This window comes from Octopus bimaculoides, chromosome 14 (genome assembly GCF_046866305.1).
Source record: "Octopus bimaculoides isolate indiv1 chromosome 14, ASM4686630v1, whole genome shotgun sequence".
Lineage (NCBI taxonomy): Eukaryota > Metazoa > Mollusca > Cephalopoda > Octopoda > Octopodidae > Octopus > Octopus bimaculoides.
This window is the reverse complement of record NC_142941.1, coordinates 52,873,831-52,933,830: the sequence shown is the minus strand read 5'-3', so window position 1 is coordinate 52,933,830 and position 60,000 is coordinate 52,873,831. Positions and strand designations below refer to the sequence as shown.

Here is a 60,000-nt window from a genome sequence, read left to right as displayed (position 1 = left end):
TATATATATATATATATGCATATATATATATATGTATATATATATATATGTATATACATATATATGTATATATGTATGTATGTATGTATGTGTGTGTTCCCAATCATAAGTGCTATACACATCATCCTCACAAACATACAATTTAAGTTGTGTATAAACAAGGGGTTTCAATGATTAGGCAAAATGATATAATTTAGAGTCTATCAATGCACACACACACACGCACACACACATACGCACTCACACATGCACAAACACAGATAAATATATACGTATGTATACATATATATATATATATATATATATACATATATATATATATATATATATATATATATATATATACATACATACATACATACATGCATATGGAAAGACGCAACGCTTCAGTGTGTGTGTGTGTAACCTACTCTAGGGTTTGCGACACAATTTACGTCTGTACGTACTTTTCAATACCAACATAATTATGATCTAATATGAACGTTCAAAATTCGACATTAACTGTGTGATTTGAGGCTTTAAATATACATACATACACACGCTTATATACGTACATACTAATATACACGCGCACATGCGCATCACACATCTTGGTCTTTAAGCTAGGAGACCAGAACTCAACCAGAAAGTACTCAATACCTTATAGACTGCACAATCAATGATTTTGTAGTCTTTAATAAAGCTAAATGTTATTTCAACACAATTGTGTATGTCTTCAGCATTTGATGTAACTCGTGAGGTGGCCGAGCTGACTGAGGCACTGGTTTTAGGAACATGGTGTCGAAACTCATCGGTTTTTAAATTTTTTGTTTGTTTGTTTTCTTTTTTCTTTTTTCGTACATGTTTGCCTGAGATGACACTCAGACAAGCAGCAAACTCTCTCTCTCTCTCTCTCGCCTCCCCCCCCCCCAATATTCTTGCTTGTTTCATTGAAGCATGCGAAAACACTTGTACTCGAGGCTGCTCTGAACATAAAAGCGGTGTGGAGGTAGGTGTGATTCGGAACACACTGGGTGGGATAAGAGATAGAACAAATGACTATTTCAAGCGGCGAGCTGGCAGAAACGTTAGCATGCTGGGCAAAATTCTTAGCAGTATTTCGTCTGTCTTAACATTCGGAGTTCAAATTACGCCGAGGTCGACTTTGCCTTTCATCCTTTCGGGGGCGATAAATTAAGTACCAGTTGCGTACTGGGGTCGATCTAATCGACTTAATCCCTCCCCAAAATTTCGAGCCTTGTGCCTTGAGTAGAAAAAAAAAGGTAAAAGAAGAAATAAAAAAATGAATATTTCAGGCTTGGGGTTTAGTCCCACTGCGTGGCACCTTGGGCAAGTGTCTTCTATTTAGCCTCGAGCCGACCAAAGCCTTGTAAGTGGATTCGGTAGACGAACACTGAAAGAAGCCCGTCGTGTATATATATATATATATATATATATATATATATATATATTTGTGTGTGTCTACGTTTGCCCCCACCACCACCATCGCTTGACAACCGATGTTGGTGTGTTTATGTCCCCGTAACCTAGCGGTTCGGCCAAAGAGACCGATAGAATAATTACTAGGCTTACAAAGAATATGCCCTGGGGTCAATTTGCTCGACTAAAGGCGGTGCTCCAGCATGGCCGCAGTCAAATGACTGAAACAAATAAAAGAATAGAAGAATCTACATGTGTAGATCCCCTCTTTAATCTTTGTTGCCCTTTAACCCTGCAACATGGGCAACGTTACGACCTTTGTCACTTGTAGGCCAGGAAAAACGTTAATAGGCCAATGGAAGGCAAAGTTGATCACGTTGAGAATTGAACCCTGAACGTAAAGAGCTAGACAACTACCGCAAGGCATTTTCCCAATACTCTCACCATTAAACTAGTTTGTCGCCTTCAGTGGCCCCTCATTTAGGCCCAGGATCAGCACTAGGGGCAGGGGGTGTAAGCCGATACTATTGACCCCAATAATTGTACTTTATTTTATCAACCCTCGAAGGGATGAAAATAAAAAATTGACCTTGACGGGATTTGAACTCAAAACATAAAGGGCTAGAACAAATACCTAAAGGCATTTTTGACCCGACGCGCCAACGTTTCTGCCAATAACAAAATGGAGTTTACATTCACTTAATTAATTCTTCTGTTTTTCATTATTGTGTTGGAGAAGTTTTAAACACCGAATTTTATTGAAGATGACAGTTTGCCCACCCCTTTCACTTCTCACGGCCTCCATTCCTGTGAGAAACTCTGGATTAGACGAGGTTATATGTGTGTAACTGTATAAAAAGAAACTTGTTGTTTACTTAAGTTTTCGGCAGAGTTTTGAGCAGTCAAATGAAATTATAAATAATATTTATAAAAAGTAAAGGTAAGTATTATTGCGTAGAGAGACGTATGTATTTGACACTCACCATCTGGAGAACAAATAACGGCAAGAAGCATAATAATAATAATAATAATAATAATAATAATAATAATAATAATAATAATAATAATAATAATAATAATAATAATAATAATAATCAATTACAAATGTCTAAATATGTTCGCAGAGAACACCAAACACCATCTGTGAGAAATTAAATTAACGAAGAGGAGATAAACAACCAAAGTTATTTAAACGAAACATTAAACAAAATGAGGATAGTTTTAATAAACCGAATGGCTTTGATATTCAGTAGCAAGGATAAATTATTAAGCACAGGGGAAATTCGTTTAATATTAGTTAATAACGCTGGTAGTCGGTAGTAATAATTAATTATAAAAGGAAGTTTATAACGATTATAATTGTCTGAGTATATTTGCGAGTCTGAAAAGAATGAGGAACTAGATGTTTGTGAAAAGTTGAAGAAATAACAGTCATATGTTACGTATGTTTTAAGAATTTGGTTAGAATGAAAGATATGATATTAGGGCATATAGTGGGTGGGAAAGCAGTTTAGCGATAAGAAAGGAAGTGTAGTGGGAGCTAGGAGAGAAAAATTGGTAGGGAAGCGTAAAATAAAGTCTAGCAAAATTGTAGGAGCAAGCATTTGAAATATGTAAAACTTATGTTTTAAACCGGAGTGTGAATAAACAAGTATATATATAGATGACGTCAAATAGGGGATATGTAAGGGACCAAGGGAATAGACGTTTACATACGTACACATATAAAGACATATAAGTATAGATGTGTGTGTGTGTGTGTGTGTGTGTGTGTGTGTGTGTGTGTGTGTGTGTGTAACGAAAACTATAACAAGAGAATATAAAATATGTATAAAGTTGAAAGGGGGATAAAGAAAAATTAGAATATGAAATGGAATAAACGGTGGACAATAAAAGATGATATCCTAATAATTCCATAGAATTAATGAACAAACATCTCACTTATAATAAAATGTGATATTCTTCATAACGCGATTTTTGTAATTAAATATCATTAGGAATTGTATAAAGAAAAAAAATATATATTTTGTGTATTGTTGAACAATAACCAATTTATTACAGATAAACTTTAGCAACAAAATCGTATGTGAACCGATAAGGAACACATGGACTGCATCAAATGCTTTTTCTCTGACAACTTTGCCTTATTTTCTTTTGTTCTTCCCAACCAAACTGTCTCCCTACTTTTTACTGCATTTTTTTATTGTTATCCAGTCTATTCCTGCCTCGTTTCTACCCTAATGCAGTAAATGCATATTTATTGTCATTACATTCTTAGAACCTGCGTAACACATTACTGCTCTATGCCTTCTACATTTTACACCAACCTTCCACATGTATTCATAATTCAGCCATCTTTTCATAACCATGAATATATCCAAGCAGTTACAGTAATCCCTCGACTATCGCAGGTGTTACGTTCCAAAACCTCCCACAGAAATAATTAAAATCTAAAAGAAATATAGATACCTATCGGCCAAAGAAACCCGCGATAAATTTATATATACTAGCCAGAAAAATCCGCGATGTGCTGAATGCGCGATAGGTGAACCGCGATGTGGCTAGGGATTGCTGTATAGTCTTTATAAACTTCCTTTTATAATTAATTGCTAGTAGTAGTAGTAGTAGTAGTAGTAGTAGTAGTAGTAGTAGTAGTAGTTAGCTAGTTAGTTTGTTTACGACCATTATTAACCATTCGTAACTGTATTTTCTATGAAGTTAATCCCTGAAACGCTGAACACAAAATTCCAAGCTCAAAAACCTTTTCGTTTATTATAAGCCAACTCCAACACTATTCCTTAATTTTTTACGCCTAACGTAATTGGAATTTATCTCTCCCTAGTTAATGTAATTTCTCATAGATGGCGTTCTCTGCAAACGTAACTTATTTAGATATTCGAAGTTGGATATTTCTTAGGCGGGAAGGGGTCATGGTGCAATTATTTATATTCTGGAGATGCTGTCTCAATTTGTGCATTTGTGCATCTTTCTGCACATTAAAATTTCTTGCCGATACAAATTCTCCTATCTTTGCATTTATGTGTTTTAAATTTTATTTATGATATCAATTGACTCTTTAAACTCCACTCACACACTCACTCACACACACACACACACACACACACACACACACACACAAGCAAACAAACATAAATATACACATTCATACACACACACATATACATACATATATATAAATATTTCTATATACATATATATGCATGCATGTATATAAATATATATAAATACATATATATATAAGTGTTTATATATATATATATATATATATATATATATATATACATAGGTAGATAGATAGGTAGGTACATACCTATATATATATGTATGTATGTGTGTATATAAATATATATAAACATGTATATATGTATGTATTCTATATATATATATATATATATATATATATATATATGTATGTATTATATGTATATATATATATACATGTATATATGTATGTATTATATGTGTATATGTATATATGTATGTATTATATGTATATATATATGTATGTATATGTACATATATATATATATATATATATTTATACAGACATATATATATATATATATATATATATATGCATATACACACACCCACACACATGCACATATATACATCTATATTTAATCCTTTTTCGGAATAACATATCTCGAAACACTGGGTTGAAAAGCCCTTTTGATAGAAAAAACATAGATAGATAGATAGATAGATAGATAGATAGATAGATATCAGTAATGGATTTTCATGCGGTTAACATACTAGACATAATTCCACACCTTTTATCCGTATTTTCTGCTATTAATCCATGCCTATGTTGTCTCTTGATCATAATTACATGCTTAGATATGCATTTCCCCACTTAAATTTCTTATCTCTACTTTAAAAATCTTATTAAAGAGTGAAACAGCTGTTCAGTTGTCAGCACGCAGTAAATATATTTATCATACTCTACTGAATTATAAAATATTTTAAGTTCTCTATTGCGGAATATTTTGAGATTTTGTTGTAGAATTTGAATGATAATTCAATCTTTTCTCTGTCAAAGAACTTCTTCATGCTTCTGATATTTTAATTTTTACCGCACAGTGCACCGTGTTATTTTTAGTCCGGACATCTTCACGAATTCAAAACCACCATTTGTTTGTAAACGGAAACCACTTGTAATGTTTTTTTTTCCCGGTGGCGCTCGCTAACTGCAAGTGAATCTTCGGTGTCTTCTATCTCTGTTCAGCGTGTGACTTCGCCTTGTGGGCTAAACTGTTCCACACTACACTCCAGTTGCAGATTCATTCATGAGGTTCTTTAGAACTCATCTGAACCTAGTGTGGAGCACAAATACAAAACAGGGAAGGCAATTCGGGGTTCCTGATGACTTTTCGCTTTCCTTTAGAATACAGTCAGTCATCACAAGGACAATATCAAAGTGTAGATTCACCAGCAGATCAAGTCATCCTGCAACCAATGTCATCTCGTTCGAGTCTGGCTGCTTCGCTGATCAAAGAAACAGATATTGTGTTGAACAGCGGTGTCTTGTCAAACATGATGCGGCCATGATTGGCCGGGACTGTTCTTGACTGATAAATAAACCCCGTGAAGTAGAGCGACCGATGGACCGAAAATCTCTGACTCAACTTTGCTTTTGCTAGACTTGTACTCTTTTACTTGTTTCAGTCATTGAACTGTGGCCACGCTGGATCACCACCTTGAAGTACTTAGTTGATCGAGTCGATCGCTGTGCTTATTCTAAATTTGCTACTTGTTCTGTTTCATTTTGCCACAGAGCTATGTTAAGGGAACGTAAACAAACTAACATCATCTGCCAAGTGGTAAATGACAAACACAAAGTCGCACACAGACATAAATATACATATAAATGTGTGCATGTATATATCTACATATATATAAAAGGGTGGGGTGCTGAAAATTTCCTGGCTCTGGGTAAAAGGAGGATCGATTTTATTCAACATATTTCCTTCTTACATTCACACACTTATTGCAGCGGTCTCTCAGTTTTTCCTAAGCCCTGTAAGAGAACTTGGAGGGTTGGGCCTTCAACAAGGCCTTTCACAATACCCTTAAATCGAGGAACTTTTCAGCACCCTCTCGTATGTGTATGTGTATGTGTGTATGTGTGTATGTATGTATTTTATATACGTGTGTGTGTGTGTCTGTGTGTGTATGTATGTATCTTACATACGTATGTAAGATACAAGCCTTGTGAGTGGATTTGGTAGACGGAAACTGAAAGAAGCCCGTCGTATATATATATGTGTGTGTGTGTGTGTGTGTGTGTGTGTGTGTGTGTGTGTGTGTGTGTGTGTGTGTGTGTGTGTGTGTGTGTCTGTGTGTGTGTGCGTGTGTGTGTGCGTGTGTGTGTGTTTAGGTTAGGGTTCCGGGCACAATCAAAACTTACTGGTTGACTCAGGGCTTGCAGAAGACTTTCTTGTCAGGTGCCAGGCAGTGGAATTGAATCCGGTGCCATACTGTTGCTAAGTAACCATCTTAATTGCCATGCACATATTCCGTTTATTTTATTCTGTACAAACGGCTTTCCATCCAATTCCAATGTTAGACATAAGCAACGCCATGTAATTTCCCGCCATTAATCCGTATCGAGGCCGACTCTTAATCATAACATGTTTGGATATCTTCTTCCCGAAAATTGTAATCAGTCGATTTATGAAGAGCGAAGCAACGGTTCTGACGGCAGTACATACATACAAACACACATACACACATGCATACATACATACATACATACATACATACATACATACATACATACACACATGCATACGTGCACACATATGAAAATGCATATATATAAATAGAAATGTGTGAGTGCGTGTGTGTGTGTGTGTGTGCGTATGTACGCATGTGTGTATGTATGTATATATATATCTGTAGGTACATACATACGTATACGCACGTATATATACAGATATATTTATACTTATTAGCATGCACGTATCATTTATTTGTGTGTGTGTGTGTGTGTGTGTGTCAGAGTGTATGTGTGTGTGTATTCATATATATTTGTATGAATGTATATGCAAATATATATATGTACACATAGATATACATATGTTTGTATGTGTATACATATACGAAACACACACATATACAAAAACATATATATACATATATACACATTCACACATACATACACCCACACATATATATATATACATATATGCACACACATACATACATACGTACATACACACATACATATGTACATAGTACATACATATATATACATATATACACAAACACATACGTACATACATATATGTATACATATATAAACTACACACACATACATACATACATACGTACATACATACATACATACATACATACATACATACATACATACATACATACATACATACTCAACGACACATCCAAACACAAAAATAAGCAAACGAAAACAACAGCAATAACAAAATAAAATTAGTACTCAACAGAAACAAACAAACAAACAAACAAAAACAAACAAAAACAACACATAGACAACAGCAACACAAATAAAGAGTAAATAATCGATTTTCTGTCCTGTTGAAATGGGAAAAGATTTCCAGAGTGAATTCCAAGAGGCTGAAGGAGTTCTTTTTACCTGAACCGATGAGAAATCAATGCCAGGAATGTCATCGAATCTTCCGTTCCTTGTGATTGTGTTGACTTTTTAAGTATTGATCTGATATAAATTTCTCTGAAACTATCAATCATTCAATCAAAACATAATCACAAGGTTTTACATTCATTGTGTAGATAAGTGATAGGTATAAACATGCATACATATACATACATACATATTTTTATGTATACATACCTACATACATACATATATATATATATATATATATATATATATATATATATATATATATATTGTGTATTATATTTTATTTATCTATCTCTCTTTCTCTCTCTCTCTCTCTCTCTTTCTATAAATATATGTATATATATATATATATATATATATAAATATATATGTATATATACATACACAGGTACATACATACATTTTTACATGCATGCATATGGATATATATATGGTGGATAAGTAAATGCTTATATGTATATGCGCATGTTTCTGCGTGTGTGTGTATTTGTTTGTGTGTTTGCATGTGTTGGTGTGTATTATATATATATATATATATATATATATATATATATATATATATATGCACACAAATAAATACATATACATAAATATATATGCATTTATATTCTCAATCCGTATTTAATAATATATATACATATATATATATATATATATATATATATATATATATATATATATAGATAGATAGATAGATAGATAGATAGATAGATAGATAGATAGATAGATAGATAGATAGGAAAAGGCATATAAGAACGCGCTGTCCAACCTGAATTCCTGAATTCCTCTGGAGGTCATTGCAAACCAATTAAGACATCTATAAACCGAACTGTACAAATATTCTCTCTACGATGACGGACAACGGCAGAAAATCGAATCAACAATACGAGCCATATCTATTATATTATATATATATTTCATTATATAATATATGTACCATATAACTTTATATATATATATATATATATATATATATATATATATATATATATATATATATATATATATATATATATATGTATGTATGTATATATAATTGTGTATGTATCATATATCTATGATATATGTATGTATGTATATATAATTGTGTATGTATCATATATCTATGATATATATATATATATATATATATATATATATATATATATATATATATATATATATATATATATATATATATATCATATCTGTTTTATATTATCATAAATATGTACTATAGTAAATATGTAGTTTCATATGTTTTATATATATATGTGTGTGTGTGTGTGTGTGTATGGATCATATTGTATGTATTTTATTGTTATATATGTTTTATATGATAATATATGTATTGTATTATGTTATATATGTCCCTGAGTACAAACAGTAATTCACAAAGGAAAATATATCGTCGACAACAAGGAGAGGAAAAAATTCTATCGAAGCAAAGAACAAAGACCTTAAGTCGATGTAAGAGAAAAAGAAAAGAAAAAAACAGGTAAACCACTGTGACAGAAAGAGCGAGAGAGAGAGGGGCGGAAAGAGGGAGAGATTATAAAGACGGATTACTAAATACATGTATTAGGGAAATCGCTTTTAATGGCGAGTAAATCTGATGGTCGCAGGAAATTGTTCGATGACAATCAGTGAAACTAGGGTTTCAGAAAATCAAAATATAAAGACAACCAACTCCGTATTTCGGAGCAATTTGTTAAAGAAACAGTCTCGGATCATAATGGAATAGGGTCAGTTTTTGCTGTCGTCGTCGTCGTCGTCGTTGTTGTTGTTGTTGTTGTTGTCTTTGAAGCCTGAACCACGTGATTGTGAAACAAACTTCTTCCACCCAACCACACCATATTTATTTATTTTAAGAAGAAAATCATTTACTGCTGAACTTCGCAAAATAAATACGGTACTGAAAGACAAACCAATCTTTTCCTCTTTTCTCTTATTATTATTTCGTTGTTAGACGTACAAATAATTGAATCATTAAATTTGTCGACGCCGACAACTTTACAACAAAGAGATGCGGTAATTCTTATTAAAAACACACTGAAATTACTGACATAGATACAGCAACAAGTTGTAATGGTTTGGCGACAATTCCTCTAACGACTAATGCAAACAGGTTCTTACACGAGCTAAACTACTTCAAATACCTTCCCAAATCTTCCATGGAAGTGGTAAGCTAATACCAATCCTAAAAGAAAACATATGTCCCATCCTGAACGGAGGAAGCAGAGCAAATGCTGGCAATTGTAGCCTTATGTCTGAGATGTATCGAATTATCAGCGAGAAACTAATTCTGTGTTGTGGGAGGAGGAGGAGGACTTGCTAAGGAGTTTCTCTTCTGCCAGAAGCCGTTTCTAACAGATGCTGCCGTAGTAGGGATGAGAGAAGGATATTTCTTCAAACTTGATCATAGAATAATAAACTATAGACTAACTGACGTTGGCGCTGGCGTGGCTGTGTGGTAAGTAGTTTGTTTACAAACCACATGGTTCTGGGTTCAGTCCCACTGCGTCGCACCTTGGGCAAGTGTCTTCTATTATAACCCCGGGCCGACCAAAGCCTTGCCAGTGGATTTGGTAGACAGAAACTGAAAAAAGCCCATCGTGTGTGTGTGTGTGTATATGGTCGTCTCGTAATATTCTTCTTTAGTCTAAGCACGAGGCCCGAAATTTTGGGGGAAGGGGCCAGTCGATTAGATCTGGTACTTAATTTATCGGCATCGAAAGGATGAAAGGCAAAGTCGACCTCGGCGGAATTTGAACTCAGAACGTAAAGACAGACGAAATACCGCTAAAAATTTCGCCCGGCATGCTAACGTTTCTGCCAGCTCGCCGCGTTGGTCGGCTCGTAATATTAAATTTGCTTTTAAATTAAAAGTAATCCAATCCGCTTTACATTAACCGAGATGCGGGTTTGATTGGAGCGTTTATTGCGTTAGAAAAGTCATTTATATCTGGTAGTTCTTAAAAGGATTACTTTCAGACATTAACATCAAAACCTGTGCAGATATTTGGACTGGACCCCTTATATAATAATGGCTTCAGATTTAGGTACAAAGCCAGCAGTTTCAGAGAAGGGTGAGTCGATTACATTGACTCCAGTGCTTAACTGGTATTTGTTTTATCAACCCCCGAGAGGATGAAAGGCAAAGTCGACGCCGGCGGCATTCGAACTCAGAGCATAAAAACGTAGAAACGCCGCTAAGTCTTTTGCCCGGCGTGCTACCAAGTCTACCTATAAAGTATCGAAAGCTTAGAAGTGTATACGCGATCATTTGATCTTCAAGAAACTGCGATCAAACTTCCTTCAAATACTATTCCACTGTCTTCAATTATGGTTAAATATGCGGGATAAATTAATATTGAATATAATGCACACACAAAAAAAAAAATGGAGATTGTCGTGGTTAGAGGGTTGATGGAACGCTGTTTCGTCGACACAGGGAAATGCTTTTTACATGTGCGAAAGCCGTAAAAGAACATCAGTGAGTACAACTATACAGGAAACGGGCGTCAAAGCTCCTAGAAATGTGAGTCCCCAACAAAATTTTTTAAATATTCACAGAATTTTCCACCAAACATCATTGATAGATAATCTAGAAAAATATATGGCTTTACAGAATGACTCCAACAACAACATCGACAATAACAGGAAATACTTTTGACTTACGTCTCAACGTCACAAGATCGCAATTAAAAATAACGTGTCACATGAAAACACTTTGTCAACATGACAATGCACACGCACACACATACACACACGCACACAACACATACATACATACACACATACATACATATTCACATACACACGCACGCATACATACATACACACTTACATACATACATACATACATACACATACACATACACACGCACATATAAATATAAATATAATTATATATATATACACACACATACACACATACATATATATTACATACAAAAATAAGAGGAATGACCAGCAAAAGTGGACTCTTATATGCTAGAAATAGATGCCGAATCATCTAACCACGAAAAAAAAAATATGTTCTCAGTGTCGCTGAATTTTTACTGAGAACATATTTTTTTTCGTGGTTAGATGATTCGGCATCTATTTCTAGCATATAGGAGTCCACTTTTGCTGGTCATTCCTCTTATTTTTGTATGTAATATAATTTTAATCTTCGGATTTTTTTTAATATGCTAGACCACTGGTTTTAATTGATTAATATCAATTTCTACCCTCATTAATAACTTTTATATATATATATATATATATATATATATATATATATATATATATATATATATATATATATATATATATATATATATATATATATATATATATATATATATATATATATATATATATATATATATATATATATATATATATATATATATATATATATATATATATATATATATATATATATATATATATATATATATATATATATATATATATATATATATGCTGTGTGAGGCACAATGGCCCAGTGGTTAAGGCAGCGGACTCGCGGTCATTGGATCGCGATTTCGTGCAAAAACTAGCCAGAGGTAAAGGAAAGGGAGCAGGGGAAGGAAGAGAGTTAGAGAGACACAGGGAAAGGGGTAGATTGGGGAAAGAGGGTGAGGAGAGAGATCTATAATTCCTGAAATCTTTGAGAGTGCCGCAGCAGCAATGCAAGAATGATTGGGAGAAAATTATTAAACGAAGATGTAAGGGAGATAACCCATATATACTTGTTCGTTTATAGTTTTAAGATGAATGAATGAACGGACTAAAGGAAAACTTGTCACAAATTCGATGGTGGTGGTGGGGGGGATATAATAACGTTAAAATTTGTTTAAGAAATTAAGTTCGTGTGATTAGGTAACAAAAAAAATAGTAATCAATCTAAATTAGAATTTATTTTATAAATAAGCGCAGACATGGCTGCGTAGTTAAGAAGCTCGATTTGTAATCGCACGGTTTCAAGTTCGGTTTCAGTGCGCGGCGCCTTAGGCAAAGGACTTCCGCTAAAGCCCCGAGTCGTCCAACGCTTTGGAGTGAGTTTTGGAGACGAAAACTGTGTGGAATCTCGTTGTTGTACCAGTAATTAAATGGGCCAGCTTTGTCACATTCTGTGTCATGCTGAATTTCCCCGAGAACTATGTTAGAGGCACGCGTATCTGTGGAATGCTCAGCCACTTGCACGTTAATTTCACGAGCAGGCTGTTCCGTTGATTAAGTCAGCTGGAACCCTTGTCGTCGTAATCGTAATGCCCAGCCTGAGTAGGCATTTACTTACCCAAGGTGCCACGTAGTGGGACTGAACCTAAAAGTACGTGGTTGCGAAATGGAAAAAAAAAAACTGAAGAGAAAATAACAAATAAATAAATAAATAGTAAAATATTAGTTTAACCAATGAACAACAAATAAGTGTTCACGGGTGTAGTTTAAGGGGGATAACTCTAGTATAAAATGTTGCTATAATTTTAAAAATAACGATATGAACATAATTAGAATCTAAACATAAATTAGAAACAAAAGAAACAAGTTCACGCTGAAACAAGTTCCTCTACCCACATTTTCCCATCTACTTCTTTACCATATGGGGCCCTAACAAAATCTGATAATAGATACTATGCATTTTAAAGACTGTTTCGTATTATAAAATGATTTTCAAACTAATATTTTATTTAATGCTAAAACCAAATATATTTCCAATATTACATTTAATAATATATTTTTTATTATATAGAGTGGTTAATTACACCGAAATAAATTACAATATAATTCATCTGGAGTCTGTGTTCGTCTAAGGCCTCTGTTGATAAAGTGGTCCAATGTCGTGTTTACTTGCTCAACAGGAAGTTGTACCCACGTGTTTGTCCACGACAAACCTGTTCTACCCTGGGTCCGATTTATTTTTCAATTTAGATTTGATTCTCTTGGATCATTCTTAAAGGTAAGTCAAGAAATTACACTTACTTATTCCCCATTTCAGTTGTCATATTGTTATATTGTTATGTCGCTGTTTTTCTTACTTTGTCTTTAATTCTGTTGCTGCGTTAATCTCTCCCACCACGACCTCCAGTACAAAACAGAAGGCAACATATAAAAAACTGCTTGCTACAACCCATGTATGTCTACCAAAATTCTACAGTATGGTGTTGACGTCATAAGAAAAGAATACTTTTTTTCGAACGGTGAATCTCGAAGCACATAAAACATTCCTTGTTAATATTGGGTTAAAAATAAAATCCACTTGGAAAGAAAAAGTTGAAAGCTTCGGTTGGGACTCGAACTCACATCTATTTACGAAATATGTAGTATTCGAGTCCCAGGGTAGGATTCGACGGCGAAAGTAAAGAATACGTACACCCGGTGTTTAGGGTTAGGGTTACACCGAAAACGGGTGGTGTACGTATTTTTTACCTCCGCCGCCTTCAACTTTTCCTATCCAGGGGTATTTGGCAATATATCGTTTTTTCAGTCTAGGAAAAGTGAAATTATTTGTTCAGCAAGTTCCGTATAAAATTTTTTATGTCTTTAATGTTAATTTTTGCTGCTGAACAGTGAAAAACACGGTCGAACACACATTCATTGTCTTTCATTTTGCACGAGCAACTTCAACAGAGACACACACTCACTCACACATATATAGATACACATGTATAAATATACACGAATCGCTTATTTTTGTGTATGTGTGTTTATGTGCATGTATGTAGAGGTCTGTGTGTAAGAAAGTAAAGAAGAAAAATGTTTTACGAAATTTGCCGGACAAATAGTTTCACTTTTCCGTTTTCAACCTAACATTTACAAGCTATTTATAGCTTTATATGCTTCGAGATTCTGTGCTCCAAAAAAAAAAGTATGATGTTTTATTGTTTATCAAATATCATACAAAATCGTAATTAAATCTCTTTGATTCGCCTTAATAATCACACAGGTTGTTAAAGCATTATTTGCACTACGCGTGTGGAACCCGTGAGTCTCCGGACTATTCTGGGACCACGTTGAAATGACAACCTTCGTTCACCCAGGTTACAAGTAAATTATCGTTTTACATTAGTGACTATTGACATCATTTAAACTGAGTTAAGCATTCTGTATTATGGTATATTCCATACACAAAACAGCACTCCTTAGAATTCTTGTAAACATTCAGGAATTACACCTGTATAACGTAAATCAGGGCTGCATTGGGTGCTTTATAAGGATTCCATGGGGCTGAGGATTCTCTCATACTCCACCGTCTTCTTATGGCTGGATACCCTTCCTAACATCAACCATTTCACAGCATGTACTGGGTGCCTTTTTTTTTTCTTTCTTATGACACCAGCACTTGTGAGGCAGCTTTATCACTCAGAGATGAGGGATTAACCTTTTAGCAGTCAGATTGCTCTGTCAAATGTAATGCTTATTTATTACCTCTGCCTTAGCAAAGGTGGAGGTATTGTTTAGTCGTGTTTGTTTGTTTGTCCATGGACAAGATATCTCAAGAACTACTGGATGGATCTGGATGACTGGCACAAACTGATTTTGGGATCGATTTGGTCCTGGACAAGGATTATTTTTCTGGTTTTTTTCCAGGTTCATTTTCAATATTTTCGTCTGTGAGAGCAGTCGAGTTTATTTCAGATATTCTCATTTTAAAAATCATCTCTGGCTAATCATTGGGAGGGACGTTGGTGTTGCCTTGGCGAAGGTTTGTGCACTCTGAGTGTCTTGTTCACATTGTTACGCATTAATTAGACATTATGTTGTAGCTTTGATATGATTGTTTATTTTTAGAATGACATTGTAGGTTAGATGTGAGAGGTCAAATCTGGCCACTTTGAACATAAGACAGGTGGAATATTTGGGTTGGATATGGCTGGTCTAAATGCTAAAGGGTTAAAATATCAGAGAAAGGTTCAAAGAAGAACAGGTTTCTTTCTGATGAGGGGCCACATGGCTACTCACATTTTAGCTGAGAGGATTGGGATGGAACAGGGAAGAGATGAAAATAACAATGATATAGCATTTGGGTGGACCCTCAAGGTGTTCTGATTTTAAATACATCGTCTCTAATTCTTCCAACACTCAGTTTCGAGCTGACAACTAATGCATTTTTTTTTTTTTTTTCATGTTTTCTATTAGCAGCATTCCATAGAATCACCTTTTAATCCATATTAGACACAGCCTAACCATGGATTATCCAGAATGGGATATTCCTGATTCTAAGACTGTCAACAGCTTATCTTTTGAAATGTTCTCATGTGAAGAAATTAAAAAACTCAGTGTGAAGCCTATAACCAACTCACAGACATTTGATGCCCTTCTCCATCCTCAGCCGAATGGCTTGCATGATCTGGCACTTGGTAAGTTCACAACAAATATTTTTTGTTGTTGTTTTTTTACTATGTTAATTTTTTTTTTTTTTTTTGCTTTTCTTTATTTAACCTTTTGACACCAAGTTGACTGAAGCTGCCACATCTTGTTCTGTGGATCAAAAACTCCTTCTTTAACATGCTCGCTCCTGAATTAAACCCGTCCATGATAATTCTGTATGTTCTGGAACGTCGGCTTAATAGCAATGTCATTTAGTGCTGGTACCATGACAAAAAAGGACCCAGTACAACCTGTAAAGTTGTTGGCTTAAAGAAGGGCCTCCAACCAAAAAAGCGAACCATGCCAGCATTGAAGACAGACTATTAAGGACAGGGGAGAGCACAGACAAATGAAGAAGCTGAAAATAGGACAATCCAGATTTGGTTCACCTTTATGCCTCTGGCATTCCTCCTTATATTCTTCCACTCAACTTTTTCCTAAATCCAGATCTAAGTTTCTAGATCTGATCTGCTCAAAGAAAAGCCGTGAGGTGAGCTTTCTTTCTTTCTCTCTTTTCTAAAACCCAGTATTTCTACTTTACAGGTTCCCTTAACAAGTACATCTGTTTTACCTGTGGTCAACCACCTAACACCTGCACGGGACATCTTGGACATATTCCTTTACCTCTCTTGCTTTACAATCCTATGCTCTACCGGACAATGTTCAAGGTCAGTATTAAACCACTTACATTATTTACATTTGACGGATATTTGTCCTCATCTTGTTTGTTGTTAACACAACGTTTCCCTCAAATCCATTTCACCTCAACAAATAATCTGCCAATCTCTTAATCTCTCTTTCTCTTTTAGATTCTGAACATGACATGCTCCAGTTGCAATATGCTGGTTTTGACCAAGGAGGCCCTGCAAATAGTTGAGAGTAAAATTTCTCTAATTAAAAGTGGTCATTTGATTGCATACCATGAGATTAATGAAAAGACCAATGATCCGAATAGAATTGAAGAAATAATGAATTCGTTACCACAGACAGATGTGGCAAAAGATGGTAAGTGAAGAGGAATGCTTTTGTGTTTTGTTATTTATGCCCCAAGTTTGACAACAGATGGAGACAGGGAAAGCACACTGTGTGTTTCATTAGTGTTGTTATCCGTCTTGTTAAGCTGCAGATTAACCTGGATCAGATAAACCTATAATCAAAGACATTCCAACTATGAACATACCGTCTTTTATTCACACAAAATCCACACACACACACACACACACATATATAGAGGTCGTCGTCGACTTAGAACCACAATTGGTTCTGACTGACTGGTCATAAGTCAGCCTGTAAGGTTACATAGTTTTGTTTTATATTTTTACATTCTTAAGGTACATTCTCAGGTAAAAGTCACACACACCATTCTGTATTATACTATTAAACTGGCGTTAGTCAAAAGTACCAGAGTCTCAAGCAGTTGTCTTACAAACAAATACGAGGTTGCTTCGATGTCTCCATGACAAGATATTCATCCAACACTTGGGATAACCACAGTGGTGATCGATAACCAAACCTAGGGGAAGCATTTCTTAGCTGACATCATCTGTAGATGGGTTAATTTCTAAGAAATTAAACCCATTAGATTTCTACTGGACTATTTATTATTGCTGCCAGGCGCTGGTGTGACAATCGTTGTAAGTCAGTAACAACCTGTGTATGTATGTATGTATGTATATATATATATATATATATATATATATATATATATGACGGGGTACTGAAAAGTTTCTGGCTTTAAGGGTGTCGCAAAAGGCCTGGTTGGAGGCCCAACCTTCTGAGTTCTTTTACAGAGCTTAGAAAAACCAAAGGGCCACTGAAATAAGTGTGAGAATCTAAGAGGGGAATATGTTGAATAAAATCATAATTGACTGATTCTCCTGTAATTTCTGCACCCCCTTGTGTGTATATATATATATATATATATATATATATATATGAGCCACCTCCCTCTCCCGCGAACAGCTCTGCCTTTTCATCTCCTTCCTCTCCAACTTCCACCCCGCTCTTGACTTTACTTCCACCATCTCTGACACCTCTGTCAACTTCCTCGACATCTCTCTTTCCATCAACCCCCCCTCTAACTCTCTCACTACCTCCGCCTTCTTCAAACCCACTGACTCCCACCTCTACCTCAACTTCTCCTCCTCCCATCCATTCCACACCAAACGAGCCATCCCCTACTCCCAGTTCCTCCGCCTCCGACGTTTGTGCAGCCTGGACCAGGATTTCGAGACCCAGTCCCAGTATCTTGCTCGTCTGTTCATGCATCGAGGATACCCCTCCCACCTTGTCCAATCCGCCCTCGCCCGCGCTCGTCGAATCGACCGCACCACCGCCCTCTCTCCTCCCCCACACCAATCCCCTAACCGTACCCCCTTCCCACTCCGTTTCCACCCCGCCACCCTACCCCTTCGTCGGAGGATCCTACGGGCCTTCCGTCGCCTCCAGCTCGATCCCACTACCCACCCCATTTTCCCCAACCCACCCCTATCCGCTTTCAAACGCGCCCGCAACCTACGCGATCTACTGGTCCGCAGTACCTTCTCCTCTTCCTCCCCACCCCCACCCGGCTCCTTCCTGTGCTCCAGATCCCGCTGTCACACCTGCCCCTTCATCACCAACACTACCTCTGTCACCGGATCGAACCTACAAACACTTCACATTCCACACAGTTTCACCTGCACCTCCTCCAACCTTATTTACTGCATCAAATGTACCCTATGCAACCAACTCTACGTGGGGCAGACGGGCCGCCGGCTGGCCGACCGTTTCACCGAACACCTAAGGGACGTTCGGCTAGGTTCGGACTCCCCTGTTGGCCGTCACTTCCAACTGCCCAACCACTCTCCCTCTAACATCTCCGTTTTTGGCCTCGCCCTGCACCATGGGTCCACTCCCTCGCGACTCCACTTGGAGCAACGCTACATTTTCAACCTCAATTCTTCTTTCCCCTTCGGACTCAACACAGCCTTCTCTTCCTTATGACTCTCCCCTTTACGTCCCTGCAACACTTTAATAATTTTTTTTTTTTTTTTTTTTTTTAAACCCCCCCCCCCCCCTCGTCCCCCTTACATTATATCCATTATTTTTCTACTTTTTATCTCACCACTACCTACACGCACAAATACCCACACACCTTACATATATACCGCCCACATACATATACCGCCCACATACATGACAAACATACATACGCGCCCTCACACACACATAGCCGAACGCACATATATACACACACACACCCATATATACGCGCACGCCTACATACACAGCCGCATACACATGCACACACATACACACAGGAGTGCACACACAAAATAACACACATACCTGGCACACATACGCACGCACACACATAAACATACACATACACACCCCTCACATACATAAAACCACACACACATACACACATACACGACACACATACACATATACACACAGGCACACATACACATATACACACATGCACACACACCTCTCACATACACAATACTCACTCATATACATAACACATACGCACGCACGAAAACATACACAATATACACATACACGCACGCACAAAAAATATACACACACGCGCACACGGAAACACATACAGACATACATACACACACACACACACACCCGTACCTAACACTCACAATCCCACACACACACGCACATCCACACATATACACACACACGCACACACCCACATACACACACACTTCTCACCGACACTACACACTCACACAGACACGCATACAATCATACACACATGGGCATAAACAACACACGCATATACAATAGCAAACGCACGCACACACACGTACACAGCAACGCACATACACACAACATACACATACACACAAACACACACGCACGCACAGAAAACATACACATACACACACGCGCACATACAAAATACACACGCACACGTACACGTACCTAACACCGACAACCCCACACAAACACGAACACACACACACCCAAACAACCACCTGTTGACCTTCTACCTACACTGTCTACAGCGTCCACTAACCAGTCCTGCTACTAATTTCTTCCACTACGTCATACACACACACACACACAAACACACTAACAGATAAACCACCAAACCATGCACACACACACACACACCTACATACGCACACACACGTTCTGTTATCACACACACACTCGCAGACTTACGCACGCGCACCGATATTCATCTCCCTTTTTCACTCTCCCATCTTAGAAAGAACTTTTCCCCCACCACCTCCTCTTCCGGTCTTTTCATCATGTAACCTCGTGGGCATCGGTACCATTTTCCTCTTTCTCCGTTCTTCCATTCTCCGAACTTTCCATCTTTCCGACGAAGGGCTACGCCCGAAACGTCATACACTCTCTCTTTCCTTTCCTGAGCGTCCAATAATACTATCCATATCACGTCCTCACTTTGTTGTTTTTTTGTTTTTTTGTTATTGTGTTTTTGAACTATATATATATATATATATATATACACAAAAATATTGGTTACACTACAGAACAAAATATTTTAGTCATTTTTTTTTACACAATCCCTGTAATATTTAATTCTAGAAATATAACTGAATTGTTTTAAACATTGACTGGCTAGAAGGGTCCACTCAAGTAAAATATGAACCAAAGGGGTCCATAGGTGAAAAATAGTTGGGAACCACTGGTCTGTTGGATGAAAAACTGATCTGGGACATCAACAACTGCACTTTATCCTCTGAAACATCTCAGTTCTGCTTCTATTTTTTTTTTCTTTTATATCACCAATAAATCGTATTTAGGGCCCTACTGTCTTCCTTAACCCTTTCGTTACTGTATTTCTTTTGAGATGCTCTGTGTTTCTCTCAATTATTTTAGATATAATAAAGAATTTAGTAAAATAACTTAGTTATCATTCAGCTAGTGTTAGGAACATAAATTGTGACTATGGTTTGGTGGAAGATTTTTAATTCAGAACTTATGAAAACAAGACATTTGTACTACAGAGCCAAAGCATATTTCAGCTGGGTTGGTATCAAAAGAGTTAAGAATTGTTTCTCTATTATATATTTTAACCCATTTGTTACCATATTTCTGTTGAGATGCTCTGTGTTTCTTTCAATTAATTTTAAATATAACAAAGAATTTAGTAAAATAACTTAGTTATTAATTAAGCTAGTGTTAGGAACATAAATTGTGACTAAGGTTTGGTGGAAGATTTTAATTCAAACTTGTGAAAAACCAGACATTTGTACTACAGAGCCAGTTTCAGCCTGGTTGGTAATGAAACGGTTAATCAAGAAATACTAAAAGAGTTTTGTATTTACTCTTTCAGAGGAAACAAGACATATTCGCCACCTGAGGCATGTATGGAAACAATGTTTGGCTTTACTAAGGAGTACAAATCGAAGTAAGTGTCCCCATTGCTCGGCAACCAGACCATTACTGCGACAGTTTCGAAACTGCCAAATCTTTGCAACAAAGATGGTATCACAAACAAAGACAAAGATGCCCAGAATGAAGTAAGTTCATTGTTTCATATTAATTGGAACAACCATATTTTACTTACTTAAACGGTACGAAAGAGAATTTTTCAATTCTGTATTTCTTTGAGGACTTTATATTATGTATTAATGCCATCATCTTGTTTATTGCTTTCACTACATTTTTCCTTACCTCTTCTGGCTTTGTGCCAAAATTATTATTATTATTATTAAAACGGTAAGCTAGCAGAATCGTAAGCACGCTGGGCGAATTGCTTAGTAGTATTCCGCCCATCACTACGTTCTGAGTTCAAATTCCACCAAAGTCAACCTTTACCTTTCATCCTTTCGTGGTCAATGAAATAAGTACCAGTTGAATACTGGGGTCGATGTAATCAACTCATCCCCTAAAATTTCAGGCCTTGTGCTTATTGTAGAAAGAATTGTTATTATTACTAGCAAATCTACGATGGAGGCAAAACATGAGGGAGGGGAATCATAACAGCAGTGTGTATGGAGAAATGTGTAAATGGACTTGATAGATTGCTGGGAGATGTCTTAGAGAAATCACATTATTGTTGGTGATTCAGCATTCTATTGAAGCTATATAACATGTATTTATGACTAAGTGATATGTGATGATGATTCCCTCCTGAACTGAAATAGGCTCCCAGCCTCTGTATCATGAATGGTTATGTGGACCACTCCTAACGAAAGCCAGACCTTCTTTCGACCACTATTAAGAAAAAAATGTTATTTAGATATACTTTTATTTTAGTTGTTTACACTATTTTACGCTTGTTTAAACTCTTATACATTCAAAGTTCACAAATTTCTTTATTTGAATTATGAATCATATTCCTTTCAATAATATCAATATGATTACAAAACTTCTTTGTAGACGATATTTTCTGTTTGGTCGACACTAATTTTTAAATTACTAGAGTCTGTTGCTCTACTCATAGCAACATATAACTGGTCGTGGGTAAAAATACACCTACACAATCTAGACTCTAGCTCTGTGCCTTGTTTGTTGTGAATGCATGAGTGGAATCTTTAGTAATCTATCCATCTACGATGGGAAATAAAGAGATAGTATCGCAAATCTAAACCCTCTAAATTCACGAATTATATGCTATGGGAAATCTAGAGTTAATTCTTGTCACCAGAATCTTAACAAAAAAATCAAAAGTGATTTATTAATACAAAACTCAATATCGGTAATTATTCATACACAGATTAAAGATGAGTCAAAGCCATCCCAACCATTCCTTAATAAGACTGTCTTACACTAAAACTTACGTATATGGCATAATTCAATGGATAAGTTGACTTACTTCCCTTTGCTTTTTTATTACTTATCTCCCCTTTAACTTTTATTCATTTTTTTACACTTGTAAACTGAACAATTACCCTCACTATCCACTAAATAATCATGCTTTTTCACATTTTTTTTCGCTAAAACACCTTCCTGATTACCTCCTTTGTAATCCTGAAAAATATCGTGACCATTGGTCCAGCCGTTTGACCATGAAGCGGAGACATGACGTCCATTATTGTAAGGAGATTATTAAACTAAAATGCATATTACAATGCCAAACCCTTTTTGGTTTTTATTAACAGAGAGGAGCCAAATAGTAGGACGGCACAACCAAGTATGTTGGATTACACATTCAAGAAATCGTACCTAACCCCTGTTGAAGTCCAGGAACGTATGCGTAAAATCTGGGAACAAAACGGCTACATTCTGAAGATGGTTTATGACTTTTTAGACATCGATGTTGAATATCCAACTGACATCTTTTTTCTTGAAGTCGTACCTGTGATTCCATCTTGTTTTAGACCAGTAAGTATTATTATGATTCATCGTCGTCGTTTAACGTCCGCTTCCCATGCTGACATGGGTTGGATGGTTTGACTGAGGACTGGTGAGCCAGAAGGCTGCACCACGCTCCAATCTGATCTGGCAATGTTTCTACGGCCGGATGCCCTTCCTAGCACTAACCACTCCGAGAGTGTAGCAGGTCCTTTCTACATGCCACCGGCAGGAGGGCTAGTTAGGCAGTACTGGCATTGGCCACACTTGAACAGTGCTTTTTACGTGCCACCGGCACAGGACCAGTCAGCCAGCACTAGCATTGACCATGCTCAACTGGTGCTTTTTACATGCTACTGGCAAAAATTTTCACTAAGGTGGTGAGATGGCTGAATCATTAGGACGCCGGTCAAAATGCTTAGCTGTATTTGACCCGTCACTACATTCTCAGTTTAAATTCTGCCGGGGTCAACTTTACTTTTCATCTTTTCAGGGCCGGTAAATTAAGTACCAGTTGAACACTGGGGGGGTCAATGTAATTGGCTAGTCCCTTGCCCCAAAGTTTCAGGCCTTGTGCATCAGTTGTTAAGCGATGTTGGGGGACACATACACACAAACATATACATACATACATACAATGTGTTGATGAGAAAAGCATGTAATCGCTACCAATATACCCTGAAGATATGTAAGGTAAATTATGTATTTGACTTGAATTTGACAGTTAAATATAGCCTTATACAGAAATGTTGACATAGGAATAAATTTCAATAATAATGGATATCAGCGTCAAAACTCTCTTTTAAATTTTAAATTTGATATATATATATATATATATATATACGACAGGCTTCTTTCAGTTTCCGTCTACCAAATCCACTTACAAGGCTTTGGTTGGCCTGAGGCTATCGTAGAAGACACTTACCCAAGGTGCCATGGAGTGGGACTGAACCATGTGATTGGTAAGCAAGCTACTTAGCACACAGCCACTTCTGCACCTATGTATGTAAAGATTTTTCAATGTGCTAAACCTTTTCATAACCATAGTTCTAACAAAATGCACTTCCTGTAGTTTCAATTCACTTTGAAAATTATAAAGAATTTGAAAGTAAAATAACTTTTTAATCCATTATCTTGGTTATTCGTGATTTTTTCTTTCTTTTATTTTTTTCTTTTGTTAGTGTGTTGTTTTAAAAGGTAACAAGTATGAAAGCGTGCAGACTTCTTCCTACAAACGAATCGTGCAGGAATGTGAGAAGATCCAACAAATTCTCCATGAGCTCAGACAGATGGAAGGTGGCCAAACAGAAGGAGAAAGTGGCCAAACAGGAGGGGAAAGTGGCCAAACAGAAGGAGGAAGTGGCCAAACAGAAGTGGTAAGTAATGGGTAGTGGGATGTCAGGGTTCTGGTGGCAGTGGTGGTGGTCACCATCATTAAGAAGCTAGTTTAAAAATACTGTGATGAGACAGCTCATTAAATATGTTGGCTAGAAACTACATGAATGTTAACAGATAAAACTGTCTTTCGTATGTCTGTAGGTTAAAACACAAATATCTCCTTAACCCTTTAGCATTTAAACCGGCCATATCCAGTCAAAATTTTCTATCTGTTTTATCTTCAGACCAGCCAGATCTAGCCTCTCCCACTTACCCTACAATATCATTTCATAAATAAACAATCACATCATTGGAATCTCAAACCTATGAGATAATGTAGGATTAATTCCAAACAATGGGAATAAGTAAGAATTACATTTGACAGAATAATCTGAAGATTAAGGGTTAATCCTTTAGCATCTAAACCAACCATATCTGGCCCAAATGATCATTTTAATGTTCCGACAGTTCATGCTGAAAGTTTGTGTTTTATTTTCCTGAAAGTTTTCGTTTTTGTCTTCTGCAGGATCTAACTACAGTCAATGACCCAAAGCATAAGAACCTAAAGAAAAGGCTCAACGAGAGTTGGTTGACTCTACAGAAGAATGTTAATTGGTTGTACGATGATTCCTCTGATCCGAGTTCATTCCGCATCAGAGGTGTTAGACAGGTGAGGCATCTATTGAACATTTTCAATACCTTTCTTCTTTTTGTCTTTTTACACATAGTTTCATCCAGTTCAACGGTTCGCCCTCAGATCAAAGGGTTTCAATATGTTGTTATCCTTTACTTGTTTCGGTCATTGGACAGTGGCCATGCTGGGGCACTGCCTTGAAGAATTTGTGGTCGAATGAATTGACCCCAGTACTTTTTTTTTAATTAAGCCTGGTACTTAATTTATCAGTATCTTTTGCCGAGCTGCTAAGTTTCGGGACACAAACACACCAGCATCTGTTGTCGAGCAGTGGTGGGGGACAAAGACAGACACACACATATATATATATGACAGGCTTCTTTCAGTTTCCATTCACAAGGATTTGGTTGTTCTAAGTTTATAGTAAAAGACACTTGCTTAAGGTTCCACAGTGGGACTGAACCTGGAACCATGTGGTTAGGAAGCAAGCTTCTTACCATACTGTTACACCAATAAATTGTAAAAATTTCTCCCTTAATCCATTTAATACCTGTTTTATTAAGAGCTCCCATTATAAAGTGGAACTGCAGTTTACCCTTCATGTCATATTTTCATTTCCTCCTTGTTTACAGATTCTCGAGAAGAAAGAGGGTCTCTTCCGGAAGCACATGATGGGGAAGCGTGTTAACTATGTTGCCCGATCAGTAATTACCCCTGACCCCAATATTGAAGTCGCTGAGATCGGAGTTCCTGAAATCTTTGCTAAAACATTGACCTATCCGCAACCTGTGACCCCTTGGAATGTGGATAAACTGAGGAAAATGGTGATTAATGGGCCCAATGAGTATCCAGGGTGAGTAAATGCAATTGAATGGATGATCTCTATCTATCTGTCTGTCTGTCTGTCTATCCATCTATGAGTTTAAGATAATAGTCTTAAGACACACTCTCTTTCTCTTTGCTTGTTTTAGTCATTTGATTGTGGCCATGCTGGAGCACTGTCTTTAGTTGAGCAAATCGACCCCAGGACTTATTCTTTGAAAGCCTAGTACTTATTCTATCGGTCTCTTTTGTCGAACCGCTAAGTTACAGGGACTTAAACACACCACCATCGGTTGTCAAGTGATGGCCGGGGGGACAAACACACACACACACACACACAAACATACATATATACGACGGGCTTCTTTCAGTTTCCGCCTTGGTCTGACCGAGGCTATAGTAGAAGACACTTGCCCATGGTGCCACGCAGTGGGAATGAACCCAGAACCATGTGGTTGGGAAGCAAGCTACTTACCACACATCCACTCCTGTGCCTAGTACACTGTATAATTAGAAAGGAAAATAAGCATAAAAAAAGATAGCTACAGCTGGGGCACCTTTGGTTATAGGTCTTCTGTAACTGGACTGACCTGGGTCTGAACAACATGTATGTATGGTCATTGATTATCAGGTATTCCCACGCAATCAAGGGGACACTCACTTTATACATCACTCATACACATACATCCACACATAAATATCTACACATGCACACACACACACACACCCTTATAGATGCATGCCAATTGTCTGCATCACTCGCACATCCTCCTCAAGCATATATACTCACTATCTACATCACGCACACACACACGTCTACATGCATGCATACACATTCTTCCCTCTCTGTTATATTTTTGCAAAATCTCTCTCCCTTCTTCCAGAGCGGCATATGTTGTCGACCAGCATGGTGTGAAGCAGCGTCTTCTTGCTGAAAATCTCACCCAGCGCCAATCAGTAGCCAACCAACTCCTCACTCCATCGTCTGTCAACAAGTCTTTGGTCACATGTAAGAAGGTATGATAATTTTAACACTTCTGCTTCTGTTTTTGAGATGCAAACTCTGAGACGTAGAACTTAAGGTTGGGGTAGACAAAAGAACACTGGGAGGCAATGGACTTAGATATAGAACATATCTATGGATCACTTGTTACGGTTATCACTACAGATTTTCTGTAGAAATTATAGACAAAACTGATTTTGTTATGACATTTTGTATCCGAATATGCCTACACGGAGGCAAAGTGGCTGAGTTCTTTCCAAGTGTTGAGTCTCATGGAAGCAAAGTGGCTGAGTTCCTTTCGAGCGTTGGGCTTCACAGAGGCAATGACTGAGACCTTCGGCACTGTCATGTTTGAGAAGAAGATCCATCAAGCCACAGTTGTGGCAGATACCAGAGTCATGTAAAAGCACCCATTACACTCTCGGAGTCGTTGGCATTAGGAAGGGCATCTATCATAGAAATCCATGCTAAATTAGACTGGAGTCTGGTGCAGCCTTCCAGCTTACCAGCCCTGGTCAAACTGTCCAACCCACGGACACTGGACGTTAAATGATGATGAAAGAGATCAAAGATGGAAAAAGGGTAATGGTGTATTACCATTACCCAGGGTCACACCAGGCTCCAGTTGTCTATTTTGGTATGGTTTCTACAACTGGATGCCCTTCCTAATGCCAACCACTCCACAGAGTGTACTGGGTGGTTTTTACATGCCCCCCACCACCAATGCTTTTACTATGGTATCATCACCAGCGCTTAAAAATTATTTATCTCGCATTGTTAATAATGTACCAGATTGTTTAGAATCATATTTAATGATCAATCAATCGGTCAGTAATTAATTATCTCCTAAATGATTTTTTATTATTGTACCAGAATATTTACAATCTTGTCTTTTTTCCCAACAGGTTTATCGCCATCTTGTGGATGGGGACTACCTTCTCCTCAATCGACAGCCATCTCTTCACAAGCCCAGTATACAAGCCCATCGAGTATGTACTCCCTTTTTGGTTTACCTTTCTTTGACCTGTTATTAATCTATTCAGCTTCCTTTTCACGTAATGGTTTCGTCCACTGTGTAAAGAGATGCCGTGCACTGACCACTGGTTAAACTGCTAATGGTCCCTATTTATGCCAAGGTTGCCCACTTCATTGGTTCCAATATTAGATCCAAGCCTTATTATCCACCCCCACACACCCAGTTCTTCTGTCCCTGCTCATTCCTTTTCCATGCTGGCATGGGTTGGACAGTTTGACATGAGCTGGAAAGCCAAGGAGCTGCACCAGGCTCCGGTTGTCTGGGTTTTTTATGGTTTCTACAACTGGATACCGTTCCTAGGACCAACCACTTTGCAGAGTCTACTGGATGCTTTTTTACGTGGCACCAGCACCAGTGGGGTCGCCAAGTAGGGTGCAAGACAAAGATCCCTCAGTTGAGAGACGGAGTGGAACCAAGAGAAGTGGGTTTGTGAGGCTTCCTTCTACCAAATCCATTCACATGACTATATTACTTGACCCTGGTCTATAGTGGAAGACACCTACCCAAGGTGCCACTCAGTGGGACTGAACCCAAAACCACATATATGGGAAGCAAACTTCTTAACCGCAAAACCATACCTGCACCTCTGGTTCTCTAACCTCTGTTTGTTGTCTTATCTTCAGGCTCGTGTTTTGCCCAACATCAAGACTTTCCGGTTGCATTATGCCAACTGCAAGGCTTACAACGCAGATTTTGATGGTGATGAAATGACAGCTCACGTACCTCAAACTGAACTAGGTCGGGCTGAAGCTAAGGAAATTTGTAAGTCCATTTTTTTTATGGGTTTTTTTTTTTTAAACCTTTTATTCTTCTTAGTCTTCCAAATTCTCAAAAAAATACCTGTAAAATTTATGAAAAATCTATTTTGTTTTTAGTTCCCAAAAAATTTAAGTGTTTATTTATGCTGAAAAAAAATGTATAGAAACTAAACCTACTAACACCAAATTTTATAACGGCAAACATGCCTGTGTAGCATCAGGACCATTTTAGACTAGCAACAAACAAAAAAGATGTAAAAAGGCAAGACAGCCTGAGACCAAGAACACAGCAGATTTTAAGTAAGTTTCTTTCTCACATGTACATTAACATCATCATCATCATCGTTTAATGTCTGCTTTCCATGCTGGCATGGGTGGGACAGTTTCACAAGAGCCGGCCAAGCAGAAGCCTGCACCAGACTTCTGTGACTGTTTTGGCAGGATTTTTACAGCTAGATACCCTTCCTAACACCGATCATTCAGCAGAGTGGACTTAGTGCTTTTTACGTGGCTCATGCACAGGCAAGGTTTTTATAGCTGGATGCCCTTCCAAACACCAACCACTTTACAGTGTGGACCCAATGGATGCCGTGCTTAAGGACTCAACCTCAGTGGCCATCCCATGGAAATAAACAATCACATCATAGAAATCTGATAGCTCCAAGATAATTGATGATAACTTCAAAACAATGTGAATAAATAAATATTGTTTGAGACAGCAATTTGAATGCTAAAGGGTTAAACATCCTATCTCATACATTTAAACATTGCAACAAATATATAATGTTGCTTTTATTATTTTCTGCTCTTTCAGCTAGTGCGCAAAACCAGTACGTGGTTCCTAAAGATGGAAGTCCTCTGGCAGGTCTCATCCAAGATCATGTTGTTGCTGGAGTGCGCCTTACCATTCGTGGTCGTTTCTTTAGAAGGTGAGTCATCATATTTGTTGCTTTATGCTCTTTTTTTCTCCCCTCTTTCTTTTTGTCTCATTTCTGAAATCATCCAGCATTATGATGGTGGTGGTGGCAGCGGCAGATATGTGTCTGTGTTTTTCTGTTTCCTTTGTTTGTCCTGTTCCCGTGACCTAGTAGTTCAACAAAAATGATTGATGTTGTAAGTACCAAACTTAAAATATGTACTGGGTCAATTGGTTTGTCTAAACCAGGGGTCGCCAAAAGGAGGGTCTGAGCCACTCATCATCATCATCATCATCATTTAATGTCTGTTTTTAATGCTGGTAAGACTGGGAGCCACATCAGGCTCCATTGTTATTGGTATGGTTTCTAGGGCCGGATGCCCTTGCTAATACCAACCACTTTACAAAGTGTACTGGGTGCCTTTTACATGGCACCAGCTCCACTGCTAATCCACAGCACCAAAACAAGTGTTTTATATGTGCTATACCAGCATGGATGCTTTTTACATGGCACCGGCTTGAATTATTCAATATCTATGTTATCTAAAATAAAATGTCTCTGACTGTCTGTCAATCAATTCATCACTTAATCACTCATTCACAATAATCCTTCTCATATTGATCTTTCTTCGTCTTTGTTTCAGAGAAGAGTTCAATCAATTGCTGTTCGCAGCACTCGTTAACAAACCTGATGCCATTAGACTGTTACCACCTGCTATTATTCGACCTGAAAAACTCTGGTCTGGAAAACAGGTAATTATATTTGCCCAACTATCATTTATGATTGCATAAATTTCATCAGTTTACCTGGCTGACAAGCTAACAGGAATAGGTACAAAACCAGCTGGAAATGTCACCTGTGTTCACATTGGTAACATGTCAAGATTTATTTTACCTTCTCTACTTAGTCTGAAACTTGAGACTAAACTCTGTCTTTGAGAAGTAACCTTTCTGGGATTTTAGTCGTAGTAACAAGGTACATCATCCATAATCTGTGCACGACTTCTCGGGCTGGAGAGGTTATGGCTACTGGTCATTACTGATGAAGATGAGGAGATTGGACAGAGAGGAAATTTCCGAAAGTAGAATTCTTGGGTAAAAATGTGGTTAAAACATGGTGGAGGAGAGGGGAATTAGCAGTGGCTTAGGATGATAAAATAAAGTTTGATAGTGCGTGAGTGAGTGAAATGGAAACATTGCAAGGACATAAAATAACTTGGATTCTTACCAGCAACATCTCTGTGTGATATGAGGTAACTGAGTGATGATGACAACACGTGTATGATATGAACCGACTAAAGTCTTGTGAGTGGATTTGGTGGATGGGAACTAAAAGAAGCTTGCTGTGCCTATATATAGGAGTGTGTGTGTGTGTTAGCACCTGCTTCTTTTGACATTGCACAATAGTTGCAAAGTGAGTATCACTTTCACACAATCTGTGTCCTTCATTTCCAGTTCTCCATCAAAACATGTCCAACCATGAGAAAATGTTATCTCATTCAGAAACAAGTGGGGGTTGGCAACAGGAAGGACATCCAGCTGTTGAAAATCTGCCACAGAAAATTTCATCTGACCCTTACAAGCTAAAAGGCTATATATATATATATATATATATATAGGAAAATGAAGAATAAGGCAGAATGCTAAATTGGAAGCATATTTTAATAAAGATTTCTAACCGGCTTTCATTGCGGAGCAAATTTTCAAGAAGGAGAATGAAAATGTTTTTTACAAAGAAGTACAAAATGAAGAAAATAATATATAAAAAAAATAATATATAAAAAAAATAATATATAAAAAAATAACTATACCAATACATTATATTGTCTTTGAGCTTTTGAAGTTCAATGGTAGTTCATGTATATAATGGTTGGAAAAATAAGGATGCATGAGAATTGAGAGTTGTGTTAGGTTTAAAAAAAGGGTTAAAAGTTTGTGTTAAGCAGGAAGTGTATGTAAGGGGAGACAAATGTTTTTAGTTGGAGTTATGAACTCTTTTTCAACAGGAAGTTTATGTCTGTTCTCTATAAACTTCCTGTTGAAAAAGAGTTCATAACTCCAACTAAAAACATTTGTCTCCCCTTACACACACTTCCTGCTTAACACAAACTTTTAACCCTTTTTTAAAACCTAACACAATTCTCAATTCTCATGCATCCTTATTTTTCCAACCATTATATACATGAACTACCATTGAACTTCAAAAGCTCAAAGACAATATAATGTATTGGTATAGTTATTTTTTTATATATTATTTTCTTCATTTTGTACTTCTTTGTAAAAAACATTTTCATTCTCCTTCTTGAAAATTTGCTTCTTTATTAAAACATGCTTCCAATTTGAAATCTTTATTAAAATATGCTTCCAATTTAGCATTCTGCCTTATTCTTCATTTTCCTATTATTTCTCCATGTGCGGTTAACACAACCCCACTATTTACTGACTTATATATATGTGTGTGTGTGTATGTGTATTTACATATAGATACAGAGAGAGAGCGAGAAAGCCTATATATATGAATCTTTAGGTGGGGAAATTTTAAAACAATGTATGTATATCTTTTTATCTTTTCATTACAGCTTATATCTACTTTACTAATCAATATAATCCCAAAGAACAAGCCTTTAATTACAATGGAAAGCACATCAAAGATTCCAGAAAGGGTAGGTCTTTGGAATTTATATGCATGCGCAAACACAAAATATATTTAATCACTCTTCCAGCTAATGTAGAATACGCAAATTAGTTTAGCCATTTCTTGTGTTTGTGTTTGATTTAAATAGTGATTGCGATCAAGTTCTGTTAGTGAGCAGAAGTGTAATGGTTCCTGTGCTCTGTGGATAATCTCCATATATTTTTATGCATGTGAAGAGATGTATTTACTTTTGTTTACTTGCCACATCATAAGCAATATAAACCATAAACACTCTGCACTACATTTGTTTGGTGGTTTCGTGTTTAGTCCCACTGCTCAACAACTTGGGCAAGTATCTTCTTTTCATGACCCAGGCCAACCACCAAACCCTTGTGGATATTGATACAGTAGAGGGGAAACTGAAAGAAGCCTATTGTGTGTGTGTACTCTTTTATTTTTGTTTCAGTCATTTGACTGCGGCCATGCTGGAGCACTGCCTTTAGTCAAACAAATTGACTCCAGGACTCATTCTTTGTAAGCCTGGTACTTATTCTCTCAATACCTGTCGTATATGTATATATGTGTGTGTCCCCACTACCATCGCTTGACAACTGATGCTTGAAACTTAGCGGTTTGGCAAAAGAGACCGATAGAATAAGTACTAGGCTTACAAAGAATGAGTCCTGGGGTCAATTTCTTCAATTAAAGGTGGTGCTCCAGCATGGCCACAGTCAAATGACTGAAACAAATAAAAGAGTAAAAGAGAGGTTAAAATCCAAGCTGGGCCTTCTTGATTCACATCTGCTTATTCCAGTTTTCCAAAAATTCCTCTGTAGATTTCATATTTGTGTGAGTTATGCATCAGAGTTGGGAAATACTGGGAAATATGTTTTTGGAAAGTAATTCAAAGGTCAAAATGGGACTGAAAAATATTTTTGGACACCTGTTTCATTTGCTAGTAGGAAGTATAAAATTGTACATTCTCTATCTAAAGGATTTCTAATATGAGATATGTTTTCTCCTACTTGGTTCAGTTTTGTAACTCCTATTAGCAAATGAAACATGTAATGGTGAATAAGTAATAGCAAGCATTTTTTCCAATCTCTTGTTTTGATCCAGAAAAAGATATTTATACAGGTGCAGGGTATGGCTGAGTGGTTTCAGAAGTTTGCTTCCCAACCATGTGGTTTCAGGCTCTATCCCACTGCACAGCATCTTGGTCAAGTGTCTTCTACTATAGCCCCAGGCCCCCAAAGCATTGTGAGTGGATTTGGTAGATGGAAACTGAAAGAAGCCTGTCATATTTTTGTGTTTGTACTTGTGTCTAATCCATGCAAAAAAAAAATGGACACTGAATGAATGAACAAAATTGAGAGACATCAGCTTGTTGTGAGCCTGTGACTATCCATTATGATTTCTTAATGTTCCTTATTCTTTCACAGCTTTGGAATTCAAAAGACCATTTTGTTGCATCAATAAGTAGAGCTCTTTCACAAGAAATGGGGGAGAGCCGTGTTATAATCCGAGACAGTGAATTGCTGTGTGGTGTCCTGGATAAAAGCCAGTACGGATCAACGGCATATGGATTAGTACACTGTTGTTATGAGGTAAGAGTGTGTTATGGTATTATGTTTCTAAGAGCAATTTCCTTTTTTTATTTTTAGCTATAACCTGTTGTTGATATATTGTTTGAATCTAATCATCTTTATCTCCCTTTCCAGCTCTACCCCCACCTACTTCCATTCACCCGTATAATTCAGGGGGTACTTATGTATCCAGCAAGAAACCTGTTCCTGTCACTTCTGTCATACTTTAATATCTCAACACCTGGCATAAGGCTACCATCCTCTCTACTGCCGTTCGATCCGGTCAAGAGGGATTTTAGTCTTGCATGTTATTTGGGTAATCTCTCTAGTAACGTGGTTGGCATGAGGAAGAGCATCCAGCTGTAGAAATCATGCCATAGGCAGACATTAGAGCTCAATGCAATCCTCTCTCTCTCACTGGATCTTGTCAAACCAGCCAATCCATGCCAATAACGAAGAAACATGTTAAATGATGGTTGTGGTAGCAGAGGGCTGTTATACTGCTGATGGCTGGTTCTTAAGTTTCACTTGAGCCACATTCCATCCCGTCGTTGATCCGTAAGACACAGGAGTACACCCCCAGCAATGATAAATCGCAAGGACCAATAGTAGTCACATTGTGACGATGTAGATTTTACACTTCCACTGTGGCTGTCACCAGATTCCATAGATTTTCAGAATTACCGTGGAAAGTATCTAACCTCTCCAGATTGATACATTGCACCCAATTTAATTAACTACATATCATGTTGGAATAAACAGGTGACCGCGTGTGCATCGTTGGCGATTTTCTTTCTCTGTCTTCCTTTCTTTGGACTTTTCCTATATTTCTGGTGAAGAGCTCCGCTCGAAATGTGAAATCCTCTTTCTTTTCTTTCCTTTCCTGAGCATCCAATAACACTATACTTATTCCACGTCCTCGCGTTGTTGTTTTTTTGTGTTTTTTCCTGCTTGTTCATGTTTGAATTGACTATATATATATATATATATATATATATATATATATATATATATATATATCATTATCATCATCGTTTAATGGCCATTTCACATGTTGGCATGGGTTGGATGGTTCGATAGTATCCAATAAGCTGCAGGGCTGTATCCCACACCAGGAAAGACACTGAAGCTTAGCACAGTCCATTAGCTCATTGGATCCTGTCAGATTATCCAACTGATATCTGCATGGAAAGCAAACATTAAACAATGAGGGCAATGATGTGCATCTGTAGTACATCACCAGTTTCCATTATTTACTTATTTACATATTTTTCAGCTCTACGGCGGAGAAGTAGCTGCGAACCTCCTCACCTGCTTCGGCCGACTTTTCACTTCTTTCTTACAAAGAGATGGATTTTCATTGGGAATTAAAGATATTCTCATGACAAAACAGGTCAGTTTCCCACCACAGTTGCTTTTTTTCTCGGTCCAGCTGCTTTTTATAACCTCTTTACTATCCAAAGAAAATTAAATAGGTTTACTTGCCACATTTTCCTTGTATAATTAAAACAGCAAATAAGGGTAAGTTGGGTGTAGGGCTGGCAGAGTTTCGGTGACATACATAGATATACTTAGCATTATCGTATTAAGGATTGCCACAGGTGTACCCAAGTTACTCCTTTACGTTGCTCTTTTCCAGAAGCCCCTCCTCATTTAAATAATGTTTTTTTCTTCTGAATCTTCCTTCACAGAACTGCATTCTTTTGATGCTTCCTCTATGCTCATTAGGGTGGACCAAAAAATGCAACTTTCAAAACTGGTAACCACGAATTGATATTTTGTTGCAAACTAGAGTTTAAAGAAAGGTGTATAGAGAACTTTGCAGTTAAATATATTTTCAGGCTCTGCAATGCAATTGAAAATTTTTTAAATTGCTATTTTTGGTCGAATTTTGGATTTCATGGATTATAAGTCATATTGAATACATATTTCTACATAGCAGAATGCAAAACAGTAAATATAGTATCCTTAAGAGGTTGAATACCAAGTTTCAATACAATTGACTAATATCCTGAAGTTCCGCATTGACTATAAAGAAAACGGGAGTGTGAACTCCTCTCCAGTGTCGCCGCAATGGTCGTTGCATGTGGACGTACATGTGTGAAGTTTACTGCTTTGTACCTTGACTTTAGGCCATTGTATTAAAATTAACGATTGTGTTAAATTTAGTGATGACAACCATAGAACCATAGAATCCGTGCCAAAACAGACAATTGGAACCTGCTGCAGCCTCTGGTTTTACCAGCTTCAGTCAAGCCATCCAATCCATGCCAGCATGGAAAATAGAGATTAAATGATGATGACATGTGTGTGTGTATTTATATGTGTCATCTCACAAGCATTGCTTATTGATTTTTTTTTAGGCTGATCAGAAACGCAAGAATTTTATTGATTATATCAAAAGCTATGATATCGACAGATCAAGAGAAGAACTGCAAGTGGTGGTTGGTGAAAGTACCAAGTCTGTTTCTGAAATTGTCTTTGGAAACAATCCAATGCTTATTGCAGAATTGGACAAGAAAGTGAAGAAAATCACCAACGATGTACAGAACAACTTGTTACGGTAAATCTTTCTTTTTCATCGCAGAATGTTAGGAGAAAATTTGTATAAAGATGTAAGGAATTGTCTTTAACTGTTCTCTCTAATTCTTAACTCTTTCTAAATTCCTTCTCACCTCAGAACCATTATGCCATCTGGTCTGCTTGTCAAGTTCCCTGACAATAATCTTCAGTTGATGGTCAATGCCGGTGCCAAAGGATCTTCGGTAAGTATCAAATAATGATTGTCACAAAATTGTTAAACCTATGTTTCTCTTTTTCATCACACTTTTGACTCTGAAGTTGTTCCCATAGCCCCCACTCCCAACATTTAGCATTCATTTTATTCCATCAACTGTAATGCTTATTTCTTCACATTGTTTTGAATTGATCATCCATTATTTCATAGCTTTCAGATTCTGTTGATCCAACTGTTTATTCTTAGAATAACATTGTAGGGTAGGCATGAGAGGCTGGATCTGGCCTATTTGCACATGAAACCGATCGGATGTTTGGACTAGATATATCCAGTTTAAATGTCAAAGGGTTAGAATCAAATTTAAGTCCTGGGGTTGGTTTGCTCGACTAAAAGTGGTGTTCCAGCATGGCCGCTGTCAAATGACTGAAACAAGTAAAAGAATAAAAGAAATGTATATATATACACATATACACAATTCTTAATCAGATATATATTTAGTTTGTATTCCTGGTTGTGTTTATTTCAATTCACTTACGCTGTTAACTCCTTTGGTACCTACCATTCCATTTGCTTTCCTCTCTTATATAATTTCATCTTTCCAGGTGAACGCTATGCAAATGTCCTGTCTTCTGGGCCAAATTGAATTGGAAGGACGAAGACCACCAATGATGCCAAGTGGCCGTTTCTTGCCATCATTTCTACAGTATGACATTTCTCCCAAGGCTGGTGGCTTCATTACTGGCCGTTTCACGACAGGAATTTCACCTCAGGAATACTTTGTCCATTGTATGGCCGGCAGAGAGGTGAGTGTCAAAGAGTCTATGTAATCATCATCATCATCATCATCATCATCATCATCATCAAACATCTGCTTTCCATGCTGTCATGGGTTGGACAGGCTGACAGATGCTGGAGAGCTGCACCAGACTCCAGTCTGATTTGGCATGGTTTGTCCATCTAGATGCCCTCCCTAACGCCAACCACCTTATAGAGTGTCCTTGGTGCTTTTTACATCATAAATTAGCAAGGATTAAAAAAAAGGAAAATGCTTAAATAAATTTGACTTTTCTTTGTAAATTGTAATTTCTCTTTGTGTGTGTGTGTTACTTCTGTCAAGCCATGTGTTCCTTCCATTTTCTCTTCCTTAGGGTCTCATTGATACCGCTGTAAAAACCAGTCATTCGGGATACCTTCAACGTTGCTTAGTTAAGCATTTAGAGAGCCTCATCGTTAATTATGACCTCACAGTCAGAGACAGTGACGGCAGTGTTATTCAGGTAAGACTCATTCTATTCTCTGTCTGTCTGTTTCATTCTTGTAGAATTTCTTCTGGAGCAGAGATGGGTGGAGAGAAATGTTCAGAAATTAATTTTTACCTCTACTACCCATCTTTCTAGCATTAGATATGTTTGTTAGGCAAGAGCTCGAGCATTGCAGAATAGTTTACTTCCTAATCTTGAGGTTCTGGGTTACATCACACTCACATGGCCCTTTCAGCAAGCATTTTCAACTATTTCTACTTTGATCCAACCCAAGCCTTAGGAGAGAAATTAGGTGGGCAAGGGGTATGTGGAAATATTTTGCTGCAGATATTGAACCTGTTAACCCATGTTTGCCCATAAAAAAATGAAGTCTTAAAGTTTCACTGTATTTAGATTAAACATTATGGTAAGCTTTCACAATCTGGAAGAGAAGGACAGTTTGCAACTGTTAGCTACGGCGTCGACTACCTACTAAGCATTTCGGAAGAAGTTTTCGTTGTTGAATCTGAGGCGAACAATGCAAGAAATTCTAATGTTATTAACCCTGCCTGATATATTTGTTTATACTTGGTATCTGATTTGATCTCACTTTCTTCAGTTTTATTATGGTGAAGACAGCCTGGATGTAACCAAGACTCAGTTTATTAACGAGAATCACTTCCCGATGCTGATCAAGAATCGTGCTTCCATCTTAAACCTACAGATGCCTCTTAAAGGAGCTGACAGCAACTTCAGCTGCCGTCAGATACAAAACGAAGTAAGATTTATTTTTGTGCTTGGATTTGTTTTATTATGTTCGTTTTGTTGTTTTTTTTTTTATTCTGAATGTGCTTGCAGCATTTATCAGGTCCAGTCATCATCATCATCGTTTCATGTCTGTTTTCCATGCTGGCATGGGTTGGACAGCTTGACCGAGGTCTGGAGAGCCAGCGGCTGCACCAGGCCCCAATTTGATCTGGCAATGTTTCTACAGCTGGATGCCCTTCGTAACGCCAACCACTCCAAGAGTGTAGTGGGTGCTTTTTACGTGCCACTGGCACAGGAGCCAGTCAGGCGGGCCTGGCATCAATCATGTTTGGATCGTGCTTTTTATGTGCCACCAGCACGGGGGCCAGTCAGGGGGTAGTATTGTTATCAGCCACGTTTGGTTGGTGCTTTTTATGTGCCAGCATAATAATGCTGTAAAACAACCAATATGTCCTGTAAAGTAGTTGGCTTTAAGAAGGGGTTCTGGCTGTAGAAACTTTCCCAAAGCAGGCATCAGAGTGTGACACAGTCCTTTGGTTTATTGAAAACAGTGACATTGTCCAACCCATGCCTGCATCGAAAATGGATGTTAAACAATGAGGACAATGATGATGATGATGGTGCAGGCATGGTTTTGTAGCCAAGAAGGTTGCTTCCAAACCATTTGACTTCACGTTCTGTCCCTCTTCATGGCACTCTGAGCTGGTGTCTTCTACTACAGCTCCAGCCTGACCAAAGAAGCCTGTTATGTGTGTGTGTATTGACATGCATGGAAGTTTATAATGTTTATTTCTCTGCACCTTTTTCCTGACACTTTTAGGGCAACAGAAATGTTGTTTACATGTGCAAACACTTTATCTTACAGTTTGGCAATTTTAACATTTAATGGTTTGTGGAATGAAAATGAATTCACATTGTTTGAAAAATGTGTTGGGTTGGTAACAGGATAGGTACCCTATCTTAGAATATTGCCTCAGCAAGGAAAAGACCAAACAGGTGTAAAAGCAATGATAATAGCATGCTTTAAATATGCTCCCGCCATTTTTCATCTGTCATTGTTGTTATGTTAGAAATATTTTTTGTTCTTCTTTTTCTTCAGATTTATAAAGTCAGGCAACAGACTGACTCCCTCCCAAAGTATTCGGCTGACAGAAGTGCATTCTTGAGATTCTGCAAGAAAAAACAGGAAGACCTTGAAGTGCCAGATAACATTTCTCGTATGGCAGGACGTTCTTTGAAAAGCACCTACCTGTGCAGTCTGTGGTACAACATGAGTGAGAAACGACGCCAAAAGTAAGTAGATGCTGTCACTGGCCCCATGCACTCACTAAGTACAAAACAGCAATATTGGCGCCAAGCGGTCATGAAGAATAAATGAACTTTGGGTTAGTTAGATTGTGTTTGTGAGATATTTTAACTTCTGAAGGCAAATTTACTGCAGTGGAGAAAAAATTCTCCTTTATGGTAAAAGGTTCACTATTTGCCCAGTTCTTCCCTCTAGCAGATTCCCAGACAAGCATTTATAACCACTGGGCCATTGCACTTCCACGGAAGTTGAAATATGTCACAGACATATCTTAACTAACCTAAAGCTCATGAATACAAAATAGTGCAGTGCCCCCCTCCCTATCCTGTTGTAAATAGGTGATATTTACTATTGTGCAGTGTACTTAATTTATGACAATTTCATATAATTTTCATTCTTCTTTGTCAGGTTTCAGAAGAAGGTTGTGTCCTGTCCAGATCCTGTTTTGTCTAAGACTTGGCCTTATACTCAGCAAGGTGCCATCTCTGAAGAAATATACAAAATGGCAAAGGATTTCCGTTCCAAATCTGAAAATTCAGTTAGTATAGTGAAAGTCTATTATCACTTCACATTTTTTCTATTTTCCAGTGTTGCAGTCCTTAGCAATTATTGGCTGAAAATTTATGTGCACACTTATATATATTATGGAATTTCCCAAGTACTAAACTAATACACCTGTCTTTGTCTTTTGTTTTTGTGTAAATTCCAACTTTTATATTTATGTATGTGTGTGTGTGTCATCATTATCATCATCACTTAGCATTTGTTGTCCATGCTGGCATGGGTTGGATGGTTTGATGAGGGCTGGCAAGGTTTCAGAGATGCACATATCATCAGCCACTAAGGGACATGCTCAACTGGTTATAGTCAAACAATTGGCAAGCAAATCTATGGTATTGAGCAGAATATTTACACCAAGACATGTTAACTTTGCACCAGACATGATGACATCACAATCAGTTAAAATCAGAAGCCATGAGAGCCACTGGATGGTACTGCTACATTGTCGTCGTCGTCATCATCATCATCGTTATTATAATTATTATTTTATCATCCTTTTTGCTGTTGTTATTAGCATAGGATATGCCCACCAGGACAAGCTGAGACTAAAGAGACTCTTACGGAAGAAAACTTTGAGAAACTGATAAATTACAAATTTATACAATGTATGGTGGACCCTGGAGAAGCTGTTGGCTTGATTTCATCTCAGGTACTTCTTTTGTTTACCTCTTTGTATTGTCGTGGGTCCCCCTTGCCCCATCTTCCTGAAGAAATAAAATTGCTCTTATGAGTCAACAGACCCTTCCAAAATCCTATCCCCTTTGCATACATTCCCCACCAACTAGTCAATCAACCACGTTTTCAATCCTTTCCTGACAGTATTGCTAATGAAAGGCACAAAGTACTTTAATTAATTGTGAAAATAATCAAGAATCTAGAAGGGGTTTATTAATGAACACTTTCACTTATTACTTCTTGTTGTTCTTGTCGTCGTCGTCACTGTTGAGACTCGGCTCAACTCTCAACAAGTTGATCTACCAAATTCATTCTGAAGATTTTAGTCAACCTGGGGTTATAATAGAAGATGCTTTACCTCATCAAAATCTCAAAGCTACAAGATAATGCCTCATTAATCTAAAACAATGTAAACAACGTTTGACAAAGTAATCTGAATACTAAAGGGTTAATTAGCTAATTAATAAATTAATTAATTTTTTTTAGTCAATTGGTGAGCCATCAACTCAGATGACACTGAACACATTCCACTTTGCTGGTCTTGGAGAGATGAACGTCACTCTGGGTATCCCTCGTCTCCGTGAGATTCTCTTTGGTGCCAAGCATATGAAGACTCCTACAATGGACATTCCTGTCTTAGACACAGACTTCGCCAGGGCTGAAGCCAAAAAGCTGCAGATGAAGTTAAATCCTGTTGCGCTCAGCCAGGTAAATACGCCTCTCTCTCTCTCTCTCTCCCTCTCTCTCTCTCCCTCTCTCTCTCTCTCTCTCTCCCCCTCTCATAATCTTTTAACAAAGAGCCTCCAAGATTCACCAATTCTAAATCCTATGCCTGCCTCTTCCTGCTCTGCCTCCTCTTACTAATTTAGAAAAGTGATAACACTCCTGTTGCTTAAATACACACACTTATTATTTTTTTTTATTTGTTTCGGTCTTTTGACTATGGCTATGCTGGAGCAAAACCTTTAGTTGAACAAATTGACCCCAGGACATATTCTTTCTAAACCTAGTACTTATTCTATCGGTTTCTTTTACTGAACCACTAAGTTACAGGGATGTAAACACACCAGCATTGGTTGTCAAATGATGGTGGGGTGACAAACACAGACACACAAACACACACACACACATATATATATACGATGGGCTTCTTTCAGTTTCCGTCTACCAAATCCACTCACAAGGCTTTGGTCGGCCCGAGGCTATAGTAGAAGACACTGTCTTCTATTATTACCTCAGACTGACCAAAACTTGTGAGTGGATTTGGTAGATGGAAACTGAAAGAAGCCCGTCATATGTGTGTGTCTGTATTTCTCCTCCCACCCACCACTGCTTGGTTTTGAGAACTGGTTTTGGTGTGTTTACCTCCCCATAACTTGGCGGTTTGGCAAAAGAGACTGACAGAATAAGTCCTGGAATTCTTATTTTTCTTCAACTAAAACTCTTCAAGGTATTGTCCCAGCATGGTCGCAGTCTAATAATTGAAACAATTAAAAGATAAAAGATGTTGGGTTGCAGTGGATGAGGTTTCTGTAGCCAGGTAGTTGCTGGCACCAAGCTCACTGCTCCTGTTTCTCAACGGTTTGGCATTCAAATGATAATAAACAGGCAGGGGTCAGCTAATTATGAGAGCAGTGAGAGTGACACCAGTACATAACTGGTATTTTATATTAATCAGCCCCAGACGGATAAAAGACAAAGTTGACTTTGGCAAGATTTGAACTCAGAAAAGAAAGGATTGGAGCAAACACAACAAGGCATTGATCCATTGAGTCGGCTAACAGTTCTGCCATTCCAGTACCTTCATGAACTGAGCACTTGACCTCCAAAGCTGCTGGGTTAGAAGACGATTACATTTGTTGTTTCACAATAATAGATCTTGTAGGTCTCGGTATGGTGCCAACTGTTCTTCTATATATGAGCTGGTCAAGAGAAAAGAAGCTGGACCCAGCTATAGTTTCTACAAGCCATGGTTGATGCTGTGCTCTACCAGAACATACGTTGGTCTTTGTCTGCTGTGAAAATGTGAGTGAAAGGACCAGGGAGTCTTGTATGAATGTGAGCAGTAGTGGACAGTAAAGGAACCAAGGTGTCTAACGTTGTGAGCTCCACTAAAGGTGCATAAGTGCCAGGTGATGGTTGCGTTATTAAAACAGGTGTAAGGGAGGGCTTAGTTGTTTGATTCATGCTTCTTTTCTATTGTTAAACTTTTAATGTTTCTCTTTTTCAGGTGTTAGAAAAGGTAGATGTTACAGATCGGATTGAGATGTCATCTGGGTAAGTAAACCAGTATCTGCAATACAGTTGTCATCCATCACTTTTGCAGTCTGTGCCAGTCCAGTATGTTAACCAACTCATTGACTCATGACAGCCAGTGTGACTCAAGTCCGCACTACGTCATATTTGACAGTCAGCCTCGAGTCACACGAACCACTGGAAAGCAAAGTATGAGCTCTCTAATCTAAGGGAGATAACTTCACCATCAGTTTGATATCAATGTTCATCAGCAAATAATTTGTTGAGTTCCTTAGACAAGGGCTATAACTCTTGTTAGGGTAATGTGGTCCGGTGGCATAGCCTTGACAAAAAGACAACTGTGATTGACATATTCACTTTGAAACCCACCAGGAGATATTAAGACTGAATAGATACATTAATATTCGGTTTTCCTGCTGTTCTGACTGCACCCCACGCATTATAAATAAATAAAACCAAAGAACTGCAGTGGTTTTGAACTCCCGACCTTTAATATAGTAATTCAGTATCTTATTTACTGCCATTTTATTGTTACATTTAGTAATGCAGGTGTGGTTTTCCACCACGTTTCTTAAAAATTGTGGTAGAGGTCTTGGTCTTGGGACCACTCATGTCTAGAAACTGAGGCTGTGAGTAAGCAAGGGTATGCTCCCCATAGAAAATCCAGCTCCAAAAAGACCTCATGATGGCTTGGGGTGGGCTGCACCAGCCTACCTCAGTTGCTATGGCATTGAGGGCAAAACCCGGATTTAAAACAATGGATGATGATGATAATGGAGGTGTTGGTAGGGTGCGATTGTAATGACCAAATCCTTGGTTATTGTTTTAAATATATCTTGTTTCTCTTGTCTCTTTCCTCATTAGCTTTAGCGATCGGTTGTACATAGTCCGTTTCCAGTTCCTGCCCCCAAGCAAATACCAAGACCAGTTGGCAACAAATCCAGACGATATCCTTCGCCACATGGAATTGAAATACATCACTGGTTTGCTGAAATCCATCAAGTCAACAATCAAGTTGACACAGGCTTCGTTGTGAGTATTTGCTTTTCATTTCTGTGATGAAAACTGTTTAGTTTGGTCTGGTTGAAACCCAGACTGGTTCTGATTCACTTGATCTAGAATCAAGGACATTCTAGCCAGCTGTGAACATCTTGTCTTTTTAACTTACGTTGAAAGTAAGCAAACAAAGTTTGCTTTAGAAGTATTGAAAGACACAATTATCCATATATTGCAGAAAACATCGTTACTGGCCAGCCATGAGGCTATATGAATAGTTTATCCTGTTCATGCTATTGTATTAGCATTATCACGTGTTTGAGAATAAATTATTTCTGTGTCTTGTCTTTTATTATTTTCATTCAAACATGGTGTAGCTGTGTGCTTAAGAAGCTTGGGTTGGCCCTGAGCTAAAATCGAATACATTTGGCCACAATGCCATGCAGTGAAGCTCAATCAGAAACCATATTGTTACAAAGTAAAGTTCTCAACCACATAGCCATGCCTGCATCTATACATAGATCAAAATGGACATAAGACCATCATATGACATGAACACTTAGGAGACCAAGAACTTTGGAGAGATGCTGTGATTGAGAAGACCCGGCAACTAAAGTGAGATTGCAGCCATGGGAGCGTTTGAGTGACATTCAACCCCATTAAATGCATCTATCTGGGTCACAATCGTGGCCTGTCAATCTGTTGCGCTTTATGTGTTAAATAGCTAAATTTCTTACGACAAATATATGTTTGATAAAATTTATAAGAATTTCCTCTTAATTCCCTAATGATCTTGTTTCTGTTCTGTCCTTTACAGACGGATTCTTCCCAAGGATATTGTTCATACCATAAAAGCTACGCTAGAGGATTCGGCTGAACCATCCGCTAAGAAGGAGCAAGATGGAGAAAGTGCTGGGGAGGAGGAAGAGGAGTCTGCTCCCAATGCCGAGAGGGGAGACGAGTCTGAAGACTCCGCATCCGGTGGAGAAGACGAGATAGATGCAGTTGATGGCAACCAGAAGAAGCAGACAAGTGATGAACATGACTACAATGATGATGATGATGATGATGATGACGATGATGACGACGACGACGACGATAAAGACAATGATGAGGACAGTGACAGTGAAACGGAAATAAAGGAGGACAGTAATACGACCGAAATTATGGAAGATGAGGACGAAGGTCTGTTTATTCATTTGTTTGTTTCTCTATTTTTGTTATTGTCTTAGAAAGAGTGAGGATTGAACCATCGAAGCACCAGGAAACGATACCCTATCTCACATTTTTGAATAGACAAGAGTTAAATTCTGGCGCAGATATCTGTACAGTATGGGTTATGTCCTTTGCCTGTGAAGTTAGGAGGCCTGCTTCTTTACTCTTTTACTTGTTTCAGTCATTTGACTGTGGCCATGCTGGAGCACCGCCTTTAGTCGAGCAAATCGACCCCAGGACTTATTCAATCTGTTGTAAGCATTCAGACCAATTCTCTGGTCTGAAAATAACTTCCTCTTTCTTTCTTCCACTGGTTCCGCAGCCCCTATTAAGGGCCGTTGGTACTGTGTTCTCTCATCATCATCATTTAACATCTGTTTTCCATGCTGGCATGGGTTGGATGGTTTGACAGGAGCTGGCAAGCCAGAGGGATGCCCTTCCTAACGTCAACAACTTTGCAGAGTGTATTGAGTGCTTCTTACATAACACCAGGATGAGTGCTTTGTATGTGGCGCTTGCACAGATGTTTTTCCCATGGCACCAGCATATGGTATATCGCTGTCAAACAATGCCTCTATAATACATTCATCTAACCGATGCTAACGTAGTGAAAGTGGACGTAAAGATGAGCAAACTTCACACTTGAAGACTTGGGTTCCGAATGCATGCAAGGGCCTGTCATGGTGTTAATCTGAGCAATGAATTAAGTCCCCAGCCTTAATGAATTTAAGGAATTACTGGAGACCAGTAAAAATGAGTGTAGTAGACAGTGGGAGCCCTGTCTAGTGTAGTTATAAAAAAAAATGTTTTCTTTTTTGCACAGATGTCAAGAAAGAAGAGTTTTTGGAAGAATATTTTTACCTTGAAGATGACATGAAGAAAACGAAAAGAATGCCAGCAAAAGGGAAAGTGAGTGAATTTATTTAGTTATTCTTTTGGGGGGGGGGGGGGGTTAATTAATTAATTCTTATTTTTCTGGGGTTTTTATTGTCCCAAGTCAACCTCTGCTGTATATTATCTGTTAGATATTAACATTTTGATATATTTTTTAATATCTTTACAGTACCTAGACTCCTTCAATGAAGCTATATTGTCATATAGTTACGATGAAGAAAAGAGCCTTTGGTGTGAAGTAGTATTCAAGGTAAGACAGCTAGATTGATGCTAACTTTATTCACCCATTCAAGTAGACTTAGCTTTCATTCACCAGTCGTAAGTCATCAGCAGGTGACTAAACATGTATCCACTTGTATTCACCCCACCCAGGGTATATTGGGTGGAGTTGGGGTAGGTTTGAATGGGTGGCTATGTTGTAATCCTCGGAGTTGTGAAATAAAAGGTGACCTCACAGGGACAGGTACCATGATTAAATGCACCCAGCATAGTCTATCAAGGAATAGGCAAACATGTGGGGGGGGGGGAACAACATAAATTTGAGGGTGTACACATATATGTATTTGTGTGTGTATGTATTGTACGGCACAGCTGTGGGGTTAAAGACATGGAACTACATGGCTTTCTCTCCATGTGGTTTCATGTTCTGTCCCACTGCACAGCAATAGTTCTGAGTGATGGACTAGGACCTTCCCACCCACCAAATTCTGCCTTTAATTATTATGATGGGTTCAGATTCCGTCCATGGTCGACTTTGCCTTTCGTCCTTTCAGGGTCAGTATAATGAGAACCAGTTACATACTGGGGGTCAATATAATCAACTTACTCCTTACCTCAAAATTGCTGGCCTAGTGCCAAAATTTGAAACCATTATTACCGTGATGATGGTGCAGCAAGTAGGCAGAATTGTTATCATGATTGGCAAAGCGCTAAGCAGCATTTTGTCCATGTTCTGAGTTCAGACTGCACCATGATTGCCTCTGATTTTCATCCTTTTGAGGGTCTGTAAAACAAGTACCAGTTTAACACTGGGATCAATGTAATTTCTGGTCTTCTACCAAAATTTGAAAGCGGTGAGCTGGCAGAATCATTTGCAGGCCGGGTGAAATGCTTAGCAGTCTTTCGTCTCTCTTTAGGTTCTGAGTTCAAATTCCACCAAGGTCAACTTTGCCTTTCATCCATTCAGGGGGTCGATAAACTAAGTACCAGTGAAACATTGGGGTTGATATAATCGACGAGTTCCCACTCCACAAATTTGATGCAGGTGCTGCCAAACATTTTGTCCATCTTGACATTCTGAGTTCAAATTCTGCTGAGGTCAATTTTGCCTTTCATCCTTTCGGGGTTGATAAGATAAGTTCCAGTGGTCAGTGTAATCAACTTCCATTTTCCCTTGAATGAATTTAGAAAAGACTGAAATTTTCAAGAATGGAAAAGGAACACAAGATTGTATTGTCATGTTGAATTTCCTTATTAAACAATGATTAATTAATAATGTCTAATTGTTATGTTTCAGTTTAATTTAAGATTAACCAAGGTTGATCTGATGACCATCATCAAAAACAATGCTGAGACATCCATTATACACAGAGTGCCTGGAATCAAACGTTCCATCTTAACAAGGGTCAAGAATGAACTCCATCTGCAGACAGAAGGAATTCACCTCAGCGTAAGTTTGTATTCTTAATATTGCCTCACAGATAGATAGATGGATCAGGTTCAATCTGTTTGCAGTAGGAAGTACTGCTCTCTCTCTCTCTCCCCCACTTTCTCTTTATTTTTGTCTTTCTCTCTCCACCTTTATTTCTGTCTTTCTACTCCCCTCTCTCACTCACAAGGTCAGGAGTTCAAATCCTATCGTAGCTGATTTAAGGGTCAAATGATTGAATTCGTGAACAGTTTCTACTTCTTAAGCTAAGCAGTAACCTACCACATCTGCTGTTGTTACAAGACAAGGATTGTCTTATTGAGGTTCCATGCCTTCTTATTCAAAGAAGATGGTCAGATTTTTCCAAGCAGTCTTGGAATTGCCTTTCTGCTTGCTTTTTCCTTACAAACTGGTCGCCATCAGCATCCAATATGCTGTTTGCCTTTTATTAGTTGATATTTTAATTTAAATAGAAGCTTGCTTTGCATGGCACCTTGAGCAAGTGCCTTCCACCCTAGCCCCAGTGTCTTGTGAGTAAATTCCATAAATGGATACTGTGTGTGTGTGTCTGTTTTTCCACCGTCAGTACCACTTGACAACTGGTGTTGGTTTGTTTACATCCCTATAACCTAGAGGTTTGGCAAAAAGAGACTGATAAAATACCAAACCTAAAAGTAAGTCTTGGTGTCAGTTTGCTTCTCTAAAACCCTTCAAGGTGGTGCTCCTGTATGGCCACAGCCCATCATCATCGTTTAACGTCCGCTTTCCATGCTAGCATGGGTTGGACGATTTGATTGAGGACTGGTGAAACCGGATGGCAACACCAGGCTCCAATCTAATTTGGCAGAGTTTCTACAGCTGGATGCCCTTCCTAACGCCAACCACTCAGAGAGTGTAGCCCAAATAGTAAATGTTTGTGTGTGTTAAAGAGAGATCTCAAATGTACCATTTTACTGGCATTATCCTTTCGTCTTTTGCAGTACATTCAACAGTTTCCTAATATTCTTGACATTAATCGTATCTACTGTAACAGTCCAACAATCATGACACAGGTCTATGGGATAGAAGCTGGGTTAAAGGTTATCATCAAGGTGAGTTCTTTTGTCATTCATAAGATACAAAACTTGGGTATTGTCCCTCCATTGAAGGCTAAAAAAAAATGACGTGTAATAATTGTTTCTACTAAAAGCACAAGGCCTGAAATTTTTGGGTGGGGAGACTAGGCAATTACATCAACCCCAGTACTCAACTTGTACTTAATTTGTCAACCTTAGTGGAATTTGAACTCAGAATCTCAGGACGGATGAAATACTAAGCATTTTGTCTGGTATGCTAACAATTCTGCCAGCTCACTGCCTTGTAAATATAATTTTTTCTATTCTAGGCACAAGGCCTTGAAAATTTGAGGGGAACGGGACTAGTCAGTAATATAGACGACCGCCAGTGTGTAATTGGTCCTTATTTCATTGACCCCGAAAGGATGAAAGACAAAGTCAATCTCGGTGGAATTTGAACTCAGGACATGACATAACGGATGAATTACCACTAAGCATTTCACCCAGTTTGCCAACGATTCTACCAGCCCACCACCTACTGCAGTTCTCAAATGGGGTCTATATGGCTCTTAGGGACCCAGATAAGATTTTGTTGTTAAAATTAGTGAAATTAACTGGTTATATTTCTACAATACACAAAATATCTAAGCATTTTTTAAAATACGATTCCAAATATTTACTCGTAAAAATATAGGAGTTTTTAGGCATCAAATGGCTATGAGGTTCTCCGTCCCCTGAGTAAAATAGGAATCAGAGGGATCCATAGGCAAAAAATGGTTGAGAACTTTTGGGTTAACCCCCAACTCTCTGCTTTAGCTGGGAAAAGCATCTTGTTGCTGCTGCTGTTGTTCTGTTGTTTGAATAATGAAACCAAAGAAAGAAAGTGTAACAAACCTTTGGAACTCATTGCTGTAATTTTACTTTCAGGAAATTCAATCTGTCTTTGGAGTTTATGGCATCAAAGTGAATTACCGACATTTGTCTCTTGTCGCAGACTACATGGCATTTGAAGGCCAATTGGCTTTTTTCACTCAAAAAGGCATGCAAGCATGTCCGTCCCCGTTACAATCAATCACTTTTGAGTCAGCTTACCGAGGAATAACAAATGCTGCATCTCAGCATTTGAAAGACTATTTAAATTCTCCTACCTCTCAGTTAGTTACAGGTAAACTGCCGTCATTAGGCACTGGATACTTTGACATACTTTTACCTCTGATACCTGTTAAATAAATCATTGTTGGTCTAAAAAAAATTTTTTTTAAATGTTTTGTTTCCATTCGTTATTCTTTTGTTAGTTTTTAATCACTGGAACTATTTGCTTTACCCCAACCCTTTATGTTTGAGAGCACTCCGTCGGTTACGACAACGAGGGTCCCAGCTGATACGATCAATGGAACAGCTTGCTTGTGAAATTAACGTGCAATTTCCTTGAACAAAATTTACAGTCAAAAAATGGTAGGTTAATTTCTACCCAAAGATGGCTTTGGAGAACCAAAAATTCCATGTGAAATGTAACAGGATTTGGAAAGATTGGTTGAATGTTTACATTTACTTGCTACATCAACTTGTATGCCAGAAAATACAATATGACTACTACACGAATTTGGATGGAACTTTCTAGCATGACATAATGATCATTGGTATTCATTGTCAATGTGGCTTTTACCAGTTGCCATGTTACTTTTCTCTGCCCAGGTAGGTTGAATACAAGCAAGTTGATTACTTTTTGGTGTTTTCACATAAATTTACAAGTGATCTTCCTGTCTTAGAGCTAAATTTGTGTTCTGGTAGACTCTGCAATTATCAGAGAAAAATCATTCCAAGTTATACCTTCATCTCTTCCGTTTATATAATAAAGGTAGGCTCAGAATCAATAAATCTCTGTAGCGCTTAGATCGTTTCTGTCTACAGATAACACAGATATTTTAATTATTTTCTCTAAATCAATAATATATAAATAAATAGATAATTATAATTAATCCTTGAAAAAAAATAATACAAAATTCTAACTCACTACTTGAGGTATTAACCGTCAAGATGCTCAAAATTTAAAATTTTCAAAGAATTTCACTTGATAAAATGCAAGAAATAAATGCATCTGATGCAAACAGGAAATCTTTTGAATGAATGTTCTTTCTAAAATAAAGCTAAACTTTGTTCCTCGTTATCATTTATTTATTAGGTTTTCCTTTTCTCTCTACATTAATTATGATATTACTGACCTGACTAAAACCAAAAAAGATCGTTGGTGGAAGAGAAAAAAAAAGAACGTTAGTTGTAGCCAAGAATGTAACAAAGGATTTTCATTAAGTACATGTTGGACCCTCTTGTCAAACATGTGAAATGGTTTGTTGGTTGGTCTTTCCTTTGAAACTGTGGATGTCAAAGGTGATAAGACAATTAGGATTTCATTTTATGGCGTTGGGTTCTTCCATTAAATAGATTTGGAATGCTTATTAGCAACAGTAGAAACATGTGTTGCTTACCTTCTTAACTGACGATAGTATGTTGGTCAATCTCAGTTCTGACACTACTTTGTTGATCGATGGTGATGCTGGTGTCTTTCAGTGGTGCCTGGTAATGGTTTCCTTCTTAGAGTCACTCACGCCAGCTGAAACGAAGGACAAGTACTTTTGACTAAGAACTATTAAACAGTGCACCTCTGCATTAAGATTTGGTAGACGGAGACTGAAAGAAGCCCGTCGTTTATGTGTATATATATATATATATATATGTGTGTGCGTGTTTACGGATCCCGTAACTTAGCGGTTCGGCAAAAGAGACCAATAGAATAACTACTAGGCTTACAAAGAATAAGTTCTTGGGTCGATTTGCTCGACTAAAGGCGGTGCTCCAACATGGCCGCAGTCAAATGACTGAAACAAAAGAATAAATAAATAAATAAATATATATATATATATATATATATATATATATATATATATATATATATATATATAAAAACACAGCACAGAGACATGAAACTAGGAGGCACGAAAGAAAGTCTCAATAAGCCACACTGAGCAACCCTTTCATTCGTTTTAGACAATTCAACGATCGTAAGCAAATGTGTGTGTATTTACACAGGTGTGTGTGTGTGTCCACTTTATTATATAGCGCCACCAACTACTTTGTTAATGCCTCTACGTACACATGTATGCATTTATCTAAAGACTGTTATAAAACATAAAAGTAATACAGTTCTATATTTAAGAGATGAGGAATTATTTACATTTGACAGATATTTGTCCTCATCCTGTTTGTTGTTAACAACGTTTCGGCTGATATAACCTCCAGCCTTCATCAGGTGTCTTGGGGAAATTTCGATTTATAAGCCCTAAAATTCACTCCACGGGCATATGGCGTAGTGGTTAAGATCGCGAGCTACTAACCCCAAGATTCCGAAGTCTATTCCAGGCGACCTGGATAATAACATCGAAAAATACCTTAGGAATGAGAACCCAAGTTCGAAATTTCCCCCAAGACACCTGATGAAGGCTGGCGGGTATATCAGCCGAAACGTTGTGTTAACAACAAACAGGATGAGGACAAATATCAGTCAAATATAAATAATGAACATTAAAGTACTTAATAGAAATTTTAAAATGTGAAAATCGGACTACAGCGGAATTTAGTTGATTAATGTGTGTGCATGACTTATCGGACTTCACCATAAGGGAGGTGTTTGTACATTGAAATGAAACACAACGGGATTAAAGATTGCAGCGTGTAAAACATTAAACATACATGTGGGTGAGATCTCTGTTGCTATGCAGACAGAAAGACGAACGTCTCTGTTACTTATTCCATACGTGATCAAAGACATGAGAAGTTGAACGACGTGTCACGACAATACGTGATTGCCTGTCCGCCCCCCTCCTCCACCTCTCCTTTCGTTCATTTTTTTTTTATTGTGTCGTACAGAAATTTCTGTAGCAACTGTTCGTTTGAATCACTGCCCACGTTTAAATGCGTGCGACACTGCCCACTCCACGTCTCCTTCCTCCCACAAACCGATATATATGCACACGCGCGCGTGTCTACCTACATGTCTGTGTGTGTGTATATATATATATATATATCAACAATTATATTGATAAGAATTATCATGAAGTGGCATAACATTACCTTTAAACGTTTGGAGTAATTCCTTACTATTTACAAAAGCCTGGGTTTCAGGGGCCCACAGCTTTTTAATATTTTCCCAAACAGCCTGAGAGACCTACACAAGGTGATTGTATTTTCAAAACAAAACTGAATCTCTTCCTGTCGAGAGCGGCAGGTGGCGCAAATGATGGCAGCGACATCAAACTCCTTTATTCACCAAATGCAACATATCAGAGGAGGCTCTCAATAATAACAGTGTAGCAAAACGGTGGTGCCCCAGCATGGCCACAGCTTTGAGCTGGAACTGATAAAAAAATATATAACATATATATAAAAACAAAATTTAGAAAATGGAGATGTAACATTAATATAATTTATCTGCAAAAATCCAACCTATTCTCTTACAGCTGTTTCAATTTAGTTTAAAGGTTAAATTATAATAATTAAATCATTGTATAAGGCAAAATCTTATCAGACGGTAGAAAAGATATACCGTTAAGTTACCTAATAACCTAGCGGTATATCTTTTCTACCCTCTGATGAGATTTTGCCTTATACAATGATTTGATTATTGTAATTTAATCTTTTAAACTAAATTGAAACAGCTGTAAGAGAATATGTTGGATTTTTGCAGATGATAAATTATATTAATGTTACATATCCATTTTCTAAATTTTCTTTTTAATATTTATAAGCTTTATATTTAGACCTATTATTTTATGAATATTATTATTCACAAAAATACTAGGCAATGAACCAGTAATCCACTGGATATTACTATCCCTTAATGATGTCATTTTAAACTAATTGAATATATATATATATATATAAAACTTTTATAAGGAATATTCTAAAAGAATATGTAACTGAACTTATATTAAGTGCTCTATTATTTTGAGCAAATATATATATATATATATATATATATATATATATATATATATATATAATGTGTGTGTGTGTGTTTATATTATTAATAAAATTATCAATAATATAGCAGGAAATCAATATTTAATATTTAAATTTCGAAAGATATATATCCGATATGACATGGTAATATAAATTAAAAAATTTAAGATATAGGAAATATAAATATAAATATAAATATATATAAAAATATGAATGTAGATAAAAATAGATGTGAATATAAATACATATAAAAATTTATGCGTAATTGAGCATGAATGAATATTATAAAGTCTAAAATTAAAAAAATTTTTTTAAACATCTGACGATCGTTTCGCGGATATTATTGTAACTACAATGTAATCAAAAGATCAGCATACTATCAATAATTCCGCTCTTCGGAGATGAATGGATTTATAATCTATGTCTTAAGAACGAATGGTATATGTAATATTAATTAAAATATTAAAAAATTATTAAAAATATTAAAGTGTATACTATCCTTTAAAGAAATTGTAAAATTAATCCTCCTATAATTCGGAAAGTTCGTTTTTTTAATCCTTTGTTGAAATATTAAGAGAAATATATTTTTTAAATAAAAATCGGTATGTTTTTCTGAATATATATAAGACTTCGGTATGTAATTATAGTAAAATTCATCTTGTTGTTGGATATGTTGGTAGTCCTATGAATCCCATCAATGTTTAAAAGTTCATCCATTGCAAATATTTCATCATTAAATTTAGCTAGACTTGAGAATATTATATATATATATATACATTTATTACTTGTCTCAATCATTAGTCTGCGGTCATACTGGAGTATATATAAACGAGTGGACAAACGCAGGAAAGAGACACTCATCACATTTGATAGTTCTATTATTATGTAACATAATGTGATCAACATACGAATCTTTAATTTACATGGGGTCAAATGAAGCTGCTTTTTTCAAATAATAATAATTGGCATATTACCAGCCAATGTACGCCACTAGCCCAGAAGGAATATAAGAGACACAACGACAATATAGCCAGGCTTGTCCATTGGACACAAGGATAAAATAAAATTTAATAATCTCAGACGAATTCATATTTCAACAAAATGATATCGGGAGTTACTTCCCCTGCATATCGTTTATGCATATGTAACAAAGCAAAAAGAACATTTTGATTCATCAAACGAAAATCTAATGAGTTCGAGTCACTCATCCAATGAGTATTTCTACCAAATTTGGTGAAAATCCGTTCAGCCGTTTTCCAGTAATTTTGCAAACACACAAACAGACAAATATGAACGCCTACATTCGCTTACGCGTGCGGGGTAATAGTAACGATGAGAAGAAGAAGAAATCGAGGGAAAATATGCAAGCTGCTGAGTTGTAATAAGATGCCAAAGGCAGACGTGGATCGTCTTTATCTCCTCAGACACCAAGGAAGTCGAGACTTAATGCAATTTGAACTCTCCCACAAAACCACCACCATTGGACTGGCTATGTATCTTGAAACAACCAACGACTGGATGCTGAAGCTCGTTGAAAATCACGCGGCATAAGATGGTTCATTCTTTCATGAAGGGGAAAAGAGAAATTTGCTGCTGATCTGATGCATGATACCGAAGCTGAACAACCTGAGGGAAGTGCGGCAACTGTTGTTGCAAAGGAATGTGATGTTAATGACCAAGAAAAACACGTACGGCCAATTGGCTGAGAGGTGGGGCGGCAGTGGGGAGAGAAACCTCAGCATGGCAAATATGTGGCCCGTAGCAAACAAGCAAATGTAGAACAGAAGCACACCCAGCGGCTACGGAGCTCTGGGCTGAAGGCGAAGAGCGAAGGCATCTTCTTAGATGCTCAAGGTCAAAGCTTATTGGCCCGGAAGGACAGAGCCAATGTGAAGGAAAATAGAGTAAAACCAGAATACCGATTCTGCAATGACGTGATTGAAAGAGTGAACCACATATAAGCAAAGCCGAAGACAGAGAGCTGGCAGAATCGGTACCGCATCTGAAAAATTGCTTAGCAGCATTTCATCTATTCTTACGTTCTAAGTTCAAATGTTGCCGGGATTGATTTTGCCTTTCACTTTTTCGGGGTCGATAAAATAAGTACCAGTTGAGCACCGGAGTCGATGTAATCGACTTGATTCCTGCCCTGAAATTGCTAGTCTGGTGCCACAATTTGAAACTAATGTAAGCAAAGCTAATGTGGTTGATTTTTATAAAATTACCGCTATTTGAACTATTAACAATTAGATTTATACATCTTCAATCATGTGTTTCTTTTCGTGACACGTGCATGTTGTCTTCGAGTGCTCAATTTAACATTGCGCTTTGCCATGAGCGTTGCTTTCATCACCAATCTTCTACTTTTAGGGAGAATTCTATAAGCTATAAATAGTTTGTCCACTAACGTTTTCCTACTTAGACTTTGTAGCAACAAATTGTAATGTTCCTTGCTGCGCATGCAACAAGAAGCATTACAATTGCTCCTTGTTGCATCGTTGTGATGAGCTGGTGGGAAAGTATCATAATTGTGCGACCAATACAATAGTCAGAGTCGTGAAGTTTACAACTTTTACGTCTGCAATCAGAATTACAGACCACATTGATTGTTAGTAGCTTGCTCGTAGGTTTATATGTTTGTGATACGTTCGTACTCAGAAAGTTTTTAATCTTAATATTGTTGTTGTTTATTATTAATAATAGTACATATTTTTTATATTTTGTTTTTAGAAGTTTCTAATGTGTCTCTGTATTATTAGCATGTGTTTCATTTGTGGCTTGTGGATTATTAAATAGGCGTAATGTCTGTTGCATTTGTTATGCTGTATTTATGTTTCTAATGCTGTATGGCTTGATTTAATACTTGTTAGAATGACTAGTGTAGATTAGTGTTTTGTTTATTCTGTGAATTTCTCCATTTTGTCTTTATCTGGTTTGTGCAGAAGAATCTAAATGATATTTCTGAATACAAGTAGACAGGAATACATTTGTAGACAACGTTTTCTTACTCTACAGAATTCTCCACAAAAGTAGACGATTAATAACGTAAGAAATACTCATAACAGCAACACACTGCTGAAATAAACACGCAGACGACATATATTAGTCAAAACAAACAATAAACACAGACTGATGACATATAAGTGTAAAGGTTATAAATTAAAAATCCAGCGTTGATATCTACAGCATGGTTTTCTCAACCTTTTGTAACTCAGCGCCCCCACTGGCGTTTCAAACGCTCCTCCCAATCATTTACAAAAGAAAAAATAAATAAACCACACACACACACACACACTCGAGGTTATTTTAATCGAACAGAATTTCACTTTGCGCAGTGGTGTGTTATTTAGATGTTCTTCTCGTTACTCCATATATCAGGTGCCTCCTTTGCGAGGACTAATGACCTCGTCATAAAAAGTTTAAGGAAATTACTTAAAAAACAAGGCGCGATTGTATTGAACCTCGACCGATCTTAACCTGAGCGGCAGCATCTCTTGCTTGCGTGTGAGGTTACCATGTTTCTTATTTCTTTATTACCCACAAGGGGCTAAACATAGAGGGGACAAACAAGGACAGTCAAAGGGATTAAGTCGATTCCATCGACCCAGTGCGTAACTGGTACTTAATTTATCGACCCCGAAAGGATGAAAGGCAAAGTCGACCTCGGCGGAATTTGAACTCAGAACGTAAAGACAGATGAAATACTGCTAAGCATTTCGCCCGGCGTGCTAACGTTTCTACCAGCTCACCGTCTTACTCAAATTCTAAGTCAGACTAAGATATTTTTGAAAATGTGTTTATAATATCAATATCGTACCGGGTTCAAATAGCGCCCGTGTGCGAGCTCGCAACCTCCTACACAGACAATCGTGCACATAGGCACATAGATGCGTAGGTACAATTCTTGAAAAAATATTCCGAAACATTTGTTTGTTTGTATGTGTGTATATATTTTCTTCTTCCGTCTTCCTTTTCTCTTGGACTTTCCTTTGTCTCCTCTTTCTGAAGAAGAGCTTTGCTCGAAACGTTAAACCACCTTTCTTTCCTTCCCAGAGCGTCTGCTAATACTTCACCACGTCCTCGCTTTGCTGGTTTTTTTTTTGTTTATTCTTCGTTTTTTTATTTATTTATATATATAAATGTGTGTGTGTGTACATATATATATATATATATATATATATATATATATATAGATATATAAGTATATATATGTGTCTGTGCGCGTGAAGGCCCTGTTGTTTGAGTAGGCAAGACAGGCAGTACCTACCGTGACTAAATCTATAAATATTAATTATCAATTATAGAAAATAAATGATTTCTAATACATTATAAAAAATGCTAATTTAATGCATGAAATTCAGTATAGAATTCGGTAAATGACTGCCATTTTGATGTTAGAATGGCACAATTTCCGATGCTTTCATCTTTAATGTTTATATTAATGCTAATGAAATTAATCCCACGTGCCACGTTTGAAGACTAAGAAAGGAATTATCATAGCGTCACGGAGACAGGAATTAAACTACCTCGGCGCTCTGTCATCATTAGAGAGAGAGTGAAAGAGAGAGAGAGAGAGAGAGAGAGAGAGAGAGAGAGAAAGAGAGAGAGAGAAAGAGATAGAGACTGTGTTTGTGTGTGTGTTTTGCATGACGCGTTTGTTTTATCAGCAATGGTTCAGTTAACTCAAAAGGATATTATTATTGGATGTGTGTATAAAATAGCAATAATGAACGTGTGTGTGGGTGGTGGTGGGGTTATTTGGTGGGTTGGTGGGTGGGTGTTGGGGGGAATGTGTCTATATGTACATAGAATGGTTTATGCAATACAGCTATATATATATATATATATATATATATATATATATATATATATTACAATACAATAATGTTTATGTTTGTTTCCATGTGTAGGTACAATTCTTGAAAAACTATTTCGAAACATGTGTTTGTATGTGTGTGTGTGTGTGTGTGTGTGTGTGTGTGTGTGTGTGTGTGTGTGTGTGTGTGTGTGTATGCATATATATACATATATATATATATATATATACATACATATATATATATATATATATATATTTATGCATACATATGTGTGTGTGTTTATATATATGTATCTATGTGTGTATATATATGCGTGTATGTGTATGTATATATATGTATATGTATGTATGTATGCATATATGTGC

The 60,000-nt window shown here is 37.3% G+C and overlaps 1 protein-coding gene across 2 annotated transcripts; it reads left to right on the top strand.

Annotated features, from left to right (window-relative positions):
• Nucleotides 1–13,523: 13,523 nt before the first annotated feature.
• Nucleotides 13,524–51,062, top strand: LOC106872308 (DNA-directed RNA polymerase I subunit RPA1). 2 transcript variants are annotated; one of them, XM_089362938.1, is made up of 34 exons: nt 13,524–13,994; nt 16,178–16,395; nt 16,949–17,073; nt 17,215–17,410; nt 21,717–21,903; nt 23,488–23,710; nt 24,862–25,056; nt 25,584–25,727; nt 26,324–26,544; nt 27,398–27,530; nt 28,422–28,505; nt 29,176–29,314; nt 30,125–30,239; nt 30,871–30,979; nt 32,806–32,889; nt 34,304–34,468; nt 35,724–35,840; nt 36,811–37,010; nt 37,128–37,212; nt 37,787–37,987; nt 38,333–38,461; nt 39,045–39,203; nt 40,293–40,486; nt 40,908–41,037; nt 41,575–41,709; nt 42,222–42,443; nt 43,966–44,012; nt 44,856–45,023; nt 45,805–46,172; nt 47,026–47,111; nt 47,266–47,346; nt 48,613–48,765; nt 49,725–49,835; nt 50,727–51,062. In XM_089362938.1, exons 2-34 carry the CDS (start codon nt 16,224–16,226, stop codon nt 51,027–51,029), a joined length of 5,181 nt encoding a protein of 1,726 aa, XP_089219064.1. In that variant the 5' UTR covers nt 13,524–13,994; nt 16,178–16,223; the 3' UTR covers nt 51,030–51,062. The 2 variants fall into 2 exon arrangements, with proteins under 2 accessions (XP_089219064.1, XP_089219066.1); XM_089362940.1 differs by having other exon boundaries at nt 13,859–13,994; nt 16,175–16,395.
• The last annotated feature ends 8,938 nt before the right edge of the window (nt 51,063–60,000 follow it).

What these genes read in the sequence shown, in the direction of transcription:
- LOC106872308 (XM_089362938.1), top strand. Translation starts at nt 16,224, where the DNA reads ATGGATTATCCAGAATGGGATATTCCTGATTCTAAGACTGTCAACAGC. An exon ending in CCAGTATACAAGCCCATCGA is followed by an intron (nt 28,506 to 29,175) that starts GTATGTACTCCC and finishes TCTTATCTTCAG; the next exon opens with GCTCGTGTTTTGCCCAACAT. An exon ending in ATATTCTCATGACAAAACAG is followed by an intron (nt 35,841 to 36,810) that starts GTCAGTTTCCCA and finishes ATTTTTTTTTAG; the next exon opens with GCTGATCAGAAACGCAAGAA.